Genomic DNA, 72,089 nt, shown 5'->3' on the forward strand with positions numbered 1-72,089 from the left:
TACAGGACGGTATCCTAGAAGGTGCCCCGGTTGTTATCTCTGTGTTGAGTTGTATTTCTTTCCGTGACTTGTTTTGTCTCTATTCTAGTTGTTGTTGTTATGTCAATTCTATGTTATTTCTTACTATTGCACTTATTTATACTGTTTTATTCCACACTGTTAACCCTTATATTGAATTTAACCTCAGTAGGGCCCTGACCTTCCTTGTCACTACCCGATCGAGGTTAGGTTTGACACTTACTGAGTACCGCTGTGGTGTACTCATGCCCCTTCTACGCATGTTTTTCATGTGCAGATCTAGGTACTTCTACTCAGGCCTACCATCCTTGAGGGAGGTGACTGCTCTAGAGACTTTGAGGTACATCTACCGCGTCCACAGACCGAGAAATCCCTTTCTATTCATGTTTTTAGTATTTAGCCCTTCTGTACTTCCCTATTCTTATTAGACATTCCGGAGTTAGAGCTATGTAGTATTGATCTTAGCTTGTGATTCGTGGGTTTTTGGGTCTTGGATTTATTTATTGGTATTGAGGGTTAAATATGGTATAAGCCGAGCGACATATTTAAACACTGTTACTACTTTATTTCTGTCTTAAATTGTTTACTTCCGCAAATTTTGGTTTTTCTTCCGCAAATTAGGCTTACCTAGTCGTAGAGACTAGGTGCCATCATGATGGTTCACGGAGGGAGAACCGGGGTCGTGACAAGTTGGTATCAGAGCCTAGGTTCATAGGAGTCATGGATCACAAGCCGGTTTATTAGAGTCTCGCTGATCGGTACATAGATGTCTGTATTTATCTACGAGAGGCTATGTAACTGTTAGGAAAATTTCCACTTCATTTGATTTCCTTTTTGTGCAATATTTTGACATCACAATTCTATACTTCTGTCTTCTATTCTCTCATAGATGGTGAGGACACGTGCTACCCGAGATGATCAGGCACCCGCGCCCCTACTACAGTCGTCAGAGGTCGGGGCCAGGGTAGAGGCCGAGGACGCGCACGTGATGCAGCTAGAGCACCTGCGCGAGCTACCGCCGAGGTACCACCAGCAGTTCCAGCCAGAGTCCAGGCACTTGACACGCCTACTGCTACTGCTACTTCAGCTCTTCAGGAGACTTTGGTGCAGTTCATGATCATGTACACCACCTTGGCTCAGGTAGGGTTGCTTCCCCTTGCTGCAGCCACATCTCTAGCCGGGGGAGGAGCACAGACTCCCGCTGCCCGCACTCCTGAGCAGCGAGTGCATGTTGAGCAGGTCCTCAGATTATTCTTGTACCGCCTGTAGTGTCGGTTCAGCCCGAGGATAGTGCAGCGGCTTCCGAGGATGAGCAGTTGAGGCTTGAGAGGTTCAAGAAGTACAAGCCCTCTATATTCAGTGATCTAGCACCGGACGATGCTCTGGGATTTCTAGATGAGTGTTACCGCGTTCTTCGTAGCATGGGTATATCAGGATCGAGCGAGGTTTCCTTCACCACTTTCCAGCTTCGAGGGGCCGCCTATGAGTGGTGGCGCACCTATGAGTTAGACAGTCCAAATGAGGCTGCTTCGCTGACTTGGACTCAGTTTTCAGATCTGTTCCTAAGGGAGTATGTTCCTCAGAGCCTTAGGGACGCATGGCGCGCAGAGTTTGAGCATTTGCGCCAGGGTGCTATGACAGTCTCAGAGTATGTAGTCCATTACACCAGCTTGGCTAGACATGCACCAGCCTTGGTTTCTACTGTGCGCGAGAGGGTTTATCGGTTTATTGAGGGCCTTATTCCCAGCATCATATCTAGCATGGCTCGTGAGTTAGAGATGGATATTTCTTATCAGCAGGTGGTGAGCATTGCTAGGAGGATTGAGGGTATGCATGCTAGGGAGAGAGAGGAGAGGGAAGACAAGAAGTCTTGAGAGTCGAGCCATTATTCTGGTTCCCGTACCCCAGCTGCAGGTCATCATGGTAGGGGTTATATGAGTCCCCCTATTCATTCAGCTCTTCCAGTAGCCAATAGTGCTCCAGCTCCTCCTAGGCCTCATGAGCCTTATTATGCACCTCCAGTTTCTAGCGCGCCTCCTGCGCGGGGTGCTTTCAAAGGTCAGTCCAGCAGGCCTGACCCGAGCCAGTCACAGCCACCACACCCACCCAAAGCTTGTTTTGAGTGTGGTGACACATGTCATATGGTGAGGGATTGACCCAGACTTGGGAGGGGTGTACCTCCACATACTTCTCAACCACAGCGTGCCCCGCAGAGTTCTCAGGCTATGGCTACAGCTCCAGTTGCTACCCCACCTGCTCAGCCAGCTAGAGGTGGAGGTCGGGGAGGTAGAGGTCGCCCTCGAAGGGGAGTCCAGGCCAGATACTATGTCCTTCCTGCCGTACCAAGGTTGTTGCCTCCGATTCTGTCATCATAGGTATTATATTGGTTTGCCATAGAGATGCATCGATTTTGTTCAATCCAGGCTCTACTTATTCTTATGTGTCTTCTTATTTTGCTTCGCATTTGGGTGTATCTCGGGATTCTTTGAGTTCCCCTGTTTATGTTTATACTCCTATGGGAGATTCTCTTATTGTGGACCGTATTTATCGGTCGTGTTTGGTTGCTCTTAGTGGTTTTGAGACCACATCCGATTTATTGTTGCTCAGCATGGTAGATTTTGACATTATCTTGGGCATGGACTGGTTGTCGCCCCATTATGCTATTCTTGATTGTCACGCCAAAACCGTGACGTTGGTTATGCTAGGTATACCACGTGTTGAGTGGAGGGGTACTTTAGATCACACTCTCGGTAGAGTTATTTCTTTTCTTAAAGCTCAGCGTATGGTTGAGAAGGGGTGTGACGCGTATTTAGCTTATGTGAGAGATGTCAGTATTGATACCCCTTCAGTTGATTCATTTCCAGTAGTACGGGACTTTCCTGATGTGTTTCCATCTGATCTTCCGGGCATACCGCCTGATAGAGATATTGATTTTGGCATTGATCTGTTGCGGGGCACTCAGCCCATTCCTCCGTATTGTATGGCTCCTCCTGAGTTGAAGGAATTGAAGGATCAGTTACAAGAATTGCTTGATAAGGGTTATATTCGACCCAGTGTATCACCTTAGGGTGCTCCTGTCTTGTTTGTGAAGAAAAAGGATAGTTCTATGCGTATGTGTATTGATTATAGCCAGTTGAACAAAGTGACATTGAAGAACTGTTATCCTTTGCCTCGTATTGATGATCTGTTTGACCAGCTTCAGTGCACACGAGTGTTTTCTAAGATTGATTTGCACTCAGGTTACCATCAGTTGAAAATTCGGGAGCCAGATATCCCGAAGACTGCTTTCAGGACCCAGTATGGTCATTACGAGTTTCTTATCATGTCATTTCGTCTGACCAATGCCCCAGCAGCCTTTATGCATTTTATGCACAGTGTGTTCCGGCCGTATCTTGACTCATTCGTCATTGTCTTTATTGATGATATTCTGGTGTATTCCCAGAGTTGGGAAAATCATGAGCAGCACCTGAGGACTGTGCTTCAGACTCTGAGAGAGAAGAAGTTATATGCTAAGTTCTCGAAATGTGAGTTTTGATTGGATTCAGTAGCATTCCTAGGCCACGTGGTATCGAGTGTGGGTATTCATGTGGATGCAAAGAAGATAGAGGCCATGCAGAGTTGGCCCAAACCATTCTCAACTGCAAAGATCCGCAGTTTCCTTGGCTTAGCGGGTTACTACCGTCGTTTTGTTGAGGGGTTTTCATCGATTGCAACCCCTATGACTAGACTGACCCAGAAGGGTGCTCAATTCCAGTGGATGGAGGAGTGTGAGGTGAGCTTTCAGAAGCTTAAGACAGCTTTGACCACATCCCCAATTTTTATACTGCTTATAGGTTCGGGGTCTTATATGGTCTATTGTGATGCCTCGGGGATTGGCCTTAGAGCGGTGTTGATGCAGGACAGTAGGGTGATTGCCTACACGTCTAGAAAATTGAAGATACATGAGAAGAACTACCCTGTTCACGACCTTGAGTTAGCTGCCATTGTTCATGCCCTAAAGATTTGGTGCCATTACTTATACGGTGTGCCTTGTGAGATTTATACTGACCATCGGAGCTTGCAGCACTTGTTCAAGGAAAAGGATCTAAATTTGCGCTAGAGGAGGTAGTTAGAGTTGCTGAAGGACTATGATATCACTATTCTGTATCACCCGGACAAGGCCAATATGGTGGCCGATGCTTTGAGTCGCCGGGCGGAGAGTTTGGCATATTTACCAGCATCGGAGAGGCCTATGGCGATAGATATTCAGGCCTTAACTAGCCAGTTTGTGAGATTGGATCTTTCAGAGCCCAGCCGGGTTCTAGCTTGCGTGGTTTCTCGGTCTTCCTTATTTGACCGTATCAGGGAGAGACAGTATGATGATTCCCATTTGCTTGTCCTCAAGGACAAGGTTCAACATGGTGATGCCAGAGATGTGACTATTGGTGATGACGGGGTATTGAGGATGCATGGTAGATTTGTGTACCCAATGTTGATGGGCTGCGAGAGTTGATTCTAGAGGAGGCCCATAGTTCGCGGTATTCCATCCATCCGGGTGCCGCAAAGATGTATCAGGATTTGAGGCAGCACTACTGGTGGAGACGGATGAAGAAGGATATAGTTGGAATTGTAGCTCAGTGCCTCAACTTTTCGCAGGTGATGTATGAGTACCAGAGACCGGGTGGGTTGCTTCAGCAGATAGAGATTCCGGAGTGGAAGTGGGAGCGGATCACCATGGACTTTGTAGTTGGGCTCCCACGGACTTTGAGGAAGTTTGATGCTATTTGGGTGATTGTGGATCGGCTGACCAAGTTCGCTCACTTTATTCCTGTGTGTACTACTTATTCTTCGGAGCGGCTGGCGGAGATCTATATCCGGGAGATTGTTCGTCTACATGGTATTCCAGTTTCCATCATTTCAGATAGAGGTACCCAGTTCACATCACGGTTTTGGAGGGTCATTCAGCATGAGTTAGGTACTCTGGTAGAGTTGAGTACAACATTTCACCCTCAGACGGACGGACAGTCTAAGCGCACTATTCAGATTCTTTAGGATATGCTCTGTGCGTGTGTGATCGAGTTTGAAGGATCATGGAATCAGTTCTTTCCATTGGCAGAGTTTGCTTACAACAACAGTTAGCAGTCCAACATTCAGATGGCACCATATGAGGCTTTATATGGGAGATGGTATAGATCCCCGGTGGATTGGTTTGAGCTGGGTGAGGCTAGATTATTGGGCACAGACTTAGTTCAGGATGATTTGGAGAAGGTTAAGGTGATTCAGAATAGACTCCATACAGCCCAGTCCAGATAGAAGAGTTACGCGGACCGGAAGGTTCTTGATGTTTCCTATATGGTTGGAGAGCGGGTTCTGCTTCGAGTTTCACCTATGAAGGGCGTTATGAGATTTGGGAAGAAAGGGAAGTTGAGTCTGAGGTTTATTGGCCCTTTTGAGATATTGAGGCGCGTTGCGGAGGTTGCTTATGAGCTTGCCTTACCTCCCAGCTTGGCCGGAGTTCATTTGGTATTCCATGTTTCGATGCTCCGGAGGTATCACAGTGATCCGTCGCACGTATTGGATTTCAGTTCAGTCTAGTTGGAGGATCTATCTTATGTTGAGGAGCCAGTGCAATATTGGACAGGCAGGTTAGAAAGCTGAGGTCAAAGAACATTGCATCAGTAAAGGTTTAGTGGCGGGGCCAGCCAGTCGAGAAGGCGACCTGAGAGGCCGGGCAGGATATGTGCAGCCGTTACCCTTATTTTTTCACTACTTCAGGTATGTCTCTATACTCGTTCGAGGACGAACGATTATTTAAGTGTAGGAGGATGTGACGACCCGGCCGGTCGTCTTAAGAAATAATGCCCTGATTCCCTATTAACTGCTTTCCCCAAGTTTATTTCTGCTATTTTGATTTGCCGGGATGTTCGGTTTTATGTTTCGGAGAGTTTTGGGACACTTAGTGCCTAAATGAGAGCTTAAGGTTGGAAAGTTGACCGTAGTCAGAATAGTGTGAAGACGGCCTCAGAATGGAAATCCAATGGTTCCGTTAGCTCCGTTAGGTGATTTCAAGCTTAGGGGCATGTTCGGATTGTGTTTTGGAGGTCCGTAGCTAATTTAGGCTTGAAATGCCGAGAGTCAAATTTTTGAAGTTTCCGGTTCAATAGTGAGATTTTGATCCGAGGGTCGGAATGGAATTCCTAGAGTTGCAATAGTTCCGTTATGTCATTTGGGATGTGTGTGCAAAATTTTAGGTCATTCAGAGGTGGTTTGGTTGGGTTTTTGATCAAAAGCGTAATTCGGAAGATTTTGGAGAATTAGGCTTGAATCCGATGTGTTTTGGTTGAATTGATGTTATTTGAGGTGTTTTGAAGATTTGTACAAGTTTGAATAAGGTTTTAGGATATGTTGGTGCCTTTGGTTGAGGTCCCGGGGGCCTCGAGTGTGTTTCGGATGCTCAACGGATCATTTTAAGTTGTTAAAAAATTGCAGATTTTGTTAAGCTATTGTAGAGGAATTTTCCTTCGAGTTCGCAAGTGGAACCTCGCGTTCGCGAAGAGTCATTTGAGGAATGAAAATATTAATCCTTTGTGTTCGCGAAGGGCTGGATACTTGTGAACCGCGTTCACGAAGGAGGAAATTTGGCCTAGTAGAATTTACTCATCGCGTTCGCGATGAGAGGAACGCGTTCGCGAAGGTTAGACAGGTAAAGAATTGCGTTCATGAGGGCCTTGTCGCGTTCGCGTAAGAGAACTTTTGGTCAACGTCATTTTTGTGCTTCGCGAACGTGAGGCTTTGACCGCGTTCGCGGAGAAGGAATTAAATGCTTGGGCAAACTGTTTTAAAAGGTTTATTTCGCGAATTTTAGCCTAGGTTCCTCCATTGTTAGGCGATTTTGAAGCTTTTCGAAGAGGGTTGAAGAGGGATTCAAGGGGAATCACTTGTAGGTAGCATTTTTGGCTTCATAACTCGTTTTTATGTGATTAAAGACCTAATTAGTGGTGTGAAATTTGGGAAAAAATGGGTAATTAGGGCTTGAGTTTAAGAGGCCTTTAAATGAGGATTTGAGGGGTCATTTGGACTTTGATTTTAGTGTTCTTGTTATGTATAGACTCGTGAGAGTACGAGGTTTCTGAACATGAAAATTTTACCCGATTCCGAGACATGGGACCGAGGGGCGTTTTGGTCATTTTACATAATTTTGCGTATTAGCTTAGAATTTAATTGTAGAATCAATTACTTGAAGTGCTATTTACTTTATGCAAATGAATTGAATATATTTGGGCTATTTGGAGTCGAGTACTCGTGGCAAAGACGTGGTGTCGGGTTGATTTTGAGCCGGTTCGAGGTAAGTGACTTGTCTAACCTTGTGTGGGTGATCTTCCCCTTAGGATTGATATATTTGGTAATTGAAATGCATTGTACGTGAGGTGACGAGTGCGTACTTGTGCAAATTGTTGGAAATCTGATTTTCTTTAAGTACTTATCAGTATGTTCCTTCTCCTGCTTTTATTACTTGTACTATTAAGCCCGTTATTAGCTTAGGAAAGCATGTCTAAGTGATTTAATTGCTTTGATTGTTCAATCTGTTTACGTGAACTCTATGCAGCATGCTAGGCTAGAATTATTTGTTACCTTAATATGAAATTTCCCTTCTCTGAATATTTTCTTGCTGCTGCTGCTGTGTATTTACATTGGGACTACGGATGTGGGATTCTGGTAGCTCCCTGTGTCAGTTTACTTTGGGACTGCGGGTTAGATTCCCGATAGATCCCCCTGCACATTTATTTTGGGACTGCGGGTTAGATTCCCGATAGATCCCCCTGCACAGTTATATGGAACTTCGAGAATGCACCCAGTAGATTCTTCCAATACTGGGTATTTACATTTGGGACTACGGATCGGGATTCCGGTAGATCCCTGCGCATTGATAGTTGGACTATGGGACGGGATCCCGGGAGATCCTTCAGACATATATATGATGGACTACGGGACGGTATCCCGGGAGATCTACTGGACAGTTGAAATTGGGACTACAAGACGGTATCCTGGAAGGTGCCTCGGTTGTTATCTCTGTGTTGAGCTGTATTTCTTTCCCTAGCTTGTTTTGTCTCTATTCTAGTTGTTGTTGTTCTGTCAATTCTATGTTATTTATTACTCTTGCACTTATTTATATTGTTTTATTCCACACTGTTAACCCTTATATTGAATTTAACCTCAGTAGGGCCGGGACCTTCCTCGTCACTGCCCGACTGAGGTTAGACTTGGCACTTACTGAGTACCGTTGTGGTATACTCATGCCCCTTCTGCGCATGTTTTTCATGTGCATATCCAGGTACTTCTACTCAGGCCTACCATCCTTGAGGGAGACGACTGCTCAAGAGACTTCGAGGTACATCTGTCGCGTCCGCAGACCGAGAAGTCCCTTTCTACTCCTGCTTTTAGTATTTAGCCCTTCTGTACTTTCCTGTTTTTATTAGACATTCCGGAGTTAGAGTTATGTAGTATTGATCTTAGCTTGTGATTCGTGGGTTTTTGGATCTTGGATTTATGTATTGGTATTGAGGGTTAAATATAGTGTAAGCCGAGCGACACATTTAAATACTGTTACTACTTTATTTCTGTCTTAAATTGTTTACATCCGCAAATTTTGGTTTTTCTTTCGCAAATTAGACTTGCCTAGTCGTAGAGACTAGGTGCCGTCGCGATGATTCACGGAAGGCGAACCGGGGTCGTGACACTTGTCAATCAGTTAAGGACTCCTCCTTAGATAACATCCTCCACATTCAATTCAGCAACAATGATAAATCAAGTGCCTGCAGATGTATGTCATTTGCATAAAAAGTTTTTCTTTAGACTTTGCAAAGATGCTAATGTCATACTTGTAACTGTTATATCAGTGTCTGTCAGCCAAGCAAGGTAAAAGATAATCTCTCGGAGCTTGGAGAAAAATGATAGCTTTTTCTTAGAGGTTGCATTGGTCACTGAAAGTTAGGATCTGCAAATAACTCATCACTCACTAGTCACAATGTATTCTCTAGAACTTTGTTCCAGAATGCATGAAAAAACTATGAAGTGTTAACATGTTGTGCACATTGAATCAACTTGATAGTAGTGCTTCCTTTCTGGTGATCCTATGAAACACTTCAAATAAGTATGAACATATTTTTTCGGTGTTGAGCTTTTTAAATTAATCTTGTAGATGTACACACAAACAATAGTGTCGGGCATAAGCCCGTGCATTGCACGGGCACCGCCCATCTAGTCTATTATATAGAAGAGAGAAGAGGAGGTCGACCAAGGGCATTATGGTCATTTAAAAAATATAACTGCATTGTGTGCTTGTACATTAGGCTCAAAAGTTTGGTTGTGGGTTCCTCCCAATAACCGACAAAATCAAAAGTAACGTAGGCCTAAGTTATTGAAATCTTCAAGTGGACCCCACTTTCCATTCAATCTTAACTGTCTTCTTTAAGTGCAGTACTTGACTACTGCCACTTTTTCATTTGTTTGAAAGTAGATTACTTCTCAGTTCTCACTTTCATTGTTTAAAACATATATTTTTAATAAGTATTTTTAACTAGAAAAATTATCTATTAGGTAATTTTATAATTTAAACGTTCATTTGATTAAAAACATACAACGGTAACATACATTTATATATAATAAATCCATTATCTCCTTAAGAAAAATTATTTCATTTGTTTTATTTACTGAATGTTTTTGGTAAAGAATATTAAAAAAAGGTGGAAATAATTTATGTAGAGTTTTATTAAGATGTTCTTATATTAATATCAATTGATATCATTTTATACAAATTTTCATTAAATTGCAATTTCAATTGGAACACTTCATAAGATCAGGGAAAAACATTTAAGTAAAATATAGTTTCAAGTCCCTTTTTTTATTAAAGAAAATTGAAATTTGTTCAAATTATATAAAATAACTCCCTCCATAAAACATGATTTGAGAATAATCTAAACAAAAAATTAAGACAACTAACTTAGGGAATTGTTTTCTTTATTATATATTAGGCAGCATGAGAAGTATCATTATGCATGATTATACTTCTCCCTCTATGATCAAAGTTAGTTGGTACTTCCTCTATGTTTAATAAAGAATTCAACATTATATAAATTTCAAAATACATAAATATAAAATTAACTATTTTTAAAAAATACTCAACAAATAATTATAGCAAATAAAGTGGTACTACACCCTAGAGTATCTCAATCATATCAAATGAAACTAGAAAAAAACTGTAATGCTTCAATTTAAGGTCAATTTGATTAGTACATAGAGTGATCGAAAAAATTATTTATTTTTAATAAATTATTCAGATATGCCTTTAAACTAGAATAAAATACGCATTTACTTATTATTAATAATTTAAAATCACGATTATTATTTCAAAGAACCAAAAAATTATTTTTGCAACAACTATTTGGAAATAAAATGAATATATTTTATTATTCAAATTCTAATTAATTAATTAATATATATATATATATAATCAATACACTAGCTCAATTGAAAATACTAAAAGAGTACAACAATATATTATTCAATTTAAATAATGAGAAAGTACATCACTGTAACGACCCGGCCGGTCGTTTTGAATATTTTAGCCCTATCCCCTATTATTTCCTCTTTTATGTCATATTGTGGTTTCAGAATGTGAAGGGATGTTTGGTTTTGGTTTCGGAGTGAAATAGGACACAGAGTCCCTAAGTTGAAAGTTTAAGTTGTATGAGTTGACCGTAGTTTGACTTTTGTGTAGACGATCCCGGAATGGAGTTTTGATGATTTCAATAGCTCCCTATGGTGATTTAGATTTATGAGTGTGTCCGGATGTTTATTTGGAGGTCCATAGGTTGTTTCGGCGTGAATTAGCGAAAGTTAGGAAATTTAAGGTTTGGAAGATTGGAAAGTTTTATCGGGAGTTGACTTTATTGATATCGGGGTCGGAATCTGATTTTGAAACTTGGAATAGGTCTGTCGTGTTATTTATGACTTGTGTGCAAAATTTAAAGTCAACTGCGGTTGTTTTGGAATGAATCGACATTAATTTTGAAATTCGAAAGTTCATAAGTTCATTAGGCTTGAATCGATGCGCGATTTGTGGTTCTAATGTTGTTTGATGTGATTTGATATTTCGAGCGTGTTCGTATGATGATGTTTTAGTAGTTGTTGGTATGTTTGATTGAGGTCTCGGGGGCCTCAGGTGTGTTTCAGGTGAGTTTTGAACAAGTTTGGGCATTTCGACACTTTGATGATGTTCTGGAGCAGTTCAAGTGCGGAGGGCACATTTTTGAGTGCTGATGCAAAGCTCATGTGCGGCCGCAAACTCACAGAGCGTGGAGACAGTAGAAATTATGTGCATTGCAATAGAAAATATGCTGACCGCAGTGGAAAAAGCACGGACCGCAAAAGGGGGAAATCTGCAGGTTGATGATTTGACTTCGGAAATTTATATCTTTTAATCTATAAGGAATTTGGAGATGATCCAACAATAAAAGTTGTAGCTCTTTGAATATAGTTTTTAAAAAGTTAAATCATTTCTCATTTAGACATTTGTACCGAAAGTTATGGTCAAATTACTGAAGCCTTATAGTGCAATTACTGCTGAAGTGCGGCCGCACAATTTGGATCGCTTCCGTGGAACTTGGAAGTGCGGACCACACAAAAAATGTGTGGTCAGCACTTTGGGAGATCAAATGTGGTACCATATAAACGAGGGTTTCATCTCATTTTTTATTTTTGGACCTAGAGAGCTCGGTTTGTGGTGATTTTTCGAGAGTTTTTCAAAGATTTGTTGGGGTAAGTGATTCCAACTCGGTTTTGACTATATTTCATGAATCTATTGTTATTTTCATCATTTAATTAGTGAGTTGAGTTGAAAATTTGGGAAAAAATTGTGAAAACTTCTTAGGCTAAAATTTGGGATTTTGAAAGACGATTTGAGTTCGAATTTAAGTGATTCTTATATGGTTGGACTTGTTATCGAATGTGTGTCCGAATTTCGTAACTTTTGTGAGTTTCGAGACGTGGGAACCATGTTGACTTTTCGAGTTGACTTTTTATTTCTTTGCAAATATCATAAATTTTATCGTTTGAATTAGTTTCATATGGTTATATTTATAGTATGAAATTATTTTGGCTAGATTTGAGCCATTTGGAGTTGGATAATCGAGGAAACTACCTACTAGTGTATTGAGTTAGAGCGATTTGAAGTAAGTGACATGTCTAACCTTTTGTGAAGAAAATTCCCTTTAGGATTGATGTTGTTGTGATAATTGCAATGTGTGAAAGCTGTGTACGCAAGATGACGAGTATGTGCACGGGCCAAATGTGAAAATTATCGAATTTAATTATGTAGATTTCCTGTCATGCATTAGTTGAGTTATTTTATCATGTTATATTCGTTATCATTAGTTTATTTTCACATGTTCCATTTGCCTTACCTTTTTCTTGCTAATTGCTCTACCTGTTTGGTTGAAGTACTTGTTCCCTTTATTCCGTGTTCATTATTTGACTGTTGAACTCTTTACTTGAAGTTGTCATTTTTGTGAAATATCTTGTTGTTGAAGATGGCAATGAATTTACAAGGGCCATGATTTCCATTGAGGCAAAGTGATAAATTGTGAAATACTATGTTGTTGAGTTATTTACTTCTAATTATTTTGTTGAGACTTTGTGTACATTTTGGCTGAGCCGTGAGCTCCTTATTGTGGAAAATAATATTATTGTTGATTTCTTTGGCAAGTTGTAATATTTGGGCACTTCAGGTGTGATTTGTGATATGTTGTGATATTGATACGCATGCAGTGGTATAAGTTGTGGGTGTTGAAACACATGCGGTGAGATAAGGTGGACTTGATACGCATTGCTAGTAGGGGAACTACTAGAAGTCATGCGGTGTGATAAAGTGGCTAAAACATGGGATGCTATTTCGGAAAAAATAATTTTTAAAACTAAATGTAAAGGTTCCCGCGGTGATATAAGGAAATATATTGAGTTTATTTATGATTTGAGACTACGAGGCGGTAACTCGGTAGTGACTCTTGTTGATATTTTCTATTCCTTCACTTGTGTTTTGTTGTACTATTCCGTGTTGTAGCATCCTTGATTTCTTCAATGATGTATATTTGCCTTAAGTCTGTGTAGCTAAATTATGACATACTCCTTACTTGTTTCATTCCACTGTCATTTTTATTATATTGTTAAATCTTTCGTCTTGTCTCTTATTATTTTCAATAGGGCCTTGACCTGACCTCGTCACTACTCTACCGAGGTTAGGCTTGACACTTACCATGTACCGCTATGGTGTACTCATGCTACGCCTTTGCACATCTTTTTGTACAGATCTAGGTACTTTCTATCAGACCAGACATCAGTGAGTTGAGACCGTACGTGAAGACTTCAAGGTATACCTGCCGACGTCCGCAGGCCTCAGAGTCCCCCTCTACCTATATTATGTTATTTCCTTATCCTTATTAGACTCTAATGTACAGAGATATTAAATGTCACTTCATAGAGCTTGTGACTTGTATTTCGCTGAGTTTTGAGAAATTTGTATATGTACTGAGTTGTGGAGATTTTTCCTTCTATCAATTGTTGAATTTTAAGATTTTAAATTATTAATTCATTTATTTTCGCATGTGTGTTAGGCTTACCTAGTCTTAGAGACTAGGTGCCGTCACGATATCCTACGGAGGGGAATTGGGGCCATGACAATCAAGACTTATTTTTCAACTAGCTTTTTAATTATTTTCTTATAATCAATTTTTAGTTTGGTGGTGTGGAATTTTTTCTTCAAATAAGAAACTATAGAACCTATGTAGAAATACTCTGACTTGTACTTGAAGTATTGTATAACCTTTGTTATAATAAAGTGTTACACTTCGACAAGTATTACAAAATGATTGGTATAGTAATAATATTTTAGAAAAATTAAAATGCACATAATACAAAAGATGAAAACAAGGTAAACATGATTCTATACGTTATCACACAAAAGCCTATTTTCTTTCTTCTTTCCTTAAAGATGAATAAAGTGTGTAATTAGCAATAGATCAAGAAATATTAAAAGGAAGACAACAAGAAAAATGTGAGGCTTTTTTCAGTTTTAGCCCGCACCAAAATTATATTCGTTAGTTGAAAAAGTATATAAAATTTATACAATTTTTATATATAACATACAAAATATATATATATATATATATATATATTTTCGATTATTATTCAATATTATTTTCCTAGAAAAGAGCAACAATTGGGCCGGTGCGAGTCATCCAGTAACATAGCTAAGATGTCAACGTGAAAAATTGGATAACAAAAGGCTAAGACGGCGCCACGACAAGACAAAACACCTTAGCCCACGTGTCAGCTTCTCAACAGCTCAAGAAGTTCCTTACGATTCATCACTTACAAAATCCATACTAAGCAAAAATCTTCCATCTGAACGTGATGATCAAACAATCCTTTTCTTTAACCAAAGTCACTGCATTTTCTTTAAGCCAATCAAAGCACACCCTTTTCACATTCCACTACAAATTCTCCAAAACCAATATGCATGCCTCTTTCAGTGCCAGAGCCACACCCACTGTTAAACATGTTCCAGAGCTAAGCCCTGAAGAAATGGACAGAATACGTGAACAGACATTTCAAAAATACACTAGTGTTAGTGGTTTGGGTGAGAGGAAAGGTAAAGGGGTTGCAATTGTTTGGTTCAGGAATGACTTGAGAGTGTTGGATAATGAGGCTCTTTTTAGAGCTTGGGTTTCATCTGAAGCAATATTGCCTGTTTATTGTGTTGATCCTACACTTTTTGGGACTACCCATTATTTTGGATTGCCCAAAACTGGAGGTAAATCACTTCATTTTTTTCTTTTTTCAATTGGGATTCAATTGTTATTGTACTCCGTGCGTTTCAATTCTTTATGTTTATTTTAGCTAGCTTTTCCAGAATCAGTTGAACTAATTTTTTGGAGTAAAAACCTGACCTGATAAATTTGGATATAAAAATGAATACTACTATATGGAGTAGTCATTAACGACAAAACTCAAGGAAGCAAAAGATCCATATACATTATACACCAATACAACTAACTAATTGTGATTAAGTTTTCATTTTTGTACATTTACATTATGTCCAGTGATAGTCAGGTGTTTTTAGTGTCATACATAAATGTGAGATTTAAAATTAGAGAAACCTATTTCACTTTTGAGTACTGGAATGAAATGGGTAAATAGAGATACAGAGGATTCATATAACAGACTCAACAAGTTTATGGTTAAGGTGTAGTTGTTTCTTTTGATGTTTTATTTGTGATCCTTCTTTTCAATTTTCTTTGGTTTAGTTGAATTCATTTGCTTGAATCTTTTATCACTGCCTTTTTGATGAGCTCAAGGTTTGTCTTTTGTATTTGGCAGCTTTAAGGGAACAATTCATCATAGAATGCTTAACCGATTTGAAAAGGAATCTAGTGAAGAGGGGACTTGACCTGTTAATTCAACACGGTAAACCAGAAGAGATTATCCCTTCCCTTGCAAAAGCATTTAAAGCGCACACAGTTAAGGAGCCGCTTCTTTCATTTTTTCTTTCTTCACATTGATGTTTCTTATATGACAACTAGTCAATTTTATATCTGTTAACTACGTAGTAAGGAGGTGTGTGAATGTTACAGGTGTATGCCCACAAGGAAACCTGCAGCGAGGAAGTAAAAGTTGAAAAATTGGTCACAAGAAAATTGCAAGAGTTTGTGCCACCGTCATCTGGTGGAGTAGGCAATGAGCCAAGATCTTTAAATGCTACTAAACTGGAATTATTATGGGGTAGTACTATGTATCATATAGATGATCTTCCATTTGGCTGTGAGAGTTTACCAGATGTGTACACTCAGTTCCGTAAGGTATTATTCTTCACGATATGTTTCTGCGTTAGGGGGCTTGCAATTCAGGATACTTTCTCATATCTGATCCGTCAGCTGTGTGGTTGATGGTTAAACTTAACAGTCAGTGGAATCCAAATCAAGAATCCGTAATTGCATTAGACTCCCAGCATCACTTGGTCCACCACCAGAGGTTGGAGATTGGGGATGTGTCCCACAAGTTACTGAGCTCGGGCTTCAGTCGGAAAAGGCAGGTCAAACATTAGAGTTGCATAAAAAGAATTGTGGATTACTTTGTGCACATAAATAAAATGTGTATTTTCATGTTTCTGTTTTTCTACAGGTTTCTAAAGGAATGAAGTTTATTGGCGGTGAAAGTGCTGCACTGGGTAGAGTACATGATTACTTTTGGAAGAAGGTGAGAGACCTTTCTTTAATCTGCGATTACTGCACTGCCAATGCTACGGGGATATTTCAAATTTTATATCCGGTTTCTTGTCTTTTCATTTCTTTTAGTGTAGGGTATCAGGTAGTGTTTTGTTCATTTTTTTACCCCTCTTTTTCTATTTCTTTGGTGCAACGATAGAGTTGTTTGATATTGTCACGCCCGAACCTGGGCCTGGACGTAACACGACACTCGGTGCCTGACTACATGTGACCGAGCGAACCAAGTGGTTGGCTGAATCAACATGTGGTATCATAACATACTAAATACGGAGATAAACTAACACATGCTGATATACTGAAAGTCTGGATGATATAAATCAAAGGGCGGAAATACTATTACATTTCTGAAACATATTTGCAGCCAACATAGCTTAATATGAAAAGTCCGAGACTCTGTCTAACTGTCACTCTAGTCTATGAAGCCTCTACCGAAGTACTGAAAACACTGACTATCTGTAAATACTGAAAGGCTGTAAAGTAATGATAATGCCCCGAAAGAACTGGGGATCACCAAATAGCTGGTACGAGAATCCTAGCGCTCTGCGTCGTCGACCTGTAAATCATTACCTGCATTGTGAGATGCAGGCCCTGGGCAAAAAGGGATGTCGGTACATTTGAATTGTACTGGTATGTAAGGCAACTGAAAGAAAGAATTATAAATGCTGAAACTGAAACTAAGCTGATATCTGAGAATTGATAATTGATAACTGAAATGATAACTATTGAAACTGAAACTGAAATGATAACTGATAACTGATAAATGAAATGATAACTAATAAATGATAATTGAACTGATAACCGATAACTGAACTGATAACTGGTAACTGAACTGATAACTGGTAACTGATATGATAACTGATAACTGAACGGTAACTAATAATTGAACTGAAAGGAAGGATATGAATACTCCCTCTTCTGAATGATGAACAACCTGTTTATCTGAATATTAAACTGCGGCCTCAGGCCCAATATATATATGTGTACAAACTGCGGCCTCGGGCCCAAGTATACGTATACATAACTGCGACCTCAGGTCCAAAATGCATAAAGCATAAAATGCGGCCTCAGGGCCAAAGATGCATAAAGCATAAACTGCGGCCTCAGGCCCAGAGATGCATAAAGCATAAACTGCGGCCTCAGGCCCAAAGATGCATAAAGCATAAACTGCGGCCTCAGGCCCAAATACAAGTGTTCAACATTCAGGGATTTAAAATCAGGAACTGAGAATCATACTGCAATATATGATAGTGAAATACTGAATCACATTGAGTTACATAATACTGGGATACTGAATAGGACTAGACTGAGACATGTATTCTTGAACTGATTATGAACACTGAAACTTCAACTGTTTATGGCATACTGAGTAATCTACCAAGACTCGGGGGCATCAAACCCAAGTCTATATTGAATACGCACTGAGCTCACAACGTTTAGAATGAAAGTCATGAACGAGTTATGAAGCTAGAGATTAGAAGCTCTACAACTATTCAAGGAACTAGGCTTAACTATATATTTTGAGGCAATTGATACGTCGTAAAAGAAACGTAGTGTAGGGAGAATCATTAATATTCCCAAACATAGAGAGTTAGCCTCACATACCTTAACTTCCTGTCTTGAGCGTAATACAACATTCGTCAACCCCTTCAACTTCAATATATATCAATACAAGTCAAAGGGATTCCATATTAGCAATAATACTCATGTTTTGGTCACTTAGGCATTTTCTCAAACACTTGGTGGCATAAAGCTTCCTAGTCCTTATTAATGGTGTTTCTACACCCAATAACCCATTCTCTTGCTCCTAAATAAATTCTAAAGTCTCAAATGGTTATAATCAACATTATTCTTTATCACCCATAAGGTAAACAACACCCTTAACCAATAATCAACAATCAACAAGCCAAACCTATAATTGTTCATACTTTTCTATCAAACTCATCAACTCATATCTCATGAACTTGAGTCAATAATCATTAATCCAATGCTAGAATCAATTAGAGGGTGAAGACATTACCTTTTTGACGTTCAATCTTCTTGAATTCGAGTTCTAGGGTTTCTTCTCTCAACAATGATGCCCCAAACGAATATCTAATGATATGGAGGGTTTACCCATGTTAATAAGATGTTGGGATATTGAAATTAACTTAGAATCACCATTAGAACTTACCTTGGGTGGTGGAAGGACCCTTAGGGAGTTAGGTTTTTGAGAGTTCTCCTATCTAGAGCAAGTTTTTATATTTTGGGGCTGTGGGGACGAAATATGGCTTTAAAATGACCCCCCACTAGCGCGCCCGCGCATCTGGAGGCCTGCCCGCGCTAAACGGCAGTAACACTGCCTCAAAATTAGCGCGGCCGCGCTAAGGGCGCGCTACCGGCGCGCATATCGCATACTGTTCTGTAAAATGCGCATAACCTTTTGCACAGAGATCCGTTCGGGCTCCATAATATATTGTTGGAAAGCTATTTCAAAGGCCTACAACTTGCATGCTTTGAGTTTTCCAAAATTCCTTACATATTTGTACTAAACCTTGCTGGAAGACAAACCTTCTGCAAACTTGATCGATTTTGTCAAATCTTATGTACCTCACTTTCCATCTTGATTTTGAAACAACTATTTTACCTATAATCATCCCGATAGGACTTCACATGCCCAAAATATAACCTTACTACTCCTTTAACTCATTCATTCCTGAGCCGAATTTACGGGGTGTTACATTATCTCCCCCTTGGGATCATTCGTCCTCGAATGATTGTCCTGACTGTAACTTCTGCTAACTCCGGACCTTAAACGGGTCTGGTGGAAACATGAACTTTCATTAACACTTGTATACTAAACTGAATGAATACCTGATTACTGAACTGTTGCAATACTGAACTGAATGACTACTGCATTGACTGAATATTGGTCTGCCATGGATACGTGAATACTGAACTAACATGGATATATGAATATTGAACTGGCACGAATATTTGAGTAATCTGAGTACTAAGCTGGCATGAATGTCTAAGTATTGGACTAACATGAGTAGCTGAGTATTGAGCTGACACGAGTATCTGAGTACTGAACTGATATGAATATCTGAGTACTGAACTGACATGAGTATCTGAGTACTGAACTGACATGAGTATCTGAGTACTGGAAACTTGAATGTTATAACATGACACGTGAAATACTGGCTATACCACCACTAATTATGGTGGCAACTCCAACTCATAAGCTAATTGACCGATCCTTCGCAAGAATCTATATGGCCCAATATAGCAGAGACTATGCTTCCCCTTCTTCCCAAATCTCATAACGCTTTTCATAAATGAAACTTTCAGAAACACCCAATCATCAACTTGAAACTCTAAGTCTCTATGCCGCATGCTCGAATAGGACTTTTGGCGGCTCTGAGTTTTCTTCAAACGCTCTTGAATCAACTTAACTTTCTCCATTTCCTGATAGACTAAATTTGGTCCCAACAATTCCTCTTCACCAACTTTGAACCAACCAATTGGCGATCTACACCTTCACCCATACAGAGTCTCTCACAGTGCTATCTTGATACTAGAATGGTAGGTGTTATTATTAGCAAGGTCAATGAGAGGTATGTGATTATCCCAATTACTTTAACATCAAGGACATATCCTCAATTGTTTGAATGATGCGCTCTGCCTGGCCATCTTTTTGAGGATGAAAAACTTGTGCCTAATCCTTTCTGAAAGGACTTCTAAAAGTTCATTTTAAACTGAGCACCACAATCCGGAATGACGGACAACGGAGTCCCATACATCAGACGATTTCCTGAATGTACAACTCAGTATAATCTTCTACTGAATCTGTAGTTTTTACTTGCAAGAAGCGTGCTAACTTGGTAAGTCGATTTATGATCATCCAATCAAATCATGCTCTTTTAAAATGAACAAGATAATCCCGTTATAAATTTCCATATTTACCATATCCACTCAAAAGTATATGTATCCTGGGATGAAAACACTAGACTTTCTTCTGCTTGACTTTCACTTGCTAGCAATTCGGACAATTGGCCACAAAGTCTGCGACGTTCTTTTTCATGTCGTTCAACCAATAAATCTCCTTGGTCATGATGCATATTTGGGGAACCTGGATGGAAAGAATACCAGGAATTATGGGCTTCTAACATGATCTTCCCTCTTTAAGTCCATCTATGTCTGGAATACACAATCTGTCTTGGTACCTCAAAGTACCATCATCTCCCCCTTATTCAAAAGCCATCGTCTTATACTTGTGAATCCCCTCTTTCAACTGCAACACGTAGGGATCATCACATTGTTTCTCATTCTCTTCGGTTACTAAGGAAGAACAAATTCTGTTTTGGACAATAATTCCACCATCTTCAGAATCCGAAAGCCAAACTCTTTGCTTGGCTAAGCGGTGAACTTATTTCACCATAGTTCTCTTGTTTGTCTCAATCATGAGCTACACTTCCCATACTTGATTATCATTCTAAGCACTTCCTGAAAACACTTATAGCATTGTTGCGATCTAAGTCTTTGACTTGTACTCTACAATTAGAGTCTCGTGCAATGGCTCTACCCTCATAACACATAAATAGGCATGATTTTATAGCTTTTCTTTGATCACTTTATCATCAATAACTAAGCTCGGTGATAATTCTACTCACTTTGTGTTTCTTACACATGCTATATATAATCCCTGTGGTAATTATACAATTTTCCCTCATTACCGAACTAATTTTCTTTTTCATATCCCATGCTGACTATTTGGGTTTCAAATCACTAACTGGACTTGCAAAAAAAATTTCACATCACCCCTTAGACCAAAAGTCTTATACTTGCGGATCCTTCCTTTTTTTTCGGGATTCTAACAACTTTCTTTATCTTCTGCAACTCTTTGCACTTTACGTTAATGATGACTCATCTCCCAACTTACTTCTGAGAAATCTTTCTTACTAGGAAAAACTAAATTATTTACATAAACGGAAAGCTTATGTCTTCATAACTATCCTACATAATCGTATTAATTTAACTCTGCCCACACTGTCAATCCTGGAGAAATCACATTTCGATAATTCCTAAAGGCTATTCTTCTATAGTTTGCTCTCTCACTGCTAGCTGATTTTTTTTCCACTACCACTGTACTTCGGGTTTAACTTAAACTCTTTGGGCTCTGACACATACGTTCAGTATTTTCAAACTGTCATCCACTCACTAGAGATAACCTGGCTAAGTGGATCAAATCTCACCTCTACTAGCTCAGCTGAAATTGCTAATTCATTGTATCTACTCAAAACTTACTTAATATCCTTTTACTAACCACCTGCTAGCATCATATTTTCTTTTCCTGCTTTGAATAACTAAAATGAAGCATAAGGTTACTCCTAACTTCCCTTATCATCTGACCATATTCTTTTGCCACACACTATCATTTTTTTGAACTATGTACATGGATCACACTTAGGGAAATTCATCTGTCTTAAACAAAATTAGAATATCTAACCCCAAACTTTCTATATAATACAAAATCATATCATACTATAAACATCCGCGGTAATCACTCAGTCACATAACCTAAGGGGGAACTGCCATATCTTTTATCTTATGTCAATAACTGCTTCTTATAGTAGCTTACTAGCGTGGTACTTCTAGTTCTGATTTGAATAATTCTAAACAACTTAAAATCATTCCCTGAAATTCAATATTGGCTGCTCTTGGTTCTCGTTTCATACATCATATCTTCTTGTCATTTGCATGAGTTGTACGAAATCACATCTTTGGTAATAACAAACGTTTCTGACTCCTAAGTATTTTCCCCTTAGTCTCCCTTTTTTTCCAAAACTATAATGACGTATTCTAGGCCATTTGCGGTCAAATTCTTAACCTGCTACACTGTAGGGTCTGACATACAGATACACTACCACACACATCTGATAAATCACTTCATGCACCATCCAGTGAGTCTTGGGTCTTAATCCCTAAAACATGTGAAGATTTCTCTATAATCATTGTTACTTACATTTTCTTTGAGAACCCATATGCATCACTGTATACTCACAAGTCACCAGAAATTTTGATACGCTGAAAATGGATATTTGGTAACCATATAACTGAATACTGGCGTACTGAATAATCATAAACTTGCTAACTGAAAGACTGTATAACTGGAAACTGATAACCATATGACATGATAACTGCTTTTGTACTTTCTGATAAAGTTATGCTCTAATCTGCTATACTATCCATTGCATCCCGTTTTTAACATCCTCTCAAGTCTCATATTTACCAACCTGTACTCCATAATTTACCCCAATGGGCAATTATCCTCTTTAGGACCTTAGGTTTCTCCTGCGCATCGCTTGGGCATCCAATACGTTTGGAATTCGATAGGAAGAGAAGGTTACCTATTGCTCTAAGCTTCATGGCATGATCTAGAGTAGAAAGAAATGAGACAATCCTGGATGTCTTGGTAGTTAACCGTTTATATGAGTGGCCGACACACACATATAAAGGAAACTCCACTGGACACGGCTTCATAGACTCCCTAGGACTCTTGAACCTAGTGCTCTGATACCAAGCTTTGTCACGCCCCGAACCTGGGTCTGGACGTAACACGACACTCGGTGCCTGACTACATGTGACCGAGCGAACCAACTGGCCGGCTGAATCAACATGTGGTATCATAACATACTGAATGCGGAGATAAACTAACACATGCTGATATACTGAAAGTCTGGATGATATAAATTAAATTGCGGAAATACTATTACATTTCTGAAACATATTTGCAGCCAACATAGCTTAATATGAAAAGTCTGAGACTCTGTCTAACTGTCACTCTAGTCTATGAAGCCTCTACTGATGTACTGAAAACACTGACTAGCTGTAAATACTGAAAGGCTGTAAAGTAATGATAATGCCCCGAAAGAACTGGGGATCACCAAATAGCTGGTACGAGAATCCTAGCGCTCTGCGTCGTCGACCTGTAAATCATTACCTGCATTGTGAGATGCAGGCCCCGGGCAAAAAGGGACGTTTGTACATTTGAATTGTACTGGTATGTAAGGCAACTGAAAGAAAGTATTATAAATGCTGAAACTGAAACTAAGCTGATATCTGAGAATTTTTAATTGATAACTGAAATGATAACTATTGAAACTGAAACTGAAATGATAACTGATAACTGATAAATGAAATGATAACTAATAAATGATAACTGGACTGATAACTGGTAACTGAACTGATAACTGATATGATAACTGATAACTGAACGGTAACTAATAATTGAACTGAAAGGAAGTAAGGATATGAATACTCCCTCTTCTGAATGATGAACAACCTGTTTATCCGAATATTAAACTGCGGCCTCAGCCCAACATATATATGTGCACAAACTGTGGCCTCGGGCCCAAGTATACGTATACATAACTGCGACCTCTGGTCCAAAATGCATAAAACATAAACTGTGGCACCAGGCCCAAAGATGCATAAAGCATAAACTGCGGCCTCAGGCCCAGAGATGCATAATGCATAAACTGCGGCCTTAGGCCCAAATACAAGTGTTCAACATTCAGGGATTTAAAATCAGGAACTGAGAATCATACTGCAATATATGATAGTGAAATACTGAATCACACTGAGTTATATAATACTGGGATACTGAATAGGACTAGACTGAGACATGTATTCTTGAACTGATTATGAACACTGAAACTTCAACTGTTTATGGTATACTGAGTAATCTATACTAAGACTCGGGGGCATCAAACCCAAGTCTATATTGAATACGTACTGAGCTCACAACGTTCAGAATGAAAGTCATGAACGAGTTATGAAGCTAGAGAATAGAAGCTCTACAACTATTCAAGGAACTAGGTTTAACTATATTTTTTGAGGCAATTGATACATCGTAAAAGAAACGTAGTGTAGGGAGAATCATTAATATTCCCAAACATAGAGAGTTAGCCTCACATACCTTAACTTCCTGTCTTGAGCATAATACAACATTCGCCAACCCCTTCAACTTCAATCTATATCAATACAAGTCAAAGGGATTCCATATTAGCAATAATACTCATGTTTTGGTCACTTAGGCATTTTCTCAAACACTTGGTGGCATAAAGCTTCATAGTCCTTATTAATGGTGTTTCTACACCCAATAACTCATTCTCTTGCTCCTAAATAAATTCTAAAGTCTCAAATGGTTATAATCAATATTATTCTTTATCACCCATAAGGTAAACAACACCCTTAACCAATAATCAACAATCAACAAGCCAAACCTATAATTGTTCATGCTTTTCTATCAAACCCATCAACTCATATCTCATGAACTTGAGTCAGTAATCATTAATCCAATGCTAGAATCAATTAGAGGGTGAAGACATTATCTTTTTGACGTTCAATCTTCTTGAATTCAAGTTCTAGGGTTTCTTCTCTCAACAATGATGCCCCAAACGAATATCTAATGATATGGAGGGTTTACCCATGTTAATAAGATGTTGGGATATTGAAATTAACTTAGAATCACCATTAGAACTTACCTTGGGTGGTGGAAGGACCCTTAGGGAGTTAGGTTTTTGAGAGTTCTCCTATCTAGAGCAAGTTTTTATGTTTTGGGGCTGTAGGGGACGAAATATGGCTTTAAAATGACCCCCCACTAGCGCGCCCGCGCATCTGGAGGCCTGCCCGCGCTACTGACCGCGCTAAACGGCAGTAACACTGCCTCAAAATTAGCGCGGCCGCGCTAAGGGCACGCTACCGGCGCGCATATCGCATACCGTTCTGTAAAACGCGCATAACCTTTTGCATAGAGATCCGTTTGGGCTCCATAATATATCGTTGGAAAGCTATTTCAAAGGCCTACAACTTCCATGCTTTGAGTTTTCCCAAATTCCTTACATATATTTACTAAACCTTGCTGAAAGACAGACCTTCTGCAAACTTGATCGATTTTGTCAAATCTTATGTACCTCACTTTCCATCTTGATTTTGAAACAACTATTTTACCCATAATCATCCCGATGGGACTTCAACAACAACAACAACAACAACAACAACCCAGTATAATACCACTTAGTGGGGTCTGGGGAGGGTAGTGTGTACGCAGACCTTACCCCTACCCTGGGGTAGAGAGGCTGTTTCCAAATAGACCCCCGACATCCTTCCCTCCAAGAACTTTCCACCTTGCTCTTGGGGAGACTCGAACTCACAACCTCTTGGTTGGAAGCGGATGGGACTTCACATGCCCAAAATATAACCTTACTAGTGCAAGTGCAAGGGTAAAGCTGCATAGGGTAGATGTCCACCCTTCCCCTATATGGGCACTAGCCGGAAACACTTCATGCGCGGGGTTATCCCCTCTCTTTTCTGATCACTATGTTTTCTATGATCGTCATGCGTTTGGGTGCTGCATTGGTCCCTACGCGTCTTAAACAGTGACAAAATTACCTGGTGTTCTGAAATTAAACCTTTGTCTGTTTCTACTCTACTATAGTTCATCTACTAGATGGCCACGACTTGGGAGATTTGCTGACATGATATTTTTACTGCTTTCTAGTAGAGAGATGCGGCCTTGGTGAATGATGACTCTACATATTCCAATTCTTCTGATCTTTGATTGATTGCAGGATTTATTGAAAGTGTATAAAGTGACACGAAATGGAATGTTAGGACCTGATTATTCTACAAAGTTCTCTCCTTGGCTTGCTTCAGGAAGCCTATCTCCTCGTTTTATATATGAAGAGGTAGAGAACGTCATCTCATATTGTAACGTTTCATTAACAACCTTTGTATGCTAGTAAAGTGTAGAAATTAAGAGAGCTTCATTTGACTTGTCAAGGTGAAGAGATACGAGAAGGAAAGACAATCAAATGATTCGACATACTGGTATAACTTCCTCCCTTCTTCCTCTCGCTTTGCTTGCGATCATGCTTGTATGGTTTTTGTGCCTTTCTATGTTGAAGAAGTCAGTGAGAAGATTGAATCTAATAAATATAGTTTGTTAGTATCAAATAATCTGATGCCCTATATTCCTCACAATATTCATACAACTGATAGGTGTAAATTTGATGCATGATTTCTGTTTTCAGGGTTTTGTTTGAATTGATATGGAGGGATTACTTCAGATTTCTCTCAATCAAGCAAGGAAATTTGCTTTTTCATGCGGGTAAAAAAGACATTCTTATCTGAATGCATATTAACACACCCCATTTTCTAATTAACTCATCAAGAGGAATATTGCTGCCTGCTTTTTATCTAGTATATATAAATATTCTGTAGCTTCATTCTTCTTTTTTCGTCTGGCTATTATCGACATCTGGAAGTATATCTTTATTCTTTACTTGTTTGTTTTTTTCCCGTTTAGGTGGTCCCCGAAAAGTAGATATTAACTGGAGCCAAGACCAAACCATGTTTGATGCCTGGAGACGAGGTCAAACCGGGTAAATTCCTATTAGGGGCTGGCCAAGCACCTGTTGTTTAATAAATACATTACCTTCATACAGGGGCTGATGCAAAGGCTTAGTTATGAGTTGGGATGAACCTAATAGTTTTGGCTCGAACCATTTGGTAGAATGCCGAACTAGAACCTATAAAGTTCAAATCCTAGATCCTCGTCTGCCTTCATACCTTGCATGTTGACTGATCCTTTCTCTTCAATCTCAAATGGGATTCCCAGTGGGAAGTTCAAATCTGAGGATAACATGTGAAAATAAATATGTTCTACATTTCATGGGATGCAAAATTGGTAATTTTCCCATTGCAAAATCTGTAGGTATCCTTTAATTGATGCCAACATGAAAGAACTGGCTACTACTGGATTCATGTCAAATCGAGGACGACAGGTACATATGCACTTTATTTTTTAATGTTTGGAAAAAGTACGTGCTAGTTTGCTACCTGGTAAACAGTTCTGGAAGATAAATTCATCAACAAAGACATCAATTTACCGCATTCTAATTATTTTATCATTTTTCCAGATTGTGTGTTCTTTTCTTATTCGAGATATGGGCATTGACTGGCGGATGGGAGCTGAATGGTTTGAGACATGCCTCTTGGATTATGATCCTTGCTCCAACTATGGCAACTGGACATATGGAGCAGGTGATTCGCCTTTAATTTTTTTTTTTTTTTTTTTAAAATCTGGCTTCCTTCTTTCTATGAACTGGAAGTTGAAATTGTAAATTGAAGGTTAAAATCATTCCATTTCTGTCAGGTGTTGGCAATGACCCTAGAGAAGACCGTTACTTCAGCATTCCGAAGCAAGTAAGTTCAAACATTTCTTTAGTCAAATCACGTTCTGGGAATAAATAAAGGTGTATAAAGCCTATGTTATTTGATATTTTGGACGGTGCTGTTTGATTCTGTAACTAATAAAATTGTTCACGTCTTGAACTGGATTTGTACTGAATTCTATCTCTATGCCATCCCAATGGGGTTGAAGCAGATATTATTCTAAGACATTTTTACATGTTTCAGGCTCAAAACTATGATCCTGAAGGGGAGTTTGTTGCATACTGGTTGCCAGAGTTAAGAGCACTTCCGAGAGAAAAAAGACATTCTCCTGGAATGATGTACTTAAAGCCAATTGTAGCTCTCAAACATGGATACACCAAGAAGACCGGTGATTCGAAAGTGGCATTTTCATCAAGAAGAGCCAAACCGGAAGACAATAGACGAAAGGGACATGGAGATAGGAGAATGTATTAGCACTGCTGCCAATATAGTCCACTGATTTTCAGGACATTTCTCACAAAGTTGCAACTGAGATCAGAAACACTAGCTGCAGCATACTGATTGTGAAATATATCTGTGAGTAGAACTAACCTGATCCCATTGGGTATTTGGGGGGTATTGTAACAAATACTGTGAAATTGGCTATTACCACTTGCTTTATTTATAGAGAAATGGGAACAATCTAGTATAAATTTTGTGGTGTCCTGAAAATGAAGTACCTTGAACCATCTTACACAGTTCTTGAATGATTTTTTCTTGGCTTGGATATGTCCATTTTGTAATATTCCTAAACATCTCAGTTTGGTAAAGATAAACCAGTGAATTTTCTTAGGCTAATCATGATAAGTCTGATCTTAAAAATTACCTCTACATTTCTACTTTTACAATCTTTATTCTGCAGTAGACACAATTACTTATTCTTAATTGTTCTTCCAAAATGAAGCATATTATATTGTTTATTCTTTTTGAGATAACCTGAAGAGCTCAGCAGATGCTGGAGGCTGATATGATATAAATTATTGAGGTGAAAGTTGGGTCAAGCAGTGTCTTTGTTTGAGTTAGTCTTGAGTTCCCTCAGTCATAAGCTTGTTTTTGAAAGATTCATTCCTAGATCCTAGCTCTTAAAGTGAATGTGATTGGTCAAAATTAGATTAATTATTGTGTCTAATAATAAACCAAAGGAACCTTATTATACATGATACACAATACTGGAATATAATGTATTGTCTTATTGTATGAACTAAAAACCTTGCAACCATACAAAAAATCTCACCTATATAGCCCTTCTTCTTTAATTCTTCCAAGAACTCCATTAAATTAAGCTATTCTTGCTCCCTGTGATTTGTGGGAATCAAGTAGAGGTCATCTTTGCTTGCTGCAAAAACTCTACTTGTTTCAGTAGTGCGAAAATCATTTGCATTAACCTTGTCAGGGAGTTTCCAGTCAAAGCAATAGAGCAACTGGGCTAAAGGATGCCCTGTGTTAACTAAACCAAACGACATTCCTGGACACATTCTTCTTCCTGAACCGAAAGGAATGAACTGATAGTGATTTCCTGTAAGATCAACAGAAGTATTTTCAAATCGCTCCGGTTTGAAACTTTCAGGATCTTCCCAACTTTCAGGATCTCTTCCTATCGCCCAAGCATTAACCATAACTCTAGCTTTAATAGGTACAGTGTATCCATCGATCTCTGTTTGGTCCCTGCATTCTCTAGGCCCTAACAAAGGAACTGGAGGGTGCATCCTTAGTGTTTCTTTAATCACTGATTTTAAGTATGGCAACTTGTCAAGATCATTTTCGTCGAAATTTTCATTTTCTTTGAAGACTTTTCTCACTTCAGCTTGTGCCTTGGCCATCACACTTGGGTGCTTCATCAATTCTGATAGTGCCCATATAATTGCAGTATATGAAGTTTCAGTTCCAGCAATAAACAAGTCCTGCAACAACGTATACAATAAGCATTTATTAAGAATTATTTATAGTATATAACTTAAATCTATTAAAAAGAAAGTAGAAAAAGAACAATATATGATAATGACATAGGATCAAAACTTACCAGAATTACTGCTTTCATGTTGTCATTTTCGATAGGAAATTGAAGCTCATTATTCTCCTTAGCCCTCAGTAGAGCATCGATCATATCTTCGCCACCAAACTCGTTGTTACCCTTTATCCCTGCTGCATGATTCTCTTGGTGCTCATTGATGATGTTCTCCATAACTAAATCATACTTGTGGTGTACATTCGTCAACCTAGCTTTCATGTTGCTCATATTATGAAGTAATTTCCAGGAAGGGAACAAATCACCCACATCAAATCCTCCTGATAATGTTAATATCTCCCTAATTAGCATGATCAACTCATCCCGATCATTGCATATTTTTCCAAAGGCTAATCTACAGGTCATGCAGCTCGTAAACCAGAGAAGCTTTTCATTTATGTTCACTGCAGAACCTGTTTCCAAACGAATCGATGAGAGGAGCTTCGAGAGCTCATCCTTTCGGATTAAGCTATATGACTTGAGCATCTTGTTACTCAGGAGTTCCTGAGTCAATATTTTACGCATCTGTCTCCAGTAATCACCAAATGGGGCAAAAGAGATGTCCCTGCTTTTGTAAAACACAATGTCTGAGGACATGAATCGTGGTCTAGTTGCAAAAGCGAGATCATGAGTTTTTAGTACAGCTTTTGCTACACGTGGCGAAGATATTACAACTACAGGAATTTCTCCGAGTTGTAAGTACATGAGAGGTCCATATTTTCGCGCTAGATCTCTAAGATTATGGTGTGGAAGTTTTCCCTTCAAGTGATGGAGGCTTCCAATAAAGGGAAGCCTCCACGGACCTGGAGGTAACTTTGGGATTTTGGTATTCCATTTCTTCACTAGAATAAAAAGAAAAGAAAAGAAGAGGAACAAAGAAATTAAATTGAAAGGAGAAGATTGAAGCTCCATTTTTGGAAGAAGGAAAGGATGTTTTTGGTGGATATTATATATATTTAAAATGGATTTCGTAACTTGTATATATACAAAGAAGTTGAAGAATTAGCATGTGACTGATTAGGACTTTAGAACGCCAGTGGTACTGAACCTTGTGATTTGGGAATTACATATTTTCCTTTGAAACCTTCTAGTATTTCAGTCTTATCAAAATCTCAAATTGTTTCACGTTAAAAGGATATATAGTGATACTTTATACAGTAGTTCTCAAATTGGTTCACCTCAATAATTGGAGAAAATGTTTACAATCAACCTTTTTTCTGGTTCAATTATATATACGCTACCTCCATTGCGTCATTTTTGAATTTGTCTCCGTCATAAAGTTGATCCCTTAGCTGAATTAACACTTATTTGTTAGTGTATTAAATTGTTTCTTAAGTTCTTAAATGATCTTGAGTCATGTGATTTCTCTTGGGGTTGAGTTAGGACCCAATTATCCAAAGTCCATCTTAACAGTATAAAGGTAAAAGAGAGAAATTCTCTTGAAATATAATCAGAAACTGATCTCTTGAAAACAACAAAGAAGAAATTTGTAGAAAATTTGTGATATATTATGTTGCTGTCATAATTTGGTAGGTGGAGAATAGCTTTCTTTTGAAAAACAATATGAATAGAAAGAAAAGACAAGACACTTGGTTTGAAAGCAATTGTAGCTTTATATTGTAGAAATTCCTAGTTACGTGCATTGCAAAATTAAAGCCTTATATGTACATCTATGGACCGTTGATTAATTGAGTATTTTGACAGCAGAATGCAAACCTCAGAATAGACTTTCTTAAAAAAGAAAAAAAAATCGAAAATTGTCCATATATATCACCTAGATCTTTACTCTAATTTTTAGAAGTAGTATTAATTGAGACAGAGGTATTTGATTGAAAAGGCGGGCTATAGAATCCAAATTGAGATTGAGTTGTCATTTTGTATAGTCATTAGTACTCATTACTATAACTTTTTGAAGATTAAACTTGAGGTATCTGAGTTTCAAATGCTAGTGGGGAGCGGAATGGTGATCAAGCGAATACGAAACTTATGCTGTATTTAGAAGCCAAATATAACATCTTATAACTAATATATTCAACACACCAACTAGTTTTGTAGCTTCTTTTTGCGCAGTTTCCTGTCCTTTTCTTTTTAAAATACGTACTATTACAATAAACTGTCGCAATTATATAAAGTATGAAATACCATTTAATTATTTGAAGTAATACATGATTAAATAAATTATAGTATTAATTAACAGGATTATGTTTAACAATTGTTATTGATTCTTTGAATAGTTGTTTGGACGTATTTCATCATGAGTGGGAAAAATAAATAATTACTTATCTAAAAAGATATTTCAGTAATCAACATATAGGAATGCAATTTTGAATAATCATGCTTCTTCTCTCTAAGTTGATCTTTGATTCCTAAACGAACGATGATTGGATCTTTTTATGAATTGTCAAATAAGACGGCATCACGTGAATTGATCTATCCTTACTTATTAAACGTTGAAGAATGTTACACGTCTTTTGCTCCCTTTCTTCCGATTGACAAGATGCTTTGTAACTGTCGAGCCTTGTTTTTTTATGTTAAGATTAACTAGTATCCGTACTCGTGCGTTGCGCGAAAAATATTAAATATAAATATTTATAAGAAAATGTTACATGAAAAATACCGAATACAAAGAAGCATGCAAATGCTATTATTTTTAAAACATGTAATACACTAAATATTCATAAATTGAAGTCATGCGAAAACACAGTTATCCATTTTAATAAACAGCTATCAAGGAAGAAAATAAAACATTAGATTATTGGCTACATGTATTAGCACTGTTTGAGAAAGTCAACAAATAGCGCCTGCTTAAGATTACTTGATGAGAATTAAGATTGTTTGATGAGACCTTTGTAATAAAGAGATTGAAATTAGACAAACTGCAACATAAATTAGGCAATTACTTAATTTGCAATACCATTAAAAGGGTGAAATACAACAGAATTGCACAAGGTACACAGGCGTGTAATCGTGTAATATCAATCTTTTTGTGTTGTCTCTAGCTTGTATTCTACATGATGGATAAAATCGAAGTCTTAGAAAAATAATATATTATTTTATGGAATGTCTACATATTTATCACCCGATAATTCGTGTCTAAAAGTTAGGGATGGCCTCGTCTTGTTGCAGACTTCAGTTAACTTTCACGAAAACTGATAATTATGTTTTACATTGCATTAGTGTCAGTAATTCAATGGTATATGTTTCTCTCAATTAACTACAAAAACCTACATTATAGAAGAGAAAGCTGAGTATTCATGAAGGATGCATTGTCAAGTTAAAGACAACATATAGAGAACTGAAGTGAAGTAGCTAGTTTAACTTCACAAAAATATTTGAGATTTATTTGAATATCTTCTTCTGTTCAGCTACCCTTGTAGCTTTCTTTGTGCCTTTTTAATGGAATTTAAAGCAGTTGAAGGATCAAACTCTTGCACAACTTTTTCAGGTAAGAGAATATTTACCAACGAATACTAATTAGTAAAAATTTGCGGATGATAGAAATTAGACTCCTGCATATTCATGAAGTCCACATATCAAAACGTTAACAAACCTTTTCAAGGAAGAAAAATGAAGAAATTTAATAGAACCTTCAAGAAATTAGAAAGTAAAAGCGTATAAACAAAATGTACCATATAAGCTTGTGAGAGCGAAGTCGTCACGAAAACAAACTTGCATTTACAATCAACATTTTATGGACAATAAGAACACAAGTTATAGAAAGAGATGGTAATGGCAGAGACCTGAAACACACGCTTAAACCAAACCAATTGTATCGCCATCATTCGCTGCAAAGAGAAACATCAAAGTCAAATTAAGACTTCTAAACATCTTGTAAACTCCTTAGGATATATGAACATATAAAAAAAACTCACTTGAATAGTTTTTCTGGTATTTAAAAGGATATGCCCCAACCCATAAAGTGCCACCCCGCATGACTAAACAGAGGTCGGCTGAAATGATAACAAATATTTTTTAGCTTCCTAATAATAACGATTAGTAAAAAGCTTAATTCTTTAGGCAATGAAGGGTAGAGTGTAATAAGAAAATGTGATTATTTATGTAAATGTGGAATTATCACCAGTAACTCTGGCAAAAACTATGCATTGATTGCCTCTACGCGTGGAGTATGAATAGCTTGTATTTTTGGCAGCAACCACCTTTTCTTTACAAAACCTAAGATCATGCAGCAACTTTTACGCGAAATCTGACTTGGTTGACATATTTTCTTAATGTAGAACTGGATTTTTGGACTAAATTTGTATAATAAAACTGCAAAATCAATATAAGAAAATATACTTAAAAAAGAATATTCTTAGATTGTGCAAATCATGATAGAGCGTCAACTAATCATTCTTGGACAAGAGAAAAGGAAAGAAAATCAGAAGTTCAATAAAGCATGAATTATTGTCTGATAGATTAATAACTCTTAGTTGTATATCGCAGAAGCATCTATCTGTGATTCTTTAATATGAAAATTTCTCTTTGAACTATGTATACTTCCAGCTCTCTTCCGCACCAGCCAAGTAATCAAACTACGTACTAATTCCTCGTCACAGTGTAATTATCATAGAGTTCAACACATTTCAATCAAAAAAATCCAAGTTATCATGGCATTACTAAACTCAGGTAGTGGATAACCTTGGTTTTATTTGTCCTCATGCATAATTCAATCATGTGATCTTAAGATGTAAAATATAGAAAATCATGTATTACCGTTTTATTGGTTTACCTCTACTCGTGGATTATAAATAGCTTGAATTTTGAGCAGCAACCATCATTTCTTTACGATGCCTAAGATGATGCAGCATCTTCTATGCGAAATCCGACTTGTCTGATATTTTTTCTGAATGGACCTGAATTTTTGGACTAAACTTCCAAAAGGAAAATGTAAAATCAATAAAAGCTAATATATGTAAAAAAAATCTTTATGGAAAGTCTCTTTTTTGATGAAAAGAAAAAACTTACTCATGCTCATTTTTACACCACAATCCAAATCGATAAACTGATTGAACGTGTCCTTCGTATATGCATCTATTACTAACCATAGTTGAGGAGTACTATGTATTCTCAGTTCTCATATCAATCCATCATTGATAAACTAATACAATTTTATGTAAACACTGAGTGTACGTATTTCGCAACTGCTTCACCTAATAAATACATTTATCTAATATTTTGGCAATAAAGCATAACCAACAACATAAACAAAAGAAATGAACAAACTCACGAAATCCCACTTTCAGATATATCAAATTCCTAGTGTATACATGAGCCATCGGGGAATGATTACTCTGAAGGATAGTGTCGCATTATTCCAAAACTTCATTGGTAAATATCACAGTAACATAAACTTGCAATATAGTAATATATCTATTAATTAAAAAAGATTATTTTAAGCATTACCAATCTAGTATTCGTATCCACGCATTATATTTTATTCAACATGGCAGATTTGTTGCTATTCATCTCTTCTTGTATCTGAACTGGACCTACAAATATTTCAGGAATCATCTCAGCAACTATTTTCCCAGTTGGTTCATCAACGCCAACAACAAAAATACTAAATTCAAAAAAAAGATATAATTATTTATGCTATTGTGGAATCACCAACACTAAATTCAACATGTCATAGTGCGACCAATTTCAGAAGTTTCTTAATCACTCAGAAGAGGAAAAGAAATAGAACCATAAATGATAGAAATTTAGAACTGAGTTAAAAAGAATATCTGTATATATTTATAAAAAATCTAAGACCTGATATTTTGTAGTTCCAGAATACCCTTTCTAACGGCACAAGCGGATCATGATTTCGTTATGCCTATAGAGAGATATAGAAATTTTTGTCATGTCTTCAAAGCTGTAAAAAGCCAAAATGACAGAAATTCATAACTAAGTTCAAAACAATATCTGTATAAATTTACAAATAATATGGACTTTAATTTTGTATATATTGTAGCCCCAGAAGTCATCTTTCCAAGGGCATAAGGGGATGGTGGTTTCAACGTGCCTGCAGAGTTATATAATTTTTTTAGTCAGGATGCGCAAAGCTGTGAAAAGTAGAATACCTGAAATTTTAACTGAATTCAAAAGCATATCTGTATAATATACGAAGAATTTGAACCTAATTTTTGTATATACTGTAGTTCCAAAAGTCATCTTTCTAACGGCACAAGCAGATCATGATTTTGATGTACCTATATAGATATAAAGTACTTTTAGTCAGGGCGTGTAAAGATATGAAAAGCAAAATGACAGAACTTTATAACTAAATTTAAAAGAGTATCTGTATAAATTTACAAAGAACTGGACTTGAATTTTGTATATATAGTAGCTCTAGAAGTCGTCTTTCCAACGACACAAGTGGATTGTGGATTCAACATGTCTGCAGAGAGATATAAATTTTTTAGTCTGGATGCGCAAAGCTATAAAAATCAGAAAACCTGAAATTTATAATTGAATTCAAAAGCATATCTATAGAAATATACAAAGAATCTGGACCTAATTTTTGCATATAATGTAGTTCCAGAAGTCCTTTTTTTAAGGGCACGAGCAGATCGTGTTTTTGACATGACAGTAGTGAGATATGAATTTTTTTCCAATACGTGCAAAGCTGTGAAAAGCAAAATGGCAGAAATTCATAATTGAGTTGAAAAGAATATATGTATATCTACAAAGAATCTGGACCTAATTTTTGCATATAATGTAGTTCCAGAAGTCCTTTTTTTAAGGGCACAAGCGGATCGTGTTTTTGACATGACAGTAGTGAGATATAAATTTATTTCCAACACGTACAAAGTTGTGAAAAGCAAAATGGCAGAAATTCATAACTGAGTTGAAAAGAATATATGTATATCTACAAAGAATCTGGACCTAATTTTTGTATATAATGTACTTCAAGAAGTTATTATTTTAAAGGCATAAGTGGATCGCGGTTTCGACATGACAGTAGAGAGATATGATTTTTTAGGCAGCGCTCGCAACTCGAACATTAAATACACATTAAATACATACATATAGAAATAAACAAATAATATGAAGAAGAAAACATGCAGATTTGAAACTTAACAAAAGGAGAAGTAAAAACAACCTTGTAAGATAGCAATAGATAGGCCAAATGTGTACTAACTCTCTTGCAATGTAAGAAGTACTGTTACAGCAAGTTATAGCAAAATGTATTTGCACCAGTTCATGATATAACAATTTTAAAGAATAAAAATCAGATTATATTTTTTTCCAAAAGTAAAACATACCTATTAAATATTTCAGGAATCATGGTAACAACTCTTTTCCCAATTGGTTAATCAAACTTTGCAAGAAAAGTATTACATAAACCTCAAAATCCTACTTCATTAAGCTGTTTGGATGCAGTAACCAAAGCTCCAATTTCCTCTGAACTACCACCTAAATCACCTACTTCATTAGGCTCCTTGGATGCAGCAGCCAATGCTCCAATTTCTTCTGAAATACCATCTAAATCACCTTGTCACGACCCAAGTTCGCCCTTCGTGAACTGTCGTGACGGCATCTAGTCTCTAAGTCTCTACGACTAGGTAAACCTAACAAATGCAGAACATAAACAAAACTTGCGGAAGAAAATAACCAAAAACCAAAAGTAACTGAACGGAACAATAGTTATAATGCCGCTAGGCATATATGATAATAGGCTATATAGTTGTTATTTACACCATAATTGCCCATGCTTTGTTGTTGTTTTATAATGTAAGTTGCCAATAAAATGCTTCAATTAATGCTGTTTGATTTCGCAGGGAATATAAGATGTGAGGAAGCAACATGAAGTGTTTAGAGGCAATAACGTGAAGAAAACACCCACTCAAGAAGTACCTAAACACAAAATAGCAAAAAGAGAAGGAACGCGGAGACAAAAAGGCCCAACATACTCACCGCGGTTGGAGTCAGTGTTATCCGCGGTCAGCACCGCGGCGACATATTCACAGTCCAGAAATTTAAGGGGCCAAAGTGTCAATTCGGGAAAGCTTTTGTAAAACCCTTATAAGATGTAGGAAACTCGCCCAAGAAAGAGTATGCTTATTTTGAGATTACTTTTGCAAGAAGAACAAGTGTGAGAGATCACCCAAAACATCATAGTTTTTATTCTCTTCTATTTTTCTTGCAATTTTTCATTATGAATATTTTCGTAGTTTATTCTTACGTTGTCATGAGTAGCTACATACTTTAATCTAAGTTTTTGGTGAAACTCGTCGGGGATGACTTGGTTGTTATATTAATATAGTTTGAATTGGTTGTTAATCTCTATTTGTTCATCTACGTTTTGATTGTGGTTAGTTGAAAGGGCCCTCAATTATCTGTTCCTATTTATTATGTATCTTCTTGAGAGAGAGTGCATATTTAGGTAGTTGTTTGAACAACATCACTCCCGGAGTATAGACGAGAGTCATAACCGAGGGTTTAGAGATTGGATTAGAGATAACGATACCTCGGGTGCAATCTAAAAGAACGGTAATGTGAATCTAGCTAGCGTAGCTTGAGAGAGTGCGTCTAGTAAATTATCATAATTGCTTGAGAGAGATTTATGATAGCCGGAGAGTTCTTGATTGATAGAGACAACTAAGGCATCGCTATAAGAAACGTACAACCAAGGAAATCACCAACGGGGAAAACCATTACCTTAGATCTTATTCCAACTGTTTACATATCAAGCATAGTTAATTTTCAGCTATTAATTATTTTCAGACTTTAGTTGTTAGAAATATCATCAATTGTGAATTACAAGTTTGAGGAAATTGATTCTGTGAATTTAGTAAATTCGTCAAAAGTAATTGATAGGTTAATTCTCTGTGGTTCGACTCTGGGAAGAATTACTTAGATTATATTTGCTACCTCCGTGTGTGTCTTTGTATAAGGCATAGTTTGGCGTTATCAAATTTTGGCGTCATTGCCGGGGAATTAACGGTGTTATCAATTACAATTGAGAGAAGTACAAATTTTTTAAGTGTAGTCAGTTTTCTCTATACCCAATCTTTTCATTGAAATTCTAACGTTTGAACTCTCGTGAAAAGCAGGTGTATGCCTAGAAGTTCTTCGAGGACTGGAGAACTACTAGAAGGACTCTCAGACCCTGAGAAAACATTCAGGGCATTGAACCGTGCCAACAAAAGACTTCAACAATCTCAACAATCACACCAACTCGAATTTGACATGGGTGACGTAGATAACGTCAACGGAAACGTCAGGAATGAGCCAGCTGACTTAAATGTCAGAAGGGTGGCACCTCTTGTGGCTGCACTTTATGACTGGGCACAGCCCACAGCTGATAATCTGGCCACTGCCATAGCTGTGCCCGCAATTCAAGCGGAGACATTCCAGATTACCAACAACATGCTGCATCTGCTGCAGAATAAAGGACTGTTCTCCGGGTCACACATTGAAGACCCGCAACAACACTTGAAGAATTTTCTATCAATTTGTATGACCCAAAGGCAGCCAAATGCAACTCCGGAAGCTATCAAGCTGCTACTGTTTCTATTCTCGGTAACCAGGGAAGCTCAGACTTGGCTAAATTCGCTCCCTATCAACTCTATTACCACCTGGGAGAAATTAGTCAAGCAGTTCCTGAACAAGTTCTATCGGCCTAACAAGACTGCAAAACAGATTGATGACATATTGCAGTATAGGCAGCAGCCCTCTGAGTCCTTGGAAGAAACTTGGGAAAGATTTAAAGGGATGTTAGTGAAGTGTCCTCACCATGGCATTCCAGACCGGATGCTCGGCCAGAGATTCTACATGGGGCTAGCTGACAATTTGAAAGCAAATGTGGATGCGTCAGCTAGAGGTGCATTTTTAAGTAAAACATTCACTGAGTGCAAAATCATTCTCGATAAGATGTCACAAAATTCGGGGTGGATGACTAGAGGTACAACACTGGCACTCATAGTGCATTCAGTTCCTCTTGACCCCATAATTCGCACGCAGAGAACATGGCCACACTCATGACCTAGATGAGCATATTGACAAAGAAGATTGATGAGATGGGTACAAAACAGGTGCACATTGTTGATACAACAAATGGGAGACTGTGTACACCTTGTATTAATCAGTTTTATGTGTGTTCATGGAGCGGATAAGGTGAAAATTAAGGGGCAAGGGAAGATATGAATTATGTCAACAACTGTGGGGGTCAGAGGCAAGGAGCACAGCAGTAGAGACCGCAGCAAAATCAGCAGTACAAACCTAATATGCAGCAGCCTGGGGGTATGCACCCTCAAAACCAATTGGTGCCAGTACCATATCAGAAACCACAGGGCTATCCATAGCAAAATCAGCAACATTTGACATACCAACCACCCCCTCAGCAGCAAGATAACAACATGGTGGAAATCAGGGGTATGCTTCAGCAACTCATTGGGACAAATAATAAAGTACAGGAAAAATTGGCAGTGCGTGATTCATCCATAAAGAATATTGAAACGCAGCTGGGTCAGCTGTCCATGGCTTTGAACAACCATCCTCAGGGAACTTTGCCTGCAGACACAAACATAAACCCGAAGGACCAAAACCCGAATCAGCTGATGGCAGTAAGTCTCCGGAATGGGAGAGATTTAGACAGAGAGCAGGAAATTGCACAAGCCAGCAAGGACAATACACCAGTCACTCCAGTTCAATTAGAGGTAGAGGAACCAACAGAACTTACTGAAGTGGTGGTTGAGCAGAATCAGGAGGAAAAAGGCAAAGAAAAGATGAATGAGCAAGTTGCAGAACAGGTAGCACCTCTTGTGCCAGAAAATTCTAACAGAGAGAAGCCAGCAAGCAATGCACAAAGGGTGATACCTGTACCCTTACCTCAAAGACTGGTCAAACAAAAGAAGGCAGACCAATATAAGAAGTTCATGGAGATGCTGCGTCAAATTCAGTTGAATATTCCTTTGATGGATGCCTTGAGGGAGATACCCGGTTATGCTAAGATGATGAAAGATCTAATGTCACGGAAGTTTGATTTTTAGGATCTATCCACTGTAACTTTGACACAGACCTGCAGCGCAGTAGTGGCAAAATCGATGGCTCAAAAGATGTCGGACCCAGGTAGCTTCACTATTCCATGCACAATTGGAAGTTATGCCTTTGCAAAGGCGTTGTGTGATTTGGGAGCCAACATAAATCTGATGCCGCTGGCTGTGTACACCAAACTGGGCATTGGTAGAGCTAGGCCAACTTCGATGCTGCTACAGCTGGCTGACCGCACAGTGAAGAGGCCCACTGGTATTCTTGATTATGTGTTGGTACAAGTGGGGAAATTCGTGTTCCCTGCAAACTTTGTTATCTTGGATTGTCAAGTGGATGAGGAAATACCCCTTATTTTAGGGAGACCATTTTTAGCCATGGGGAGAGCACTGATCGACTGTGAAACTGGGGAATTAAAAATGAGATTGAACGATGAAGAAGTCATATTCAATGTTCAACAATCTGTGAGGAGACCCAGTGAATATGCTAATTGCTCTCTAGTGGAAGCAGTGGATGTAATCCTGCAAGAAAATGATATGACCCTAATTGTAAAGATCCATTGGAGGCATGTCTGACGAATTTAGAAGAAATGGATGGTGAAGGGTTAGCTGAATGGGTCATGGCACTAGAAGGCCGAGGATTTTGGTCAAGGGAACCTTAGTTGGAGTCCCTTGAGCTAGAAAAAAGGGCCACTCCTCTAGCAAAGCCATCAATAGAGGAACCACCCAAGTTGGAATTGAAGCCACTCCCAAATCACCTCAGGTATGTGTTCTTAGGCCCTGATTCGACTTTGCATGTTATCATATCATCCGGTTTGTTAGATGTGCAGGTAGAACGGCTCGTACAGGTACTGCAGGAAAACAAGACTGCCATTGGCTGGACCATGGCAGACATAAAGGGTATCAGCCCAGCCTTCTGTATACATAAGATTCTCCTGGAAGAGGGGCACATACCTTCCAGGGAACACCAGCGAAGGCTGAACCCAAACATGAAAGAGGTTGTAAAGAAAGAAGTAATCAAATGGTTAGATGCGAGAATCATCTTCCCCATCTCTGATAGTAATTGGGTCAGCCCTGTCCAATGTGTGCCGAAAAAGGGGGAATGACTGTTGTAAAAAATGAAAACAATGAGTTGATCTCAACTCGTACAGTCACAGGGTGGCGTATCTGCATGGATTACAGGAAATTGAACACCCGGAAGGACCATTTCCCCTTACCTTTCATTGACCAAATGTTGGACAAGTTGGTTGGGCGATCACACTTCTGTTTCTTGGATGGATATTCGGGGTACAATCAGATATCAATAGCCCCCGAAGATAGAGAGAAAACGTCTTTCACCTATCCGTATGGCATCTTTGCCTTTCGGAGAATGCCTTTTGGGCTTTGCAATGCACCCGCGACTTTTCAACGGTGCATGTTAGCCATTTTCACAGACATGGTGGAGGATATTATAGATGTCTTTATGGATGATTTCTCCGTGGTGGGAGATTCATTCGAAGACTGTCTTCACAACTTAAGGAGAGTGCTTAAAAGATGTGTGGAGACAAACTTAGTGCTAAACTGGGAAAAGTGCCATTTTATGGTACAAGAAGGTATAGTCCTGGGGCATCGAGTGTCCAGTAAAGGAACTGAGGTCGACCATGCTAAGATTGACGTGATTGAGAAGTTACCAACGCCCACTTTAGTCAAGGCGGTGAGAAATTTTCTTGGACACGCTGGGTTCTACCGGCGTTTCATAAAAGATTTTTCCAAAATTGCTAACCCATTATGCAAACTCCTTGAAAAGGATCAGCCCTTTGTGTTTTCTAATGATTGCTGGTTGGCATTTGAGGAACTGAAGAAGAGATTGATCACTGCACCCATCATTGTTGCACCCAACTAGGAGCAACCATTTGAGCTCATGTGTGATGCCAGTGACTATGCTATAGGAGCAGTCTTGGGGCAGCGAAAAGATAAGCTGATGCACCCGATTTACTATGCAAGCAGAACGCTAAGCGGTGCACAACTCAATTACACAGTGACGGAGAAGGAGATGTTGGCGGTGGTGTTTGCGTTTGACAAGTTCCGATCATATCTGATTGGTTCCAAGGTAATTGTATACACTGACCATGCAGCACTCAAGTACCTAACTGAGAAAAAGGAGTCTAAGTCGCGCCTGATTCGTTGAGTGCTACTGTTGCAAGAATTCGACCTCAAAATTCGTGACCGTAAGGGCATAGAAAATCAAGTCGCTGATCATCTATCGCGACTTGAAGGAGCTGAAAAATCAGTCGAGGTCGAAGAGATCCTGGAAACCTTTCTAGACGAGCAGCTGCTCGCAACCAGTCTTGAGGATGCGCCATGGTATGCAGATTTTGCAAATTACTTGGCCTGCGGTATTGTTCCCTATGACCTTTCATCTGTCCAAAAGAAAAAGTTTTATCGTGATTGCCGCATGTATTATTGGGACGAGCCTTATTTGTTTAGAATCTGTGTTGATAATATGATCCGGAGGTGTGTCCCCGAGATAGAACAATCTTCTATTTTGTAGGCTTATCACGCATCAGCATATGGAGGACATTTTGGAGGAGCCAGGATAGCTGCGAAAGTGCTAGAGGCCGGGTTCTTTTGGCCAACAGTGTTTAGAGATACACACCTATGGGTTAAGGGCTGCGATGAATGTCAGCGAACCGGGAACATTTCCCATCGCCATGAGATGCCCATGAACCTGATTCAAGAGGTAGAGGTGTTTGATGTTTGGGGGATTGACTTCATGGGCCCCTTCGGCAGCTCATTTGGAAATAAATACATACTTGTTGCTGTGGATTACGTGTCTAAATGGGTGGAAGCTGCAGCGTTGCCCACTAATGATGCAAGAGTGGTGATAAGTTTTGTGAAAAAGAATATATTCACCCAATTTGGGATACCAAGAGCGATCATCAGTGATGGAGGCACTCACTTCTGTAACAGAGCCTTCGAGAAATTGCTTGCAAAGTATGATGTATGCCACAAGGTGGCTACCCCTTACCATCCACAAACCAGTGGGCAGGTTGAAGTGTCCAACAGAGCGATAAAAAGTGTACTAACCAAGACGGTGAATGCCACACGAACTGATTGGGCAACGAAGCTTGATGACGCACTCTGGGCCTATAGGACTGCGTTCAAAACACCAATAGGTATGTCACCATACAAGTTGGTATTTGGGAAGGCCTGTCCTGTGGAGCTAGAACATCAATCTTGGTGGGCACTCAAAACAATTGAACATGGATCCCGAAGCAGCTGGACAAAATTGACTGACAGAGTTGCATGAGCTGGAAGAATTTAGATATCAAGCCTTTGAAAGCATGAGGCTCTACAAGGAAATAATGAAGAAGATGCATGATAAGCACATTGTGGACAGAAATTTCAAACCCGGTGACAAGGTATTATTGTATAATTCAAGGCTGAGATTGTTTCCGGGTAAGTTAAAGTCGCGATGGTCAGGACCGTTTAGAGTGGTGCAAATGTTCGCAAGTGGAGCTGTTGAGATTGAGTCAGAAGATGGGACAAAAAAGTTCTCAGTAAATGGGCAAAAGTTGAAACATTACCTTGGAATAGCTGAAGAAAAAGGGAATACAATGGTGATCAATTTGAAAGAACCCCAATACGCGAATGAGGAGTGAAGGCTCAACCACTTGCATCATGCCGCGACGTTAAATCAGGCGCTGCGTGGGAGGCAACCCACGAATGTGTTGTAAGTGTAGTATGTAACTTTGTGTTTAGGAAAAAAAAAAGTTGCCAGCCGCGACCGCGGGAGACACTGCCTGGCGACATAAAGTCGTCGCGGCCGCGGCGTCGACCGCGGTGCTGACTGCGGAAATCACTGAAGCATTGAAGCTCCTCTGCGACCACGGTGTAGACCGTGGGAGACTCTATCCTAAACTGCAGCGCGCACCGCGGACACGACCGTGGTCGGGGTACCAGACGGTATATATATTTTTTTTTGTTCTTTTCGTTTTTCTTCAATATTTTTTTTCTTCCTTCCTTCAAATTGAAAATAAAAACACACCCCCACCCCTCTTCCCCTAAATCAAACGTAACTTTCCCCCCCCCCCTAAAGTCCCCTAATCCCTCTCTCTCTCTAAACCCTAACCCTCCCCTCCATACTCTCTTCTTCTTTTTCCTCCTTTACAATCACTCCCATCTTTTTCCCCTAAGGTATGATTCCGACCCCCTTCTCTTTTCTTTCTATTTTTTCTTTGTTTTTGTTGCATTATGCTAGTTAATGTTGTTCTAATGTAGTGTTAGTGATAGGATTTTGTTTTGCTTAGTTCTTCTTCTTCTTTTTAGTGTAATTTCATTTTTAGCATATGTTTGGTGAAGGGGCTATGTTTTGAATGTTTGGAATAGTGTTGTTGGTGGGTGATGGTTAACAAAAAGTGTGGAATGTGTGGGTGTAGTAGATAGTTGAATTGGGGAAGTTTTCTTGATTCCCTTGGGGCCATGAACATGAAGAAAATGCCTTGCCCACAATGTGTTTGAGAAATTGCCTCAATGGTGATATAAGGAGATGTTGTGACATGGTTGTGGTGAAGTATGAGTAACCACCCATAGTCACACATTTTAGGCTCATCCTAATACGCGTTTCTCTGTTTTGACAGGTATTATGAGTTCAGCCCGTAAGAGACGAAACACCGGGTCCTCTGCTAGTGACCCAGGAGGCTCCTCACGAGCTAGGGGCCAAACTAGTGCACCACGGTTTGATAGCACTCGGTTCGTCTCTGCAGAAGCAGAGGCACGGTACAATCAGAAACTTGCCAAGAAGTTACTCCATGAGGTCCATATCGATAGGAAGGCTTTGGTGAAGGAATGCCCCAATATGTTTGATGAGCTACGGAGGTGTCAGTTGAACATCTTCTTTGAGGCTCCCGGGGAAGCCAATATTCAGTTAGTAAGGGAGTTCTATGCAAACCTTCCAGAACACGAGGACAAAGTTGTGACTGTGCGCTGTCACACCTCCTTTTTCCGTACCCGAGAGGGTACAAGGGAGTTTTTTCCACTTAAAGGACAATCAAAACGGGATTGATTTATTTATTTCAGAGTCGCCACTTGGGAGATTTAGGGTGTCCCAAGTCACCAATTTTAATCCCGAATCGAGGAAAAGATTGACTCCATATTACAGTCTGCGTACCAGAAATCTGGATAAGGAATTCTGTTAACCCGGGAGAAGGTGTTAGGCATTCCCGAGTTCCGTGGTTCTAGCACGGTCGCTCAACTGTTATATTCGGCTTGATTATCTGATTTTATACAAATATGAACTTATGTGCAAATTTTAACTTTTTACCGCTTTTATAATTATTATTTTAAAAGAATGTGAACATCATTTAAAACATGTCTTTGGACTGCGTCACATGAAATGCACCCATAATCCGGAACACATTTTATTTGATGTTTTGGGATTTGGATTTGGGTCGCATGAAATGCACACCCATGTTTAAGAAAGTAAATTATTAAACACGCGCCTAAAGAGACTATCGCGTTATTATTCCGGGAAGGCCGTGAAATTCGCTAAACGGCCCTCCTGAATTCTGAGTAATTTAAAACAAGTATTTACTGAGGGCCCCGCAATTCGTATTTTTATTCGGCGAGGCTCATCTCCTTCTTATTTTTTAAAGGAATTTGCAACGTCGTGGACATGCATCTCGAACCACGTTACAATCAATGTACCCGCGATTTAGAGACACATTTCAACTCCGCTGAGATTTGGATTTGGGTCACATAAATGTGCACCCGAGTTAGGGAGGATAAATTATTAAAGGCGCGCCTAAAGCAACCTAGCGCATTATTATTTTGGGTCGGGCCGTGAAATTTGCTAATCGGCCCGTCCCGGAATCTAAGTGTTTAATACATATATTTTGTGAGGGCCCCGCAATCTGTGCGTTTTCATTTGACGAGGCTCGTCTCATTTTTATTATTATTTTTTTTTATATTTTCTTTTAAAAAAAGGGTAAACTTAAAGTTACTACATTTTTACTTTATCTATTTAAAGAGTTAATTCAAAGTTATTAAAATATATTGCAAGCCATGCTATACGTAACGCACTAGTGGTTCACGACAAGTTCTATTTAACTATGTTCCAAATTGGAGCCGGGTCACATGAGATGCACCCCCGGTTCCTTTAATCTAATTACATGCAAACCAACAATATTGCCACAAATCACTAATTTGACGCTATTTATAAACTATCATTCTTTTTCCTCTTAATCTAGTTTAATGAAATATAAGCTAATAATCTAACAATAAATGGCAAACATCTGACAATTAGTGATAAACAAAAATATAAAACTAACAACAGAACATAACATTAACAATCAGCGATAAACTAACATGACGAGATAAACTTCAAAATACGGCAAATGTACTACTACTACTCAAATTTACCGAGACAAGACATGGAAGCAAAGAACACACCGAGACAACAAAATAACATGAATACTCACGTTTAACAGCAACATCGAGTTTCAACATTCGAACTCGCCAAAAATGGACAGCAACAACCTCGACGTACCGGACCTCAACGAACCAAAGTCGACCTCGACGGAACTCATCCCGGACAGAACTTCTGGGCTGTTTTATTGAACGTTTTCGTTAGGTTTCAGCTTGTGCGTATGTGTGTTTTCTTGGTCAGTCATGGCGAGGGGTAAAGGTCGTTCATGGATGGATGTTGCAGGCAGCCGTTTGGACGTGGGGGTGCGACTGGATGGTCACCTTGGGCAGTGACGACGGGGGGGGGTGCGACAACGGCGAAAGCATGCAGAAACAGCTGCTCGGAAATGCAGCAAAGCTGAAAATGGTGGAGCAGCTCCGGTCGGGGTTGTCCGGTGGTGTTCAGGCGTTAGGGGGGGGGGGTTTCCGACTGGTTTCTATTTGGTTATGGTGGTTTCACGGTTGAGCGGGAGCTGGGTCGTTTGGTCGTCGATGGAGATTGGAGGAGAAGGAGTGGGGCTCGTAGGGTTTTGGGTGCTGGACTGGCGGAGCTGGACGAGGTGGAGGGAGCTGGTAGCGGCGATAATGGCGGATTCACGGAGGAAGAAGGAGTGGTCGTTTGGTGGTAGGTTTGCTGGTTGGGGGCGGTTGTGGATGGTTTCACGGAGGTGGACAGTAGGGCTTTTTTAGGTTTTTATTTTTTTTGGGTGAGGACGAAGAATGTACAGTAGTCCGTTAGGGTTTCTGTTGGTTCTCCTTGAGGAAGACGAATGAACAGTGCTTTTTGTTTTTCATTTCGGACGTGAGGGAGTGAAGGTTTTTCAGTAGGGTTGCTACAGGTTTTTCTTCTGTTTTTTCTAAAGGAGGAAGGAGATGAATAGTCCTTTTTCCAAAAATTTCAAAATCCCCCCTTTCAAAAATGTTTGTCCGTGTATTTGACATGGCTTTGCCCAGGGAAATGAGCCCCACGCGTGGTGGGGTTCGAGGCTTGTGTCCCCCACGCGTGGTGGGGTTCCCCGTGCGTCGTGTTCCGTCCGTGTTCCCCACGTGTGGTGGACTCAGATTTTTATGGGTTAGGCCCGAAAATTAGGCCTAAAAGCGGGTAGTTTGAACCCGAATATTATTCTTTTTCTCGGACCCGAGAAATATGAACACGACGTTGCTCAACTAGTCCTATGTAAGCAAAATAACTAACAAAAATAAGACTAATATTTAAACAAAACTATATCTTTTTAAGTATATTTTTCAAGATTTAAAATAGCTACAAAATATTAATAAAACTATTTTTTTTTGTAATTTTCGTTTTTATATAAGGATAAAATATAAAGTAATATTTTTTGTATTTTTCAAAAATTAAAATGACTACACAACATTAATAGAACTATATTTTTGGTTATTTTCGAAATTATATAAAGTACAAAAATAAAGTGCAATTTTTTGTATTTTTCAAGTTTATGAGAAATACATAAACTAAAATTTATATATATATTTTTATTGTAATTTTTCTTTTTGCAACGAAATAAAATAAAAATAGTTAAAATGGCTATATTAGACCCAATTTCACATATTCACGCTAAAAACGTGAAAATTCTCGGGGAGGGTCAAAAATCAGGTGTCTACAGCTGCCCCTCTTTGACTGGAAACACGAAGAGTTTTCTGACAAAGAACGACTAGACATGTTTTTGACCCGACCATTACTTGGACGGACTACACTAAGGAAAGGGAGGGAATGTGACCGAGCCCTGGTATCTGAGCTGCCTACATATCCTTGGTTATACAGGAATCAGGCCACGTGTAGTTCGGGAATGAGAGAGATGGTAGAGTGTACCGAGGTGAAGAGCCGATCGAGGTTCCGTTCCGTTGAGGTTCCGGTCCGCGGTCCTGTCATTACAACAAAAATGAAAACTGAAAAAGACTAACTAAGTCTATCAGCTACTAGTTACAAGGATTCCTATCTTTAAGTCTTCTGAAACTTGGTCTTGAGTCTTGAATGGTGCTTCATACAGACTTTGGATTTGAACCTTGATACTTGCTAGTTGTAGGCGCTAGTTCTTGAGCAGACCACATTTGTTCTCCACTTCCGTACTTTGGATTCATCATTTTTTTTTTATTTTTTTTCTCTTTTTTTCTTGTTTTTTTTTGTGACCAGCCTTTTGTGAATGCTGGGGATTTTTTTGCTGTAGCCTTCTGCTTCCCGGTGCTGGGGATTTTTATTGCTTCCTGCTGGGGATTCTTGTTGTATTCCTCTGCTTTATTGATTCTAAGTGTGCTCCTTTCTCATATGAGCGGGCTTTTGACTTCAATACTTCAACTGTATTCCCTTATTCTCCAGGTGAGTGCCTGATTTCTATTTCTCTTCTTTATCCTTGTTCTCCAGGTGGACGCCTGATTTCTTTTTTCTTTGTCCTTGTTCTCCAGGTGGACGCCTGATTACTTCCTTTCTTTGTCCCTGTTCTCCAGGTGGACGCCTGATTTCTTTCTTTTCTTTGTCCTTGTTCTCCAGGTGGACGCCTGATTTCTTCTTTTCTTTGTCCTTGTTCTCCAGGTGGACGCCTGATTTCTTCCTTTCTTTGTCCTTGTTCACCAGGTGGACGCCTGATTTCTTCTTTTCTTTGTCCTTGTTCTCCAGGTGGGTCCTTGACAGCCAAAACAAAACAAACAAAATTTCCTAACCCAGTTTGTGCTGGGAAGATTTGTGAGTCGTTAGCAAAATTGTAACTCATTTACACTACTGATGCAATGATGAGTAAACTAAAGACTAGGCTAGGATGTGCATCTCCTACGAGTAAAACCAAAAACTTTGGCTAGCAAATGCGTCTGCTAAAATAAAACCTCAATGACTCAAACTAGGAAGTGTGTCTCCTATGGTCGAACTTAAAATGAATCAAACTAGGAAGTGCATCTCCTAAGGGTGAAATCTCAATTCCGGAAGTGTGTCTCCTGAAATAAAATATAATCTAAAAAGCCAAACTAGGAAGTGCGTCTCCTAAAGCAAAAGTATAACCTGAGCGAACCAGACTAGGAAGTGCGTCTCCTAATAATGAAAACTTAATTCAGGAAGTGCGTTTCCTATGCATGAAATTAAACTTAGGAAGTGCGTCTCCTAGGGGTAAAATAGTCTTAGGAAGTGCGTCTCCTATGGGTGAAACCTTAATGATTTTGAACTAGGAAGTGCGTCTCCTATGAATGAAAATAATTTAGGAAGTGCGTCTCCTATGCGTGAAATCTTAATTTAGGAAGTGCGTCTCCTATGGGGTAAAAGTAAACTTAGGAAGTGCGTCTCCTATGGGCAAAACTAAACTTTAAGGAAGTGCGTCTCCTATTGGGTACAATAGACTTAGGAAGTGCGTCTCCTGTGAGTACAATAAACTTAGGAAGTGCGTCTCCTATTGGGGAAAACTGCTTAGGATGTGCGTCTCCTTAGGAAGTGCGTCTACTATTGGTGAAACTAAACTTAGGAAGTGCGTCTCCTACTGGTGAATCTTACTTAGGATGTGCGTCTCCTCTTGGTAAAACTGAACTTAGGAAGTGCGTCTCCTCTGGTAAAACTGAACTTAGGAAGTGCATCTTCTATGGTAAAACTGAACTTAGGAAGTGCGTCTCCTATTGGTGAACTATTCTTAGGATGTGCGTCTCCTATGGTAAAAATGAACTTAGGAAGTGCGTCTCCTCTGGTAAAACTGAACTTAGGAAGTGCATCTCCTATGGTAAAACTGAACTTAGGAAGTGCGTCTCCTATTGGTGAACTATTCTTAGGATGTGCGTCTCCTATGGTAAAACTGAACTTAGGAAGTGCGTCTCCTCTGGCAAAACTGAACTTAGGAAGTGCGTCTCCTATGGTAAAACTGAACTTAGGAAGTGCGTCTCCTATTGGTGAACTATTCTTAGGATGTGCGTCTCCTATGGTAAAACTGGACTTAGGAAGTGCGTCTCCTATTGGTGAAATTTTTTAGGAAGTGCGTCTCCTGTTGGTACAATGGATTTAGGAAGTGCGTCTCCTATTGGTGAAACTGAACTTAGGATGTGCGTCTCCTGTTGGTGCAACTGAACTTAGGAAGTGCGTCTCCTATTGGTGAAATTTTTTTAGGAAGTGCGTCTCCTATTGGTACAATGGATTTAGGAAGTGCGTCTCCTACTGGTGAAACTGAACTTAGGATGTGCGTCTCCTATTGGTGAAATTAACTTAGGAAGTGCGTCTCCTACTGGTAAACTTATCTTAGGAAGTGCGTCTCCTATTGATGAAATTAACTTAGGAAGTGCGTCTCCTACTGGTAAAGCTTATCTTAGGAAGTGCGTCTCCTTTTGGTGAAACTGACTTAGGAAGTGCGTCTCCTTAGGTGAAACTGACTTAGGAAGTGCGTCTCCTACTGGGTGAAATAAACTTAGGAAGTGCGTCTCCTATTGGGTAAAATGGACTTAGGAAGTGCGTCTCCTATTGGGTAAAACGAATTTAGGAAGTGCGTCTCCTATGGTAAAAACTGTTCTTAGGAAGTGCGTCTCCTATTGGTGAAACTTCTTAGGAAGTGCGTCTCCTATTGGTACAATGGATCTAGGAAGTGCGCCTCCTATTGGTAAAACTTAACTTAGGAAGTGCGTCTCCTATCGGTGAAACTTAACTTAGGAAGTGCGTCTCCTATTGGTGAAACTTAACTTAGGAAGTGCGTCTCCTATTGGTGAAACTTCTTAGGAAGTGCGTCTCCTATTGGTACAACTGAACTTAGGAAGTGCGTCTCCTATTGGGTAAAATGAACTTAGGAGGAAATACAGCTCCTATGGGTAAAAAAAACAAACTTAGGAGGAAATGCATCTCCTATGGGTAAAACTAAACTTATGAGGAAATGCCTCTCCTATGGGTGAAACTAAAACAAACTTAGGAGGAAATGCATCTCCTATGGGTGAAACTGAAACAAACTTAGGAGGAAATGCATCTCCAATGGGTAAAGACGTGGAATGTATTCCCTTGTTATACAAGTGGGCGCCTAATGGTAAAGACACAAAATGTATTCCCTTGTTATACAGGTGGGCGCCTAAAAATATGAAATGCACAGACAACATATCCTATTTGAGGGCGGATGAACCCAACATATCCTATTTGAGGGCGGATGAACCTGAACTATCCTATTTAAGGGCGGATGAACCCAACATATCCTGTTTGAGGGCGGATGAACCCGACGTATCCTGTTCGAGGGCGGATGAACCCAACATATCCTATTTGAGGGCGGATGAACCCGAAATATCCTTTAAAAATTGAAAATGTCTTACCTCAAAACTTGCTGGGGATTATTTACTTACCTGCTGGGGGTAAAATGTTATCAGCTGGGGATAACGCTGTTGAGGATAACACTGCCAGGGGATTTTGATTCCTTCAGAACTAGTGCTCCACTCTTTGGCAGGCTGTTGGGAATGATACTGGCCTTCTACTTTTTCTGAGCTCAAGTTCCATCCCTTTGCTGGGGAACAACTTCCTCCATTGAAACTTATTATGTTTGGGGCAACACTGGTTCTAAGACCACTTCCCTTGAGACTAGCGTTATCTTTATTCTTCCCCGAATGGGTACCTGACTTCCAGAAAATTTTCACAATGAGAAAATTTTCTGCCCCAGTTTGATGATTTTCTTTATGGCCTGTCTTTCCGCCATCAATAACGTTCATATTCCCTGTTTCTAAATCAAAGAAAATTTTGTTAGTTTAAAACATGGTAAGCAGTCATGCCACTCTTGTTGGGGATGGTTTCCTCTTTCTCCTTTCCAGCTTTGTGTTCCATTATGCTATCAAAACTTGCTGGGGATGATATTAATTGCTCACACTGGCCCATCCCTTTTATCAATCTTATCTTGATGGGGATACCCTTCTTGACACGGGTTTTGCGCCTGTTCCTTGTACCACTTGGGTGTACTAGTTGATGGCCTATTTTGAAGTCATTTCCCACTGGTTCTGACCAAACAGACTCTACTAGGGAATTTTTCTATGAAAGGAAAAAGATAAAAAAAGATACAAAATAAAAGACAAAGGAAACGATGACTCTTTAACAAAAGAAGCTATAAATAAAAATCTATCAAACGCAGGTACCGACTCTATCGGTCATGACATGCACATGTGGCCTATCTTCTGCCGTCAATCGTCTCTCAAAACCCTCCCTTGATGATTCCCCATCTAATTCTCAATCTTATTCGACTTGTAGTGCCCAAAAGGTTTTCACTATCAAGCCTCTCTCATTTTGGTTTTTCTCTCAACTTTCATCGCCTTATGGTGCCTGTGAAGGTTTTCACCAATAAGACTCTCTCGTTTTATATCTCTCTCCAGCTGGGGATTTGGAGTGTCTCTGGTATGACTCTTTCTGTTGGAGATTAGAGTCCTTTCTGCCGTGGAACAGAATGTTATGTTCGCCGGTAAGACTCTTCATTTGTCTGACTTGGCATCTTTTGAAGACTGATCAGAAGGTCTTTCTTTGGACCGTAATGTGGGTTTTGGATAGGGCTAGAAAGAAAGGGTATTAAAGGCTCAAAAGTGCATCGATTCTGGGTTATTAATTACAACTTTCGGAACCAGATTTATTTACAACGAACGCAACCTCTGCCCCAGTTTCTTGCTTGGGGATATCTTAATTGAATTTTTTTTTATTTTTCAAAACTATGACCGAGCCGTGAAGCGCCTACGTATCCTCTTTGAGGAATCAGGTCAAACGTAGTTCCCAATTCCTCTTTTCATTCCGACTTCCTTTTGTTTTTTTTTTCTTTCTTTCTTTTTTCATTTTGCTTTCTTTTTTTTTCCTTCATTTTTCTCTTTTTTCGTTTTGTTGCTGTTTTTTTTTTCATGCCATATGCTTGCATTTTCTAGTCGTTTTTACTGATTCCGAACGAGGGGTACGAAAGAAAAAAATAAGGCTCAAAAGGGGTTAACGAAGGATAAAGTGTTTAGGTAGCAAAACAAAATGCCTTCGTCATTCCAGTCTTCAAAACATGCCAAGTGCAAACAACACAATTTGAACATAGATTTATAGTCTCTTCCGATGGTGCCGGACTTGACAATTATGTTAAACATTTTATTTTTCCTTGTCATTTCAAAAGCACCGTTGGGTGACACTCTCACCCTCATTATCTTGAACGGCCCTCATGCCAATTTGGCGAATCTTGCTTTTAACGGTTTTTCTTTGTGTTTCACTTGCCCCAGTTCCACATGACTCGGGCTCTGAATAATCTCAAACCGTTCTTATTTCCTTTAAATGGTCTGATCACCTTTTCGGGGTTTTATGATTAACTTTAAATGCTAGGCCCAAACTGTGCGCGCATGTCATGTCACTAGAATCGGCGTTGAATAAAAATGACACAATGACTAAACAGAAAGATGACTGGGAATAATCAAAGACTGAATTTTTTTGCATTGGACTGAACAAATGGTTTTAAAAACAAAGCAAACCGGAATAAAATCCTAAACAACTTGGACAAAACTTAAACAAACCGCTATGACAAAACGGAAAGATAAGCGGAAAGATATTGACACAAAACAAATCCGAATTACAATCCTAATAATCCGAACAACGGAAATGACAACAAAATAGACCATCAAAGATCCTCTCCGGTTGACCCAAAATGGAGTGTCTTTCCAACTATCCAAGCACGGCATCTCCGGCTGACCCAAAATGGAGTATCTTCCAACTGCAAAGCATGACATTTTAGCCATTGAGCTCTATATCAACATTGCCAAGACCATCCCCAACTTCAGTATTATCAACATCAATCAACAAGTTCTCAAGATGATTCGCCTGCTCCCTGTCACTGTCGTCGATCACAATTGCCCCTTCCTGAATCATTCTTTCGATTTCCTTTTTCAAAGAACGACAGTCTTCAATGCTATGTCCTTGGACATTAGAGTGGTATATGCATTGTACAGCAGGATTGAACCCTTTTGCATATGGATCTGGAGTATAGCCAAGGAGTGGCTCAATCAGTCCTGAAAGCTTTAGCTTTTCAAACAAACTTGTGTAGGATTCCCCAATTGGCGTGAAATTGTTTCCTTGCCTTTGTTTCCCCCATGCCCCTATTTTCTAGGGTCGTTGGGTGCTTGAAAGCGTTGTGAAGGCAAGAATGCATTATGTGGTGCTGGCTCTCGCCATTGGGGGTGACATGATGGTTGACCCTGCGACCGGGCCTTGTTCGGAGGATAATACTGAGGCGGATTATATGGATCTCGGGGGCAGGCTTAGGCATGATGGGCTGAAAAGAGTGGCTTTGATGGTGGGTAGTAGGGTTGTGGAAGGTTGTATGGAGTGCGTGGATAATTTGGATGACTGGGTTTGGGCTGGTAGTGAGAGGAAGGACCTCTGAATTTGGACCCAGTACCTGCTTCGACTGATGCGACCTCGAGCGCACCTCCCGTGCCGCTCTGAATAGCCTGGGTCATTGCCTTGAGCGCTGAGTAATTTAGGATCTTGTTAGACCTTAGGCCCTCCTCTATCATGACCCCTATCTTTACCACTTCATTGAAGGACTTCCCAACCGTTGTCACCAAGTGACCAAAGTAGGTTGGATCCAATGTTTGCAAGAAGTAGTCCACCATTTCTCCCTCTCTCATGGGAGGATCAACTCTGGCCGCTTGTTCTCTCCAGCGGAACCCAAACTCACGAAAACTTTCCCCAGGCTTCTTTCCAGTCCTCAGCAATGTGAGACGATCAGGGACTATCTCGAGATTGTATTGAAAATGACCTGCGAAAGCCTGTGCCAGATCATCCCAAGTGTACCATCTGCTGGAATCCTGCCTGGTATACCATTCTAGTGCCGATCCACTCAGACTTTGGCCGAAATAAGCTATCAGCAGCTCATCTTTGCCACCTGCCCCTCTCATTTTGCTACAGAATCCCCGCAAATGAGCCATGGGATCACCGTGCCCTTCATATAAATCAAATTTAGGCATCTTGAACCCGGCCGGGAGTTGTACGTCCGGGAAAGGGCATAGATCCTTGTAGGCCACGCTGACCTGGTTGCCCAATCCGTGTAGGTTCCTGAAGGACTGCTCCAGGCTCTTGAACTTCCTCGTCACCTCATCTTGTTCGGGGATTTTAACCGGCTTTTCAATCTCTGCCGGTACCTCTAAGTGCGGGTTGTAGGTATGGGGTTCTGGTGCATGAAATGTGGGCTCAGGGGGATAGTATTGCATATCAGGAGCCTGAAACAATGGCTCGCTGGTCGTTCTTTGCAGGGTGGCTGATGTGGGTCCCACAAAAGTGGGAACATTTGGTGTTGGGAGAGGTTGATGGGGTGGTGGAGCTTGGGAATCATGGGGGCTTCTCTCCTGATGATAACGGTGATTCGGGAGGCTTGTTGAAGGGCCGGAGTGAGGGTATTCCGGCATGTGCCCCAACGGCTCAGGGCTCTTTTGTGCTTTGGCTAGAGCTAGCTGCATTGCATTCATCTCTAGTCCCATCCTTTCTATCTTTCCCATCGCTTCCTTTAACAACTGGCTCATCGGCCTTTCTTCCTCGGTACTATTCTCTGAAGTAGTCATGCTTGTTGTTATCGGTCCTTTGGATCTAGTTTGGTAAGGGTGTGTTGCCAGAATTCTTTAACAACTAACTGTTTGAGATTCGGAAAACAACAAACTTGTTAGTGTTTAGAGTTTAACAGATTTGATAACAACACATTGAGGATGCAATGCCCCTAAGCAGTTAACCGTTTCTAACATGCTTTGCTTCAAACAACATGCGTCATCCCGGCTTGCTTATTTGCCGCTTTGAAGTGCTTTGGGAACCCCTGTATTTATTCTATTTTGTATTTTCTTTTTCTTTATTAATGACGGTCGAATCTTATGGAGATTGCCTACGTATCATGACCCCGCATGAATCAGACCTTGCGTAGTTCAGACCAATAAAAGATAAACAATAATAAATATTTTTTTTCACAATTTTCATATTAAAACAAATTGGGTTTCAAAGGTTTGAAGATGACCTACGAACTCGAAAATCAAACAACCCACATATTCTAATAAAAAGATTTACAAACTCCAAAGCAAATGACCAGCTTTTCTCCGTTTGACAAATGCAACCGAACGGTTATTTTTGCAAACGTGACCCCTTCCAAATTCCACATGAATTTGAGGCCGAGGAGGATTATTTTATGACACTTTTACAAACTTTTCCGTTCTTTTACGAAAATAACCTTTCGACAACTGAAAGATACTCTAAGGCTATTTCGACAAGAACGGTTTTAAGACGCGGCCGAAGCTGGCTCGGCTTCTTTTGCCTAAAATTCAAACGGTATTCACTTGACCGCTGACTCTTTGTTTTGTTTTTTTTTCTTTTCAAATTACAATAAAATCTGGTGTTGCAAACACGGCCCTTCAGCGCCTCGGGGACGAAGATTTATAGGGCTGTGTGGGTCAACTAGACCAAAAATCCTAAACATGACCCAAAAAGTGACTGTTTATGCAAAGTCAGCCTTCCGGTGTCCCTTTCGGGAACATTCGGCTATTTATGACAAAACAGAATCACCCGGCTTATTTACAACTCTTTTTCTCGTTTTTCAAATTAGAAAACTCAATATTGCAAACACGGCCTTTCAACGTCTCGGGGACGAAGATTTTTAAAGGCTGTGTGGGTCAACTGGACCAAATCTTAAAAAAATGACCCGAAGGTGGCTGTTTATGCAAAGTCAGCCTTCCAGCGTCCCTTTCGGGAACATTCGGCTATTTATGACAAAACAGCATCACCCGAACTCTTTATGACAGAATTGAAATTTTGACATTTTTTTTTATTTGTTTTTGGCTATTTTAGCAAAAGGTGGGTTGGATATCACCCGACTTATTTATGACATGTTTTTTTATTTTATTACTTATTCGTTTTTGGCTTTTTTAGAAAAAGGTGGGGTTGGACCCGATGAGGGTTGCCTACGTATCTCACATCCGGTGAGAATCAAACCCGCGTAGTTCGGGCAAATAAACTATTTTTTGAGAAGACCCTTTTCCATTTTCTATATTTTTTTTCCACAACAAACAAACAAACTATTATTTTTCATTCATAACAAACAAACAAACTAACGTAAAACATAAAACATTCCTTCTTTTTCTTTTTTTTTTCCAGAGTTTCGCCACTACTTGGACATTTGTTTTTTTTTTCTTCTAAAAATAAGTAGTTATATCTCTACACTGTTATTTTCTCATTTTTTCACGATTTTCTAATTTGTGAAAAATGATGACAACATACAAAATCTTTTGAATTTTCATGCTTTTATATATATATATATATTTATTTTATATTTATTATTATTTTCAAAAATGTGGCATGGGAGACATAAGGATTTCCAAGACTTCTTGGATTCCGCAAATGTTTCCCATGTGCTTTTCCCAAAATATGAAGCATGGGGGACATAGGGAATACCAAGGCTTCTTGAATTCCACAAATGTTCCCCATGCTTAATTAACATAATATCATGCCTATCTAAAAAACGTGCAACTTTCTTATTTAACGTGATCAACATGATAAGAGTGTCATTTGTCCTCAACTATCATTGGTCCGCCCAAATGAACCCTTGAATAAATACAACATGTAGCACATAGGATGCCTTAAAATGGTCCATTATTTTCAGGTTGCTTGTCCTAGACGGACCCAACTCCTGTGTTGAGTCCCCTAAGTCAAATGCAACGTGATGCAAATAAGTGTTCCTACTAGGGATCCGGCATGAAGTCACGTTATTCTATGTTCAAAACCTGGGTCGGTGTTCTAGACAGTGTACCCGAGCGGACAACTCGAGCTGAGGAAGGAGCTCCTTTCCGGGAACCAAAAGGCCAGCCGGCTTAGAAACTTTCCGAGCCTCTTTTATTTAGGGTATGACACTAACAGAATAGGGAGTCTCAACCAGTAAGCACATCCCCGGAGGTAAGAAGAGAAAGGTTTCGGCACAGTTTATATACAGTTCAAATAATATCAAAGCGGTAAAAGCAGCATTTAGCACATTAGGCTCAAAACATGTAATAATCAGATAATAAATAAAACAATTTATCTAAGCTCGAATTTCTAACCCTGAACCAGTGGTTCTGGGTCATAGTCCCCAGCAGAGTCGCCAGAGCTGTCACACCTCCTTTTTCCGTACCCGAGAGGGTACAAGGGAGTTTTTTCCACTTAAAGGACAATCGAAACGGGATTGATTTATTTATTTCAGAGTCGCCACTTGGGAGATTTAGGGTGTCCCAAGTCACCAATTTTAATCCCGAATCGAGGAAAAGATTGACTCCATATTACAGTCTGCGTACCAGAAATCTGGATAAGGAATTCTGTTAACCCGGGAGAAGGTGTTAGGCATTCCCGAGTTCCGTGGTTCTAGCACGGTCGCTCAACTGTTATATTCGGCTTGATTATCTGATTTTATACAAATATGAACTTATGTGCAAATTTTAACTTTTTACCGCTTTTATAATTATTATTTTAAAAGAATGTGAACATCATTTAAAACATGTCTTTGGACTGCGTCACATGAAATGCACCCATAATCCGGAACACATTTTATTTGATGTTTTGGGATTTGGATTTGGGTCGCATGAAATGCACACCCATGTTTAAGAAAGTAAATTATTAAACACGCGCCTAAAGAGACTATCGCGTTATTATTCCGGGAAGGCCGTGAAATTCGCTAAACGGCCCTCCTGAATTATGAGTAATTTAAAACAAGTATTTACTGAGGGCCCCGCAATTCGTATTTTTATTCGGCGAGGCTCATCTCCTTCTTATTTTTTAAAGGAATTTGCAACGTCGTGGACATGCATCTCGAACCACGTTACAATCAATGTACCCGCGATTTAGAGACACATTTCAACTCCGCTGAGATTTGGATTTGGGTCACATAAATGTGCACCCGAGTTAGGGAGGATAAATTATTAAAGGCGCGCCTAAAGCAACTAGCGCATTATTATTTTGGGTCGGGCCGTGAAATTTGCTAATCAGCCCGTCCCGGAATCTAAGTGTTTAATACATATATTTTGTGAGGGCCCCACAATCTGTGCGTTTTCATTTGACGAGGCTCGTCTCATTTTTTTTTTTTTTTTTATATTTTCTTTTAAAAAAAGAGGGTAAACTTAAAGTTACTACATTTTTACTTTATCTATTTAAAGAGTTAATTCAAAGTTATTAAAATATATTGCAAGCCATGTTATACGTAACGCACTAGTGGTTCACGACAAGTTCTATTTAACTATGTTCCAAATTGGAGCCGGGTCACATGAGATGCACCCCCGGTTCCTTTAATCTAATTACATGCAAACCAACAATATTGCCACAAATCACTAATTTGACGCTATTTATAAACTATCATTCTTTTTCCTCTTAATCTAGTTTAATGAAATTTAAGCTAATAATCTAACAATAAATGGCAAACATCTGACAATTAGTGATAAACAAAAATATAAAACTAACAACAGAACATAACATTAACAATCAGCGATAAACTAACATGACGAGATAAACTTCAAAATACGGCAAATGTACTACTACTACTCAAATTTACCGAGACAAGACATGGAAGCAAAGAACACACCGAGACAACAAAATAACATGAATACTCACGTTTAACAGCAACGTCGAGTTTCAACATTCGAACTCGCCAAAAATGGACAGCAACAACCTCGACGTACCGGACCTCGACGAACCAAAGTCGACCTCGACGGAACTCATCCCGGACAGAACTTCTGGGCTGTTTTGTTGAACGTTTTCGTTAGGTTTCAGCTTGTGCGTATGTGTGTTTTCTTGGTCAGTCATGGCGAGGGGGAAAGGTCATTCATGGCTGGACGTTGCAGGTAGTCGTTTGGACGTGGGGGTGCGACTGGATGGTCACCTTGGGCAGTGACGACGGCGGGGGGGGGGGGGTGCGACGATGGCGAAAGCATGCAGAAACAGCTGCTCGGAAATGCAGCGAAGCTGAAAATGGTGGAGCAGCTCCGGTCGGGGTAGTCCATTGGTGTTCAGGCGTTAGGGGGGAGGGTTTGCGATTGGTTTCTGTTTGGTTATGGTGGTTTCACGGTGGAGCGGGAGCTGGGTCGTTTGGTCGTCGATGGAGATTGGAGGAGAAGGAGTGGGGCTCGTAGGGTTTTGGGTGCTGGACTGGCGGAGCTGGACGAGGTGGAGGGAGCTGGTAGCGGCGATAATGGCGGATTTACGGAGGAAGAAGGAGTGGTCGTTTGGTGGTAGGTTTGCTGGTTGGGGGCGGTTGTGGATGGTTTCACGGAGGTGGACAGTAGGGCTTTTTTAGGTTTTTTTTTTTTGGTGAGGACGAAGAATGTACAGTAGTCCGTTAGGGTTTCTGTTGGTTCTCCTTGAGGAAGACGAATGAACAGTGCTTTTTGTTTTTCATTTCGGACGAGAGGGAGTGAAGGTTTTTCAGTAGGGTTGCTACAGGTTTTTCTTCTGTTTTTTTCTAAAGGAGGAAGGAGATGAATAGTCCTTTTTCCAAAAATTTCAAAATCCCCCCTTTCAAAAATATTTGTCCGTGTATTTGACATGGCTTTGCCCAGGGAAATGAGCCCCACGCGTGGTGGGGTTCGAGGCTTATGTCCCCCACGCGTGGTGGGGTTCCCCGTGCGTCGTGTTCCGTCCGTGTTCCCCACGTGTGGTGGACTCGGATTTTTATGGGTTAGGCCCGAAAATTAGGCCTAAAAGCGGGTAGTTTGAACCCGAATATTATTCTTTTTCTCGGACCCGAGAAATATGAACACGACGTTCCTCAACTAGTCCTATGTAAGCAAAATAACTAACAAAAATAAGACTAATATTTAAACAAAACTATATCTTTTTAAGTATATTTTTCAAGATTTAAAATAGCTACAAAATATTAATAAAACTATTTTTTTTTGTAATTTTCGTTTTTATATAAGGATAAAATATAAAGTAATATTTTTTGTATTTTTCAAAAATTAAAATGACTACAAAACATTAATAGAACTATATTTTTGGTTATTTTCGAAATTATATAAAGTACAAAAATAAAGTGCAATTTTTTGTATTTTTCAAGTTTATGAGAAATACATAAACTAAAATTTATATATTTTTTTTTTGTAATTTTTCTTTTTGCAACGAAATAAAATAAAAATAGTTAAAATGGCTATATTAGACCCAATTTCACATATTCACTCTAAAAACGTGAAAATTCTCGGGGAGGGTCAAAAATCAGGTGTCTACATGCGCAACACCCTGGTTAATGCTGCTATAGAGGTCATCCGCAGGGTGTATCACCTCCCCGCATTCACGAGTGATGATCATTACATCATGGCTAGTCGCCCGATAGTTGACTGGGACAGAATTCTGGAGGTCATCTGTATACCTGGCAGACAGCCCAAATGGGTAGCACAACCGACGACTCTGCATTCCAAGTCTCTTACTTGGGAGGCCAAATGTTAGCTCACTGTCATCACCACTCGGTTGCTACCATCCAGCAATACCACCGATGTAAATGGGCCACAGGCCGCTATGATCTACTGCTTCATGACTCACCAAGGGTTTGATGTCGCCCGAGTCCTCTCTGAAGAAATGTTCATTCGATCGCCCGAACTAAGCAAAGGCCACTACTTCCCTTCGCTTGTCACCCGTATATGTCGCCTTGCTAATGTTCTTGAGAACTCCCGAGTTGATGGGAAATTACCTATAAAAACCCCTTTCCGGGCGAGAAAAATTGTGCAAGAGGGACGAGAGCAAGTACGACGCAATGATGACTCGTCTGATGAGTCTGAGTCTGAGGATGATTCTGATATTGCTGAAGCTACTGAGATCACAGCCCCTCCGAGAGGGGACGAGGCAGGATCGTCATAGCCATGTCGGAGCACTCAGATGGATGCTTTGGAGCGAGAAATGACTGGACTGCGGACCTCTGTCACTGACTTGGGGTCCCGCATGGATGCTGTGGCTGACCGACAGGTGAAGTCGGAAAAAAAATTCATGGGTTGGTTGAGAGCACTGGGTCGCGCCTATAACATGAACCCAGACACAACTTCAGATCAAGAGTGACCCTTCAGGGAAGTTTCTTTACCTCACTGCTTTTTATATTGTCAAGCCATGGGGACATGTCTTAATTTTAAGTGTGGGGTGGGGGACTTCATTGTATGTTGTACTTGTGAATATTATCAATTTGTTGTTCTTGGTTTTGTTTTGTGTTAGTGACTTTAGAAATAGAGTAACAGTTTCTTTAGGAAGTGAAAATAGAAGCGACTTGTCCCGACGATGGATCTCTTTCGGCGGGGTTCTTGAGGGACTAAGTCGAGAAAAAAAATTTGAAATATAAAGACTCTTCCTAATGACGGATTCTTTAGATAATTTTCTTGAGGGAAGCTAGTCTATAGAAAACACCAAAAAGATTTTTTTTTATTTCTTAGGTAGAGTAGTAACTCCCTCTTGGTTTTTCTTTGGGTCACGGTTCTTTTCCACCGGTTTATCTTGAACTGGGTATAGGTAGATTTTTTTGTTTTAGGTTAGGATTAATGGGTGACGAGCTTAAAATTGAAGAAGAAAAACCCTTAGCGTTCTTACACCCGAACACGATAGACGCTAGAGTGTAGCGCTTAGCTTCAAGGGTTGAATCTTGTTTAAGTGCCTTAAAAATTGTATGTTTGTACCTAACTTGAACACTCAAAAGAGAATGTTTTGATAAACTAATCCAGAGTGAGTCATGTACCATGTGGGTGTGAGTATCATTGTATTCCATGTTGTACATTTGATGCCTAGAACTTGCCCTGTGTGTTTGCAAAGCGAAATAGTAGCTTTATTCGATTTTAGAAGTGATATAGGCATTTCTTTGTTGAGCCAGACATATAAAGTGAACCCACCTGAATGCATTACATCTTAGTTAACCCCGTTGAGCCTATAAGCCTGTGTCTTTGGCAACCACAATGTGAACCTTAACCACTTGTTTGAATAGCCTGCTGTTTGAACCAATTTTCCTGCCTCTCACTAAGCACTAGATTGGTATTGAGATTATGTAAAAACAAAAATGTGGGGTGGTGGTTTGATTTTTGAAGTGGAGCCATGGAAATAGAGAAAAGGTGCAGAATGTGAAGCGTAAAAAGAAAAGCACCACGAAAAAAAAAAGTTCATATATTTTGTAGTGATTAATAAGTGGTAGCTTATACAAATTGCACCTAATGTATGAGGATGTTTAAATAAATGTGGTGGAGTGTTGGCTTACACAATGATGATTTTTAAATTCAACGTAATTGTATTAAAAGTGCTTAGGGAGGTTAGTCACTATATCCAAATATATCATACCCGTCCCTTAGCCTACATTACAACCAAATAAAGTCCTATTGATCTTAGACTGAGTGGGGCTCGATTAGTCGAGTACTACACTAGGGGCAAGCCTATGGTGCATCTTTGTGGCATGTGAATGTTCTTTTTGGAGAGTGAGCGAATTCTGTCTATTTGAGTTCCTAATTGTTATCCCTGTCATTATATATATGGAACTACTCTCTTGTGTGATGTGAGGGCATGTGATTCACAAAGGAAAGGTGCATCTTGACTATTGTGTAGAGTGGTTTGAGTAAGTGCAAATGTTGCAGGGTACGAAAAACATGATTCTTGAGGTAAAAGTTGTTCACTACTAGGTGTAACTCTTGTGAAATGTTCATGGCGTGAGTCGTTGAGGGAAAATCATAGGGAATGAATTTTTATGGAGTGAGGTGAATTGCTCGAGGACTAGCAATAATTTAAGTGTGGGGTATTGATAATAGGCAATATAGTTGTTATTTATACCATAATTGACCATGCTTTGTTGTTGTTTTATAATGTAAGTTGCCAATAAAGTGCTTCAATTAATGCTATTTGGTTTCGCAGGGAATATAAGATGTGAGGAAGCAACATGAAGTGTTTAGAGGCAATAATGTAAAGAAAACACCCACTCAAGAAGTACCCAAACACAAAATAGCAAAAAGCGAAGGAACGCGGAGACAAAAAGGCCCAACATACTCACCGCGGTTGCCACCGCGGTCCGCGCCGCGGTTGGAGTCAGTGTTATCCGCGGTCAGCGCCGCGGCGGCATATTCACAGTCCAGAAATTTAAGGGGCCAAAGTGTCAATTCGGGAAAGCTTTTGTAAAACCCTTATAAGATGTAGGAAACTCGCCCAAGAAAGAGGAGGCTTATTTTGAGATTACTTTTGCAAGAAGAACAAGTGTGAGAGATCACCCAAAACATCATAGTTCTTATTCTCTTCTATTTTTCTTGCAATTTTCCATTATGAATATTTTCGTAGTTTATTCTTACGTTGTCATGAGTAGCTAAATACTTTAATCTAAGGTTTTGGTGAAACCCGTTGGGGATGACTTGGTTGTTATATTAATATAGTTTGAATTGGTTGTTAATCTCTATTTGTTCATCTACGTTTTGATTGTGGTTAGTTGAAAGGGCCCTCAATTATCCGTTCCTATTTATTATGTATCTTCTTGAGAGAGAGTGCATATTTAGGTAGTTGTTTGAACAACATCACTCCCGGATTATAGACGAGAGTCATAACCGAGGGTTTAGAGATTGGATTAGAGATAACGATACCTCGGGTGCAATCTAAAAGAATGGTAATGTGAATCTAGCTAGCGTAGCTTGAGAGAGTGCATCTAGTAAATTATCATAATTGCTTGAGAGAGATTTATGATAACCGGAGAGTTCTTCATTGATAGAGACAACTAAGGCATCGCTATAAGAAACGTACAACCAAGGAAATCACCAACGGGGAAAACCATTACCTTAGACCTTATTCCAACTGTTTACATATCAAGCATAGTTAATTTTCAGCTGTTAATTATTTTCAAACTTTAGTTGTTAGAAATATCATCAATTGTGAATTACAAGTTTGGGGAAATTAATTCTATGAATTTAGTAAATCCGTCAAAAGTAATTAATAGGTTAATTCTATGTGGTTCGACTCTGGGCAGAATTACTCAGATTATATTTGCTACGTCCGTGTGTGTCTTTGTATAAGGCATAGTTTGGCGTTATCAATATACAACACAACATTCTCAAAACCAAGTACACTATCCCAAAATCCGAAAACTCACGGAAACACAAGCCTTTGGAATATCTAACAGTCTAACTTCAGAATATCTAACAAGAAAGAAAAATACAGAAGGGCAATGTTTAACAGCTAGAATAGAAGGGGACTTCTCGGTCTGCGGACACGACAGATGTACCTCGAAGTCTCTAGAGCAGTCGCCTCCCTCAAGGATGGTAGGCCTGAGTAGCGGTACCTGGATCTACACATGAAAAACATGCGTAGAAGGGGCATGAGTACACCACAACGGTACTCAGTAAGTGCCAAGTCTAACCTCGGTTGGGTAGTGACGAGGAAGGTTAGGGCCCTACTAAGGTTAAATAAAATATAAAGATCAACAGTGAAGAACAAAACAATATAAAGAAGTACCACAATAAAATAACACAGGATGTACAGGACAACAACAACTATACAGAAACAAGGTAGACATGGAAAGAAAATACAGCTCAACACCAATAATAACAATCGGGGATCTCCCAGGATACCGTCCTGTAGTCCCATCTGTACATGTCTAGTGGATCTCCCGGGATCCTGTCCCGTAGTCCAACTCATAGTGTGCGGGGATCTACTGAAATCCCGTCTGTAGTTCCAAATGTAAATACCCAGTACTAGGGAAATCTACCGGGTGCATTCCCGTAGTTCCATATAATTGTGTAGGGGGATCTACCGGGAATCTAACCCGTAGTCCCAAAGTAAATGTGCAGGGGAATCTAACTCGTAGTCCCAAAGTAGACAGACAAGGGGGAACTACCAGAATCCCACATCCGCAGTCCCAAAATAAATACACAGCAGCAGCAGAAATATATACAGAAATGGCAAAATTTCATATTAAGGCAATAAGTGATTCTAGCCTTGCATGCTGCACAGAATTCAAGTAAGGCAAGTTGAATCAAATAAAGCAATTAAGACACTTAGACATGCTTTCCTAAGCTAACAACAGGCTTAATAATGCAAGTAATAAAAACAGGAAAGGAAACATACTAGTAATTACTTAAAGAAAATCAGATTTCCAACAATTAGCACAAGTACGCACTCGTCACCTCACGTACAAGGCATTTCAATTACTTAAAGAAAACATTTTTTCCTTTTTCAATTAGGATTGATATATTTGGTAATTGAAATGCCTTGTACGTGAGGTGACGAGTGCGTACTTGTGCAAATTATTGGAAATTCGGTTTTCTTTAGGTACTTATCAGTATGTTTCTTCTCCTGCTTTTATTACTTGTACTATTAAGCCCGTTATTAGCTTAGGAAAGTATGTCTAAGTGATTTAATTGCTTTAATTGTTCAATCTGTTTACCTGAACTCTGTGCAGCATGCTAGGCTAGAATTATTTGTTGCCTTAATATGAAATTTCCCTTCTCTGAATATTTTCTTGTTGTTGCTGTATATTTACATTGGGACTACGAATGTGGGATTCCGGTAGCTCCCCCTTGTCTGTTTACTTTGGGACTGTGGGTTAGATTCCCGATAGATCCCCCTGCACATTTACTTTGGGACTGCGGGTTAGATTCCCGATAGATCCCCCTGCACAGTTATATGGAACTACGAGAATGCACCTGGTAGATTCTCCTAATACTGGGTATTTACATTTGGGACTACGGATCGGGATTCCGGTACATCCCCGCGCATTGATAGTCGGACTATGGGACATGATCTCAGAAGATCCTTCGGACATATATATGATGGACTATGGGACGGTATCCCAGGAGATCCACTGGACAGTTGTAATTGAGACTACAGGACGGTATCCTGGAAGGTGCCCCGGTTGTTATCTTTGTGTTGAGTTGTATTTCTTTCCGTGGCTGGTTTTGTCTCTGTTTTAGTTGTTGTTGTTTTGTAAATTCTATGTTATTTCTTACTGTTGCACTTATTTATACTGTTTTATTCCACACTGTTAACCCTTATATTGTATTTAACCTCAGTAGGGCCCTGACCTTCCTCGTTACTACCCGACCGAGATTAGGCTTGGCACTTACTGAGTACCGCTGCGGTGTACTCATGCCCCTTTTGCGCATGTTTTTCATGTGCAGATCCAGGTACTTCTACTCAGGCCTACCATCCTTGAGGGAGGCGACTACTCCAGAGACTTCGAGGTATATCTGCCGCGTCCGCATACCGAGAAGTCCCTTTCTATTCCTGCTTTTAGTATTTAGCCCTTCTGTACTTTCCTATTTTTATTAGACATTCCGGAGTTAGAGCTATGTAGTATTGATCTTAGCTTGTAATTCGTGGGTTTCCGGGTCTTAGATTTATGTATTAGTATTGGGGGTTAAACATGGTGTAAGCCGAGCGACACATTTAAACACTGTTACTACTTTATTTCTGTCTTAAATTGTTTACTTCCACAAATTTTAGTTTTTCTTCCGCAAATTAGGCTTATTTAGTCGTAGAGACTAGGTGCCGTCACGATGATTCACGGAGGGCGAACCGGGGTCATGACACTTGTCAATCAGTTAAGGACTCCTCCTTAGACAGCATCCTCCACATTCAATTCAGCAACAATGATAAATCAAGTGCCTGCAGATGTATGTCATTTGCATAAGAAGTTTTTCTTTAGACTTTGCAAAGATGCCAGTGTCATACTTGTAACTGTTATATCAGTGTCTGTCAGCCAAGCAAGGTAAAAGATGATCTCTCGGAGCTTGGAGAAAAATGATAGCTTTTCTTAGAGGTTGCATTGGTCACTGAAAGATAGGATTGCTGCAAACAACTCATCACTCAGTAGTCACAATGTATTCTCTAGAACTTTGTTCCAGAATGCATGAAAAGACTATGAAGTGTTAATATGTTGTGCGCATTGAATCAACTTGATAGTAGTGCTTCCTTTTTGGTGATCCTATGAAACACTTCAAATAAGTATGAAAATATTTTTTCGGTGTTGAACTTTTTAAATTAATCTTGTAGATGTACACACAAACAATAGTGTCGGGCATAAGCCCGTGCATTGCACGGGCACTGCCCATCTAGTCTATTATATATTTATTATATAGAAGAGAGAAGAGGAGGTCGACCAAGGGCATTATGGTCATTTAAAAAATATAACTGCATTGTGTGCTTGTACATTAGTCTCAAAAGTTTGGTTGTGGGTTACTTCCTCCCATGACCGACAAAATCAAAAGTAACGTAGGCCTTATTGAATTCTTCAAGTGGACCCCACTTTCCATTCAATCTTAACTGTCTTCTTTAAGTGCAGTACTTGACTACTGCCACTTTTTCATTTGTTTGAAAGTAGATTAATTCTCAGTTCTCATTTTCATTGTTTAAAAAATATTTTTTCAATAAGTATTTTTAACTAGAAAAATTATCTATTAGGTAATTTTATAATTTAAACGTTCATTTGATTAAAAACATACTACGGCAACATACATTTATATATAATAAAATAAATCCATTATCTCCTTAAGAAAAATTATTTTATTTGTTTTATTTACTGAATGTTTTTGGTAAAGAATATTAAAAAAAGTGGAAATAATTTATGTAGAGTTTTATTAAGATGTTCTTATATTAATATCAATTGATATCATTTTATACAAATTCTCATTAGATTGCAATTTTGGAACAGTTTATAACTTTATAAGATCAGGGAAAAAATTTAAGTAAAATATAGTTTCAAGTCCCTTTTTTATTAAAGAAAATTGAAATTTGTTCAAATTATATAAAATAATTCCCTCCATAAAACATGATTTGAGAATAATCTAAACAAAAAATTAAGACAACTAACTTAGGGAATTATTTTTTTAATATTCTATATTTAATAAAGAATTCAACATTATATAAATTTCAAAATACATAAATATAAAAATAACTATTTTTAAAAAATGCTCAACAAATAATTATAGCAAATTAAGTGGTACTACACCCTAGAGTATCTCAATCATATCAAATGAAACTAGAAAAAAACTGTAATGCTTCAATTTAAGGTCAATATGATTAGTACTTAGAGTGATCGAAAAAATTATTTATTTTTAATAAATTATTTAGATATGTCTTTAAACTAGAATAAAATACACATTTACTTATTATTAATAATTTAAAATCACGATTATTATTTCAAAGAACCAAAAAATTATTTTTGCAACAACTATTTGGAAATAAAATGAATATATATATATATATATATAAAATCAATACACTAACTCAATTGAAATACTAAAAGAGTACAACAATATATTATTCAATTTAAATAATGAGAAAGTACATCACTGTAACGACCCAAGCGATCGTTTTGAGTATTTTAGCCTGATCCCCTATTTATTTCCTCTTTTATGTCATATTGTGGTTTCAGAATGTGACGGGATGTTTGGTTTTGGTTTCGGAGTGAAATGGGACACAGAGTCCCTAAGTTGAAAGTTTAAGTTGTAGGAGTTGACCGTAGTTTGACTTTTGTGTAAACGATCCCGGAATGGAGTTTTGATGATTCCAATAGCTCCCTATGGTGATTTAGACTTATGAGTGTGTCCGGATGTTGATTTGGAGGTCCATAGGTTGTTTTGGCGTTAATTGGCGAAAGTTAGGAAATTTAAGGTTTGGAAGATTAGAAAATTTTATCGGGAGCTGACTTTATTGATATCGGGGTCGGAATCTGATTTTGAAAGTTGGAATAGGTCTGTCGTGTCATTTATGACTTGTGTACAAAATTTGAAGTCAATTGCGGTTGTTTTGGAATGAATCGGCATTAGTTTTGAAATTCGAAAGTTCATAGGTTCATTAGGCTTGAATCGATGCGCGATTTGTGGTTCTAGTGTTGTTTAATGTGATTTGATATTTCGAGCGTGTTCGTATGATGTTTTAGTAGTTGTTGGTATGTTTGATTGAGGTCCCGGGGCCTCGGGTGTGTTTCAGGTGAGTTTTGAACAAGTTTGGGCATTTCGACACTTTGATGATGTTCTGGAGAAGTTCAAGTGCGGAGGGCACATTTTTGGAGTGCTGAAGCAAAACTCATGTGCGGCCGCGAACTCACAGAGCGCGGAGCTAGTAGAAAACATGGGGACTGCAATAGAAAATGTGCGGACCGCATTGGAAAAAGCACGAACCGCAGAAGGGGGAAATCTGCAGGTTGATGATTTGACTTCGGAAATTTATATCTTTTAATCTATAAGGAATTTGGAAATGATCCAAAAACAAAAGTTGTAGCTCTTTGAATATAGTTTTTAGAAAGTTGAATCATTCCTCGTTTAGACATTTGTACCGAAAGTTATGGTCAAATTACTGAACCCTTATAGTGCAATTACTGTTGAAGTGCGGCCGCGCAATTTGGATCGCGTCCGCGGAACTTGGAAGTGCGGACCACACAAAAAATGTGTGGTCAGCACTTTGGGAGATCAAATGTGGTACCATATAAATGAGGGTTTCATTTCATTTTTATTTTTGGACCTAGAGAGCTCGGTTTGTGGTGATTTTTCGAGAGTTTTTCAAAGATTCGTTGGGGTAAGTGATTCCAACTCGGTTTTGACTATATTTCATGAATCTATTGTTATTTTCATCATTTAATTAGTGAGTTGAGTTGGAAATTGGGGGAAAAATTGTAAAAACTTCTTAGGCTAAATTTTGGGGTTTTGAAAGGGGATTTGAGGTCGGATTTAAGTGATTCTTATATGGTTGGACTTGTTATCGAATGTGTGTCCGAATTTCGTAACTTTTGTGAGTTTCGAGACGTGGGAACCTTATTGACTTTTCGAGTTGACTTTTTATTTCTTTGCAAATATCATAAATTTTATCGTTTGAATTAGTTTCATATGGTTAAATTTATAGTATGAAATTATTTTGGCTAGATTTGAGCCATTTGGAGTTGGATAATCGAGGAAACGACCTACTAGTGTATTGAGTTAGCGCGATTTGAGGTAAGTGACCTGTCTAGCCTTGTGTGGAGAAAATTCCCCTTAGGATTGATGATGTTGTGATAATTGCAATGTGTGAAAGCCGTGTACGTAAGGTGACAAGTATGTGCACGGGCCAAATGTGAAAAATATCGAATTTAATTATGTAGATTTCCTGTCATGCATTAGTTGAGTTATTTTATCATGTTATATTCGTTATCATTAGTCTATTTTCACATGTTCCATTCGCCT

General features: G+C 39.2%; 3 protein-coding genes across 4 annotated transcripts; 2 read left to right on the plus strand and 1 right to left on the minus strand.

The window, feature by feature from the left end:
* The first annotated feature begins 1,137 nt into the window (after nucleotides 1-1,137).
* On the plus strand, nucleotides 1,138-1,892 carry LOC138875359 (uncharacterized). Its single transcript, XM_070154184.1, has 2 exons — nucleotides 1,138-1,257; nucleotides 1,299-1,892. Exons 1-2 carry the CDS (start codon nucleotides 1,138-1,140, stop codon nucleotides 1,890-1,892), a joined length of 714 nt encoding a protein of 237 aa, XP_070010285.1.
* Nucleotides 1,893-14,416: 12,524 nt separating this feature from the next.
* Nucleotides 14,417-28,388, plus strand: LOC104241593 (cryptochrome DASH, chloroplastic/mitochondrial). Of its 2 annotated transcripts, none has more exons than XM_070155688.1 (13): nucleotides 14,417-14,863; nucleotides 15,430-15,569; nucleotides 15,684-15,908; nucleotides 16,012-16,137; nucleotides 16,231-16,305; nucleotides 25,946-26,062; nucleotides 26,158-26,204; nucleotides 26,408-26,484; nucleotides 26,683-26,758; nucleotides 27,091-27,160; nucleotides 27,296-27,419; nucleotides 27,532-27,581; nucleotides 27,795-28,388. In XM_070155688.1, exons 1-13 carry the CDS (start codon nucleotides 14,464-14,466, stop codon nucleotides 28,023-28,025), a joined length of 1,758 nt encoding a protein of 585 aa, XP_070011789.1. In that variant the 5' UTR covers nucleotides 14,417-14,463; the 3' UTR covers nucleotides 28,026-28,388. The 2 variants fall into 2 exon arrangements, with proteins under 2 accessions (XP_070011789.1, XP_070011790.1); XM_070155689.1 differs by having other exon boundaries at nucleotides 26,164-26,204.
* A 309-nt stretch (nucleotides 28,389-28,697) lies between these two features.
* On the minus strand, nucleotides 28,698-30,565 carry LOC138876558 (cytochrome P450 71D7-like). The gene is made up of 2 exons (XM_070155690.1): nucleotides 29,611-30,565; nucleotides 28,698-29,491 (listed from the first exon to the last, which is right to left on the minus strand). The coding sequence occupies exons 1-2, from the start codon at nucleotides 30,505-30,507 to the stop codon at nucleotides 28,874-28,876; spliced, it is 1,515 nt and encodes a 504-aa protein (XP_070011791.1). The 5' UTR covers nucleotides 30,508-30,565; the 3' UTR covers nucleotides 28,698-28,873.
* Between the last annotated feature and the right edge of the window lie 41,524 nt (nucleotides 30,566-72,089).

Source organism: Nicotiana sylvestris, chromosome 8 (assembly GCF_000393655.2).
Source record: "Nicotiana sylvestris chromosome 8, ASM39365v2, whole genome shotgun sequence".
NCBI lineage: Eukaryota > Viridiplantae > Streptophyta > Magnoliopsida > Solanales > Solanaceae > Nicotiana > Nicotiana sylvestris.

Coding starts and splice junctions, on each gene's coding strand:
- LOC138875359 (XM_070154184.1), top strand. CDS start 1,138: ATGTACACCACCTTGGCTCAGGTAGGGTTGCTTCCCCTTGCTGCAGCC. Junction 1,258..1,298: donor AGCGAGTGCATGTTGAGCAG/GTCCTCAGATTA, acceptor GTGTCGGTTCAG/CCCGAGGATAGTGCAGCGGC.
- LOC104241593 (XM_070155688.1), top strand. CDS start 14,464: ATGATCAAACAATCCTTTTCTTTAACCAAAGTCACTGCATTTTCTTTA. Junction 16,138..16,230: donor TCGGGCTTCAGTCGGAAAAG/GCAGGTCAAACA, acceptor GTTTTTCTACAG/GTTTCTAAAGGAATGAAGTT. Junction 26,205..26,407: donor TCAAATGATTCGACATACTG/GTATAACTTCCT, acceptor TTCTGTTTTCAG/GGTTTTGTTTGAATTGATAT.
- LOC138876558 (XM_070155690.1), bottom strand. CDS start 30,507: ATGGAGCTTCAATCTTCTCCTTTCAATTTAATTTCTTTGTTCCTCTTC. Junction 29,492..29,610: donor ACATGAAAGCAGTAATTCTG/GTAAGTTTTGAT, acceptor ACGTTGTTGCAG/GACTTGTTTATTGCTGGAAC.